Source organism: Mus pahari, chromosome 3 (genome assembly GCF_900095145.1).
Source record: "Mus pahari chromosome 3, PAHARI_EIJ_v1.1, whole genome shotgun sequence".
NCBI lineage: Eukaryota > Metazoa > Chordata > Mammalia > Rodentia > Muridae > Mus > Mus pahari.
In genome coordinates this window covers 109,004,216-109,069,808 of record NC_034592.1, presented here as the reverse complement: position 1 = coordinate 109,069,808, position 65,593 = coordinate 109,004,216, and the positions used below count along the sequence as shown (strand labels likewise).

The 65,593-nt window shown below is 43.4% G+C and overlaps 1 protein-coding gene across 3 annotated transcripts; it reads left to right on the top strand.

The window, feature by feature from the left end:
- Positions 1-9,397: 9,397 nt before the first annotated feature.
- Secisbp2l (SECIS binding protein 2 like) lies at positions 9,398-52,696 on the top strand. Of its 3 annotated transcripts, none has more exons than XM_021193397.1 (18): positions 9,398-9,669; positions 16,311-16,489; positions 18,384-18,708; positions 20,341-20,476; positions 23,524-23,750; positions 24,020-24,044; positions 24,376-24,491; positions 27,807-27,941; positions 29,914-29,994; positions 30,579-30,746; positions 30,880-31,021; positions 35,414-35,580; positions 36,569-36,701; positions 38,037-38,199; positions 40,866-41,086; positions 42,342-42,496; positions 44,143-44,362; positions 48,763-52,696. In XM_021193397.1, the coding sequence occupies exons 1-18, from the start codon at positions 9,646-9,648 to the stop codon at positions 49,413-49,415; spliced, it is 3,270 nt and encodes a 1,089-aa protein (XP_021049056.1). In that variant the 5' UTR covers positions 9,398-9,645; the 3' UTR covers positions 49,416-52,696. The 3 variants fall into 3 exon arrangements, with proteins under 3 accessions (XP_021049056.1, XP_029391971.1, XP_029391970.1); XM_029536111.1 differs by having other exon boundaries at positions 9,506-9,669; positions 20,347-20,476; positions 23,524-23,774; XM_029536110.1 differs by having other exon boundaries at positions 9,506-9,669; positions 23,524-23,774.
- The last annotated feature ends 12,897 nt before the right edge of the window (positions 52,697-65,593 follow it).

Below are 65,593 nucleotides of genomic sequence, written 5' to 3'. Positions count from 1 at the left end.
CTTCTTCTTCTTCTTCTTCTTCTTCTTCTTCTTCTTCTTCTTCTTCTTCTTCTTCTTCTTCTTCTTCTTCTTCTTCCCTTGATAGAGTAACTTGAAGCAGGGTCTCACTCTCTGTAGTTCAGGCTAGCTGCAAACTCACTGTGATCCCCTTGCCATGTCCTCCCAAATTCTCAGGACTACGTGGCTGAGAGTCAACTGGTCCAACCAGGCCATAGATAGTCTTATGCCCAGATCAGTTTTTGCCTCTCAGGCAGCATTGCTGCTGCCGCTTTTCCTCTCTGTCTCCTGTGAACTGGCCATCCAAAACCATTTCCTCATGCCACAGAGGAGCTTGAGGAGCGCTAGAAGGACCTTTCCCCCTGAAGCCTTGCTTCTTCTTTTTGTCTAAGTCTGGTCATGACATTGATTTGAGGTGATTTTTTTTATGCTAGAGCAGTTCTGGCTAGCACGGGGGAGCAAATAGCTTGTCTGAGATGGTGAGTGTTGGGTGTGAGTCACATAGTTCCATGTAGAGGAAATGAGAAGCTCACCATTTAGGAGACTTGTCCATTTCCTGAGTCTGAGGCAAACACGTCAGCGGTGGTTGTCTCATCTTCGGGAAGGAGAGGTCTCTCGATTAGTATGTAAACTTCCATTCAGTGCTTTTCAGTTCAGTCTTGCTGTCTACAAACTACACAAGGAGTCTGTGCAAGCTAATTAAGACACACAGCTACCCCCTTCTGAGGGAAAACCAAACACTAACAAGCAAACAAAGAAAACCAGGCAATGATTCCCACCCCAGGATGTGTTGTAAAGGCCAAAGGAGACGCTCTCTGCAAAGGCTCCAGCCCCGAACAATACTGGTTAAGATTATTGTTGACCACCAGGGACTGCAGCTCTTGCTTCTGTAGAGATCTTGACCAGTTCAGAGCCTGCGATGTGTAACCCGCTAGAAGCTGGCCCAGCCACAAAGCTAGAGACCTCTGGGACAGCTGGATAAGTGAACGACTCCCTGATACCTGTTAGAGTGAAGCAGCAGGGCAGCCAGCAGCAACAGGAAAGAGATGTCTTCCTTAAGCATCTGCCTGCTGATGGTGGAAGGACTAGAACCTGGGGATTCCGAGGTGGCTGGCATTTCTTGTTGTCTTTTGTTGCCGAGGGGTCTTGGATGAAACCACAACAGGCAGTTTTGACATAATCTGTATATCTCTAAAACAGTTTTGGAATTTGTATGATTGCCATTTTTTTCCCTCCAAACTTGCATATACTTTGTACCCCCAGATCCAGATGATATGGACAGGGCTTCAAGAGTTTGGCAAATGAGAGGGACTAGCCACAGCTGTCCCCATGAAGACTCCAACTGCTCTTGAATTAGACAGAAACCCCGTCCTGTTTGGGGTTACTGCTGGGATGCTGGGCCTGAGGAGCTGAGTGTAAGGTGCACTGAGGAATCGGTCATAAGACTAGATTCTGAAGAATGAGACCAGGTCATGAGACCAGACTCCTCTAGTCTGGCCCAGGCTCTTCCCAAGTTCCCAGATGCTCCATCAAGTTCTAGCAGCAAGAGCAATGGTTTCTTTCAACCCTATTTCTAGACAGTGGTATTGTGTAGTAGGTCTAAGTGCCTGCAAGTTAATTGGTTAAAACTGGTCACATTGCTGTCTATGCATTCAGAAAAATGGAATCTGTAAAAATTCCTCTATGCATTAGAAAGACAAGATGTGATGGATATTTTTCTTTTTCTTTTTGTTTTCATTGCTTTGGTGAATTTATGCAAAAACACTTAAATCTCAAGAAAAGGAAACCCCGAATTCTGCCATTTGGAGCAAGAGCTTTTCTTTCTAGGAGCATTATCTCTGCCACCTTTGGCAATTTAAGTGACATTTCTTCTGTTTTCTCTGTGGCTGGTGGTTGCAGCTTGCTCAGTCACACTGCTTAGAAGCTTTAGGGAAACCTAATGATACACCAAAGCTGACAAGACGAAGCACTCAAAAATGGATCAGCATAGAGGCCAAGTTCCTGCTGGTTTAGGAAAAAACATTCCAGAAAGAATATAGGTTTGAGGAGTTGTCATCATGAGTCACTGACTTGAAAATTCTAGGTCGCTTATCCATTTATAAAGGTAAAGTATCACTGAGTGAGAGAGATTTTTCCAGTCAGGTCACAAAGCACTTCCAAAGAAAGAGAAACGATTGGAGATTTGCTGTCCTCACTGTCGTAGGGGTGTGTCTTCTGAAGAAGCTCTGAGTCTTGCTGAGTTCATGAAAATAATCTGAAGGGAGACACCAGGTCCAAGACAACCTATCCAAGAAAGCATTTAATTTGGGCAACATGGTTTCAGAGGGCTGGAGTCATGGTTATCGTGGCAGAGAGCATGGCAGCAGGCAGGCAGGCAGGCATAGCACTGAACAGTAGCTGAGGGCTGACATCTGGAGACTCAACCACCAGGCAGAGGGAGAGAAGGGGTAGCAAGAGGGAGAGGGAACCGGGAGGGGGCGGGGGAGAGAGTTAGAATCCTCTTTTGAAACTTCAATGCCCATCCCCAGTGACACATCTCCTCAAACAAGACCACACCCCCTAGGTCTTCGGTACTTGACATAAGCTATAGTCATCTGAGAGGAGGAAACCTTAATTGCTTTCAGAAGACTGGATTGTAACTAGGCAAGCCTTTGGGTATTGTCTTAATTAGTGATTGATGGGGGCGGGCTCAGTCTACCACGGGTGGTGCCATCTCTGGGCTGGTGGTCCTGGGTTCTATAAGAAAGCAGGCTGAGCAAGCCACGAGGAGCCAGTCAGTAAGGAGGGCCTCTCCATGGCCTTTGCATCAGCTCCTGTCATAAATCTAGGAAGCTGTTTCCTGCTTTTAGCCAGGCTGACCCGAAGAACTCACTGCCATAAAATGAATGCTATGACTAATTTTTAAAAAATCTGATCCTAGAGTCCACTTACGTGGCAACTGATTTCCTTTTCAACTTGCTGTTACCTGTGCTACACGGTTTGGATATTGTTGTGGTTGGTTTTTGTGAAGCTGACCTTATTATCCACAAATCATTTGGGAGTTCTATTATCTTCTGCTTTTATTTTATTCACATACAACTTATAGCTCAAAGGATTTAAGAGAGTCTATTAAAAACCTACCATTTAGTTAACTCTCTTCTTTACTTCTGGTGACTCTGAGTCAGCTGAAAAAAAATGCAAGCTCATGCATTCATTCAACAAACATTATTACCTAACACTGTTATCAAGGAGTGTACACTCGCAGAAAAAAACAAAACAAAACAAAAAAAAACCCCAAAAAACATTGCATAGATAACTGTACACAGTACCCAAACAATTTAAGGCAGGATGTGGCACAAGCGAGGGGAATTTTAAGGCAGACTGTTTCAGAATTGGCAGAAGCTGGGGGGGAATCTGAGGCAGAATCCAGGAAATGAAATAATTTTCAGTCTGGGAGGGGCCAACTCAGTAGGAAGCAGAATATAAATCGAAGAAGATAAGAGTATTTACTTAACGAAGGCCGTCCCCCAGGTTGTTAGACTGATTAAGACACATGCTCAGAGCTTCTAATTACAATAGACACTGTGAGTATATTATTCAGTATAGTCAGACACAGTAGCTGAAGGCCCACTGTGTGCTTGATGGTGACTTAAACACGGGAAATACCCAGCAGTGGACAAAACCCAAACACCCAGCAAGCAAAACCCAAACCCTTTGTCTTCATGGACCTTCCACGGAAACTGATGGCCACTAAGCCAAATGCTTAGGTGTAGATAGAGTGTTGAGGGCCATAAAGAGAAAGCCAGGCGCCAAGAGGCAATGCCGCTTGGTTGTTTATTTTATGGTACTGGGGACTGAACCCAGAACCCATGCATGTTCTACCACCAAGGTCCTCTTTTGACTTTTGTTTGTTTTGTTTTGTTTTTGTTTTTTGAGACAGGGTTTCTCTGTATAGCCCTGGCTGTCCTGGAACTCACTTTGTAGACCAGGCTGGCTTCGAACTCAGAAATCCACCTGCCTCTGCCTTCCAAGTGCTGTTCTTTTGACTTTTTATCTTGAGATGGAGGGGTCTCACTAAATTACTCATGCTAGACTTCAACTCTGTCCCATGTAGACTTGAACCTGCGATCCTCTTTGCTTCTGTAGCTCAAGTAGCTGGGATTGTCGGAGAGAGCCTCATTCAAATGGCATTTTCATTCAGGAGCCTCAAGCCAAGTCTGGAACCCTGTGTGTTAAATTCGGCAAGAGTGCTCCAGGCAACAGAAGCAGCAAGGCTAGAAAGAAGACTAAGAAGTGGAGTGTGCACGGAATGTCTGAGAACTAGACTGGAGGCCAGTCTGCTGAGCCAAAAGAGGGGGACTAGAAGGGAGAGTGGAGGGGGAGAGGGGGAGGGGAAGAGGAGGGAAAGGGGTTGGAAATGGGGGGGGGGGCAGAGGGATGGTGTAGCCTTTTTAGAGAAGCCGGGCCTGATTTGAGGTTTCACAGCATATTCTGTCCGACTGCCAGCTCATTTGCCCCAGAGGTTGACTCCCAGTTGTAAAATGCCCCCCGAAGGACTGAGGGTGTGCAATAGTGCCAGTGTGCTTGACCCACATGCCCAGGGGCCTGGGTTCAATTTGCAGAACTTTTTACTCTAATTTATTGTGTGTGAACAACATTTAGAGTTAGGTCTCCTACTGTGGGTTCTGGGATTGAAGTGTGGGAAATACTTTCAGCTCCTGAGCCATCTCATCAGACTTAAATATTTTAACGAGACAACTGTGATGCGATAAACCAGTTCTTGAACAAACATTCGATTTGTTTTTAGGACTGAAGTATTCTAATATTTAGCCCTTCAACTTTATGACACATATAAGTTTAACAAACCTTTTCAAAATCCTCCACATGTGTTTTGTGTGTGTGTATTTGTGTGTGTGTGTGTGTGTGTGTGTGTGTGTGTGTCTTAGGGATGGAAACCAGGGCTTTGTGCCTGCTAAGCAAGCTCTCTGGCCACTGAACTTTGTCCCAATCCCAAATGACTTTTTGACTTTAAGTTCAGATACTTTCCCATAGACCACACAGATCTGGCTCCGTCTGACCTCGGGTCCCATCTGCATTCCTCCCTTCCCTTCATGTTTCCTTTCAGATTCTCCAGCATTTTTCTTCTTTTTGGGTCTTTCATCTTCCCCTCTTTTGTGTGTGTGACAGGTCTGATATCATCTCCTCAGAGGTCAACCCATCTAGAAGGTTCCATCTCCCTCTCCAGCTGCAGTTGCCATAAATAAGGCTTTATTTCCTTCACAGTATCCTCTTCATCAGTGTGACCCTTTAAAAATATGCTCATTGTTTGTCTCCCAGAAGCGCTGGTAAATTGTACCATAGCAGAGACAGTATCTCGTTTACTCTGCTATTCTCCCACCTTGTCCAGTGCCTCCCACATCACTTACTGTATGCAGATCTAGTTAACTAAATGACCATATACTGTTATCTGGAAGAACAGTCTTTGGCAGACAACACCTAGGGTACCAAGGGTTTCTACCTCAGCATAAGTTCTTGTGTGCATGCAAGAGCAGCTCCGACATTCCTGGAGCTGAGACTCCGTTATTCCACCACTCACCATAGGCCATGGTGATGATGATGGCGGCGGTGTGGTGGACATGATGACTCTCATGAGTACTGCTTTGTTTCCAGAGGTCTGTTACTTAGCTAGCTTCCACCTTCACCCCAGGACAGAAGAGACGCTTCTCCTAACATCCAGCCGAGGGAGAGCTGTGGGGGAAATACTTGGGGACTGTGACAGCATCTCCCAGAGTCTGTGGGAATATAGGGACTTTACTGACACATCCAAGTTCCCAGGAAAAGCTTTGTGGGTATAAAAAAACAGTGCAGATAAGCCTTGCTTTTTCTTTTTTCTTTTTTTTTTTTTTAAAGATTTATTTATTTATTATATGTAAGTACACTGTAGCTGTCTTCAGACACTCCAGAAGAGGGAGTCAGATCTTGTTAAGGATGGTTATGAGCCACCATGTGGTTGCTGGGATTTGAACTCTGTACCTTTGGAAGAGCAGTCGGGTGCTCTTACCTGCTGAGCCATCTCACCAGCCCCAAGCCTTGCTTTTTCTAATTGTAGATTTGTAAATGAACGCATTTTCCCCAGAGAAAAGGTATCCTGAAATCTGCCATTTGCTTTGATATAGATCAAAAATAAGATGGTTTAATGGATAGACAGAGGAGAAGCTGGATGGACAGCCATTGGATAAGAGAGTAAAAATAATGTCCTAGAGCTTGATGAGAGGGTTTCTTGAAAGGTTGCCTCCCTGAGTCTCCAGGGCATCAGTTTGTGAATGCCAGTCCCCCAGAAGCATATGACTTTTGACTTCCTAATTACTTACTTGTAATATGCTGGGTGTTGGTATGGATGGGGAAGACACTACAGCGTGTGAGGAAAATATTTGGTGGAAAAAGAAGTTTCAGTAGTCATTGGAGACAATGATAGTATTTTATACCTTCATAAAGACCAGGTTACAAGGCTGCGTACACAGTAGAACTAGATTTGGCTACAACTTCATTTCTTTTGTTGTAAAATTTACATCTGATGGCATGAACACATTTTTTAAAAATATATTAATTTATTCTTTTGTAATTTAAAACCTTTTCTCATACAACGCATTTTGATCATGTTTTACTCTCCCCCAATTCTTCCCAGTTTCCTACCCATTCAGCTTCATGTTTTCTCTCTCTTCAAAGAAAAAAAGAGATAAAGCAAATATACACACTCACCACACACACACACACACACACACACACACACACACACACACACAAGAATAAAAACCTTGGTTTATTTATTTATTTATTTATTTATTTTGAGACAAGGTTTCTCTTCATAGCTCTGGCTATCCTGGAACTCCCTCTGTAGACCAGATTGGACTCGAACTCAGAGATCTGCCTGTGTCCGCCCTTGCTTCACTAGTGCTGGAATTTAAGGCATGTGCCACCACTGCTAGGCTTTTTTCTTAGTTTTAAAGAATAGATGATCATCATAACTCTCCCTGCCATCCCCCTCACTCTCACCTTCACCCTTAATGGGTAACCTGGCATCTTATTTCAAGGATAAAACAAAAACTATTCAACCACTTCAGCACTGGAGCCTAAACTTAGAGTATACATACCTCTAGCCATACTGCATCTTTCCTTCTGTCATGTGGACTGTCTCCAGGAGGCCAGTTTCTTCCAGTGACTTTTTGTCTTGCACTTCCAAATTCTTCAGAGAGCTTGTTCCTATGTGTGTGTGTGACTCTCTGTCTGTCTGCCTGTCTGTGTCTATCTATATGTATGTGCATGGTGTTTTGGTGCCTTGCTAAGGGTTGAACCTAGATCCTTATGCATGCTAGGTGTGCAGTCTATTGCTGAACGATATCCCTAGCAACCAGTCCCCCTTTTATTCTTGATTTGGAGCTAAAAGGTAAGTTCCAGGCTAGCCTTTGGCCTCTAGCCCAGGCAGCTCTTGGGTTCTTCCTACCAAGCAGATGGAGCATTGACCTCGTCTCTGTTACTTGATCTCCATGACAGATCATTGCTTGCTTGATCTGTTTAGAGCTTGTTCTCTCAGCTCCACCTTCTCTGGTTTCAATTCCCATTCCTACCGAACCTACAATACACCTCCTTTGGAATGACTTGCTGTGTGAGTCTTGCCCACAGGACAGATGCGGCCTTTGCCCTGACCATGTCTCATTAACTGCTGAACTTCCTTCCAGTGATTAGCCTTGTACTTAGCTCCGTGAATATATTAACATTTGCTGCTAAATGAAAGAAGTCATTTGTGTCACATGTAAAATAGTTCTTTAAATGTCTTTGTTTTATCCATAGATTTATTATTTTCTCCTAGTAGCCAACAACACCCTCCCTTTTAGGATAACATTACATTAATACGGCCCTGTGACACTTCTTGTTTCTACAGTTCTTACACTTTACCTAAATATTGGACTTAGAATATTCTCAACAAGCACAATTTCAGTCGCAAAAATCATACAATATGGAACAATATTTAGAGATTCTGTATTTACATTTCCTCTTACAGATCCTTCAAAGAAGGGGAAAACCTCAAATACTGTACAACATTAATGACTTTTGGCTCAGGTTGGGTGTCTAGCAGCTAAAGACCACCAGAAGGGGCGCGGTTCATCTCATCTTGCTGTCAGGAAGGAGGATGAGCATCTGCTGGCTTATGTAACAACCCTGTATAAATAGCTTCGCTTTGTGGAACAGCCTTAAATTCCTTCCGCAGTCACTGAATCCTGAACAAGGGTGTGTAATAGACTCTTAGGAATCTGACATTACACAGCTCGCACATTTTCAACACAAATGCATGTGCAACTGAAATAAAAGTGTGCATACAGTGGAAAAACAAAACCAAACACACAAAACTCTCATATACAGGCATAAATGTCTCTCCATCATGTGGTTTGCAGACCAGCCTTCATATGTCCTGTTGACATAATGCATTCTTTTAAGCTGGCAGAAATACAGCTTCCACACTAACATAGCCAGGACCTTCACAGACCACCCTCTCCTTACAGACTTGGACTAACCAAAAAGGCTTTACTAACAAACACATCTCCTGAAGCGTGATGACGAAGCAGATTTCTTAGATGTCCCTTTTCCTTTTCCAGACATAGATCCCCTGGCCGGTGACCCTAACAGCAGCCAACTCTACTCTCTTTCTTCACTGAAGTATATATAATTCAGCTGACTGACGTTATCAAGCCAGAACTCTTGTGGAGAGCTTGTGTGTGTTGGAGGCTGTCTTACTCCCCAGAGGGAATCTACCAGTAGGGTTTAGTTTCAAGGCAAACTCTAGTCTTTAAGGAGCTGATGACCTGAAGATTAAAAGGAACAATTCTTAACCATATGGGGAAAGCAGAGGAGAAGATAATCTCTTCTTGGGTAGTTATGCAGTTTTGGGGTAAAAATAGGGTTCCAAATGGGCAAAATCAACCTGGAGTTGAGGCTAGATGTGAGTCTGGAACCTGGACAATAACATTAATTAATCATTATATGTGGAGATTTTTAACAGGGCTTCTTTCCCATGGCTACTCTGTGTATGCAATTTATTTGTGCACTTTTTTGGAGGGCAACGTTGTTCATTCTTTTCATTCTTTTAGACACATTCTTTCATTCTTTCTGACAGGATCACAGGACTAGTGAGCAGCTACAAGATCTTCCAATATCCCAAGTAGGTTTTGGCTTCTGAGCAGTCTCTGAGGTCCCGGCAAAGTGAACACATGCGTCCGGAGTTCGAGGCAGCCCAACCCTCCTAGGTGAATAGTCTTGGGAGGAGTGTGGCTCGAGGTACCCAACCAGGCAGTGCTCCTGGCCTTGGCTGCCCGCCTGCCACCCCCGCTCAGGTCGCTCCTCGGCCATCCCCGCCCCTGCGCATCTCCATTTCCTACTGCGCCTCCGCCCTTTCGGCCCCGCTCGGCTTCCGTCCCAGATGATCCCTCCCCCGGGCAGCCGCCGCCTCCCCCGCCCTGAGCTGGAGCCGCCTCCCCGGCCAGTGGCGTAGCCGAGTCGGCGTCCGGCCGGCAGTGCGGAGCGAACGGAGCCTGGCGGGACCGAGCGGGGGGCCATGGAGAAAGCGGCCCGCGGCGCAGCGCACACCGACTAGAGCCGGCGCCCGCCGCCGGCGCCATGGACCGAGCGCCGGCCGAGCAGGTACGCAAGCGGCCGGGCTGCTCTCGGGCCTCCGGGCCGGGAGGCCGCCTGAACTGGAAGGCCCGGGGAGGTGGACCGGCTGAGCTCAGCGGCGACAGCGTTGCCCTTGCAGCCGTCTGGAGTGTTTTCCTTTTATGAAGAGACTACCGTGGCTTACCCTTGTTTTCCTGTCTAGTTACTTTACAAATAATTATTCTTTTAAAATGGAGCGAGAGTTCATGTTGAGTCCATATTCGTATTCGCACAGTAGTTCCATGAGTGGTCTGTTAGTGTTTTGATTGCATCGAATTCTTGCTGGAAGAGTTGGGAGGAAGGGCTAATGGCAGTGTGAAAAATAACTTCATGCTTCCTCCTCCTCCCCAGTATTTTACAGCTTCCCTGGAAACGACTTCATTTGATTGAGTGTGATTTCTGTTCGCTGTCAATTCCCCTCTTCTAGGACCTTGGTCAGTTAGTCACATAGTTGAAAGGAGAACACTGGGGACTTGCCTGTTAGTTTTGTGAATAGTTAATTAACTCGAGTAAACGAGATGCCATCCCCCAAGTTTCTGTTAATACGTAGTTAACGACAGTTTTTGGTTTTGAATCGCACACTTTTCAAGCCAAAACACAGCTTTCTAATTTTGAACACTTCGTCGTTTCTGTTGTTGATTCTTGTCGTATTGTCCTTTCTATCCTAGACCTCTTATGGAAGATTTCTCCTCCCTCAGCACTTTCCACAAGACCTTACCACACAGATTTAAAAAGGAAAGCAAAGTTTCCAGAGAATAGAAGTTTATTTTTATTAAAGAACACCAATTACCAAGAGAAAATTGATGTGGGACCACTTGGGAAATACACACTTCACTGTGGCCCGGAGTATCGCTACAGCTTGTAGTGAATTTATTAAAACATTGTTTTTGAGAGTAAATCTGAAAAAAAAAAAAAAAAAGAACCTGAGATTTCCAGCCTTGAGGAAGGAAAAGAAAATTTCCTTGCGCGTGTGTCTAATGGAAGGGTGGACGTTTTTGTCCATCCCGGGCACTCTGGAAGCACTAATGCATATGTATATTCACTTACGGCCCCTTTCATCTTAGAGGAAATGTAATTACCTGGTTAGATGGTAACATTTAGCATGGCTCTCCGCATGTGATTATCCTAAGAGCAAGTGTAGCAGAGTATCTAGAGAGGATCCTTGTCTGTCATCCCACAAACTCCACCATGTACTTAAATCCTTAGAAGTCTGAGAGCTAGGAAAAAAAAAGCCACGCAGAAGGATTTGATATCGAAGGTCTTTTTTTGTTTGTTTGTTTTTTAAACCTCCAGTACCTCTTGCCTCAGCTTGGCCTGCAGTGGGGGAAGTACAAAACAGCCTTAGTTAGGTAAAGACCCTCAAGAAGTATTTGTGATATGTGCCAAATTCCCATCCCCTCCCAAGTGTTTTGGTCGTTCCTTTTAAACCATTGTTGGCTTATGTTCAGAATTTCTGAAAATGCCTACAGCATTAGCTGTTGTCGTGCTTAGCAGTTTGCATAAGTTAGTTTTTTATAATTGTGCTCAACACAGACTTGTTGCATTTCAAGATAACCTAAGTAATAAATCCTTGGAGGACTGCACAAGAGTAACTTTAAATGTTTGTGTCTGAAGGCATTCATGCCATAGGCTTTATAAACCACTCTTTACATAAGCTCTTTATAAAAAGATAAACCTTACGTATGTTTATAAGGAGTAGTTCGTTGGCGATAGAGTGCTAGATGGATAAGCCTAATAACGACTGAAACCATCTTACAGCTGGAAGAACCTCTTGAGTATCCTCTTTTACAAAGACTATTAAGTCAAAACAGGTTCTGTCAGAGTTAGCTGTTGTAAAAACAGTTATTACTTGGTATGATGTGTGTGTGTGTGTGTGTGTGTGTGTGTTAGGTGTGGGGAGGTTAATGTGCATAATGTGAATATAGAGGTCAGAGGTCGAGGTTGGGCAGATCTCCGCAGCTCTTTGCCTTACTTTTTGAGGCATGGTGCCTCACTGAACCCAGGGCTCACTGATTCAGCTACACTGGGTGGCCCCAGATGTCGGGGATCTTGTTCTTGCTGACTCCTTGCTCTTGCTGCCTCCCAGAGCTGGGATTACAGGCCCGACTTGTGATCTAGCTTTTTGCCTGGGTGCTAGGGAGCTAAAATCAGTTCCAGTCTTTTATTCTCACATGGCAGCTGCTCTGCAGGTGCGTCTCCACGGCCTCCCTGTTCTCAGTGCTGGTGGTGATGGTGCTGCTGCTGCTGCTGGAGCTTGTATAAAGGGATGTGAGGAATGAGTTATGGATTCATTTATTTAGAGCGATTCAGTGTCTCTCTGTTTAGGAAATGAGGTGTGTTTTGGAGTTTTTAAATGAGCATAGAAGTGATGCTGAGGGACACTGAGGTTCACAGGCTGCTGTATAGTGGTGTCTCAGTTCTCTAACTTAACTCTGATCTTTAGTACATTCAGGTCAGACTTCTAGAAGGACTTACAAAAATCACTGAGTATTCTCTTCTTTCATTCGTAGAAGAACAAACGCAGTGAATTCCTGGGGCTTTGTGCAGTTTTGTCACAAATAAGGATGTAAGATTGGCTGGTGAAATGGCTTACTTGGTAAAAGTACTTGCTACCAAGTCTGATGACCTGGAACCTGCAGATAAAGGAAGGAACCAGGTCCCGAAAGCCTCCTTACTATAGTCCATATATGCATCACATACACACATGAACATACAATAATATGATAAAAATAGAAAACTGTTTGAACCCTCTGTAGCAGCACAGTCAGCTTTTCACATCTGTAGGTCCCACATGCCTGAAACACCCCGCTGGATCACAGAACAATTGAAGAAAAAAGTTGAGTTTGTACTAACGGTGTGCAGGCTCTGTGCCCAACAACACAGTGTGAGAGATACTTACCTAGCTCTCAGTGTTGTTAGCTCCTGTAACTAGTGGAGAGTTAGGTAACTAGGACAGTGGAGAGTGCGATGGCCTCTGGGTAAATACCACACACACTCCAAGACCTGAGCGTCGTGGACCATCAAGTCTGTAGTGAAGGCCAGTGCCCACCTAGCACAACTAGACAACTGTACTGTAAGTGTTACTATATAAACCTTTATTATCCAGTGCCAATTGACATTTTTGTGGGAAGTTGACAAACATACTATATTTTTAAAATAATGTTCTGAATCAGAGTGCATACATTTAGAGAAAACATTTGGAAATTTAAGAAATTTTAAGCCTTTACATCTAAAACAAAATAAAAACCAATGACATTAGAAAAATATTAACTATCAAAGGTCAAAGACAAAAAAATAGAATGATAGGTTATTAGAAAAGTATAAGTACATATCACATATAAACTGTGGAGTATTACTGACATGCTCTGACACATATGTAGTCATGAGCACTCTCTGTGCTACTGTAACCCTTGGAGTATGACTTAGGTTGTGCTCTGACACAGATGTGTAGTTGTGAACACTCTCTCTGTTCCATAGTTTAAAAGGAAAATAAAATTACCCATCAAGGCAAGAGATCAGGGGAGAAGCTTCATAGGAAGCGAGCAAGAAAATAGGTGTAAAAGCAGAACTAACAAGTTGGACACTATGATAAGTATTATTACATGTAAAAGGGTGGTTTTATTTTTGAAAACACCATCAAGTCTTAACAGACTTTAATAGTCCTGTGGAAAAGCCCATGGTGGGAGGTAAGTGGTCACTCTTAAGTCCCCTGCTGTTTTTCTCACTGGACTTGAAGCCTTGAACATGGGCAAGTGCCTTTCTGAGAGTGCATCCAGCAGGCATCTCACGCCCCATTCATCCCCCTGGAAGGCACTTATTTTATCTGTACCACAGGGTGTAAAAAGTATCCTAATGTTTGGTGCATTTTTCACCTTAACATAGAATATGGAGGTTTCATGGTCTCTTCCTGCGGGTGTGTGGGACATACTCTGAGCTTTGCTGTGGGAGACTATCTCATCATGTTCTACTTTAGCTGACTTTAGGTGGGTGTCACTTTTCTGTCGCCTAATCTGAGAGATTATTTGCATCTTCCCGGAGGCTTCTCTGAAGAATGCAGTGTGGGTTGTCTGCTGCACTCTGCTTTTGACTGCTCTCTGCCCGCTTGCCCGCCCACCCGCCTTGGTGCAGCCTTTCCAAGCTTGAGCCAGGTGGTTGTCATAATGGCTCTGTGATCCTCGTGTGTGGCTAATGAACTCTTTTAAGGAGGCATTTTATACTTTTATGTTCCAATAATATCTTTGGTTTTCTAGATTATTTGTATAAATGGTATTTATTATTGACATTTGTTTTAATATGTACAAAATTAAAAATAAGTGAAATGCATGAATGTTTTCACAGACAGAATTATTCAGATTTTTCATTAGGGAGTTCTGAAATAACTTGTGAAAACTACCATTTTACCACTGAGTGGAGTGTTTGAAGCAGACAGTAAATACAAGAATGATTATACTGTCATTGGAGTTCCCGCTTACTTTATATTTCTTATTATATTAGTTTGTGTATCTGAGTGTCTTGTCTACAGGTTTGTCTGTGTACAGGTGCATACCTGGTGCCTGAGGGGATCAGAAGAGGGCAACAGATACTCCGGAACTAGAGTTACAGACAGTTGTGAGCCTCCATGTGGGTGCTGGGAATTGAATCTGGGTCCTCTGGAAGAGCAGCCAATGCTCTTAACTGCTGAGCCACCTCTCTAGCCCATATTTACATTTGCTTAACAGTAAGGTAACAGTTCACTTCTTTAAAATTTAATCTCTCAAAATATAGATTAAGGGGTTGGGAGAGATGGCTCAGTGGTAAAGTTCACTTCCCAGTACCCACATAGGGTGGCATACAGTCACTTGTGATTCTGGCTCCCTCTACCCTCTACCTGCATGGACTCACTCACTTCCAGAGAGTTGTACATACATACGTACACTTAGAAATGAAAGAAACCTTTAAATACGTGTATATATAAATATGTAGATCATGAGCTACACATGCTCGTACATACCTATGAGAGAGTGAGGCAGGGGATCGTGAGTTAAAGGCTAGCCTGGGACTAATGAGACACTTAAAGAATGGCAATAAAAACTAGTGACTAAAACATGGAATTCAAACTGAGGAGTAATAGTATATAGAGTAACTATTCTAATTTTTCAATATTTTTAGATATTTTTCTTTGATTTCTGTACTAATATTAAAAGTTGCCCACATTTACATTTGGATTTTAAAGGATTGGTTTGCCTTCAGCATTGGTTTCTGGGCTGCTAGATGTATGGTAGAAAACTGAAGGCTTCAACGTCACAGTGAACAACTTTGGAAACCATGTAAAGGTGAAACTGTAGGAGAAAGCTTCATCAGTCTGTTCTTTTGGATGACATCTGCCTGTGCAGCTGTTGACTAGAGTGGCTTCTCTTTTTCTTTCTCTTTGCTAAAAACAAAGGGTTATGAGTTCAAAACTCATCTGTCCTCTACTACCTCTGCTATGGGTTTTGAACCCATAATCCTCCTGATTTTCTACCTCTCAAGTGCTGGGATTCCAAACATGTACCACCGTGCCCAACTCCGGTGGTACTAGGAGCTGAACCCAGGGCTTCTTCACGCATGCTAGACAAGTACTCTACCAATTGAGTTAGACCTCCAATCTCCCAACCTCCGTTTTGAGAGACAGTTTTGATATATCCAGAGCTGACGAGCTCAGTATGTAGCCCAGGCTGGCCTCAGGCGCATGGCTTCTTCCTGCTTCAGCCTCGTATGGGCTAATGAGCCACCCTGTCCACATCCTATAGATATTACATTACAAAAACTTAAATTTGTTAAGTAGAAAATTACCTAAATCAGCGTACAACTTGCTAAGTTCAATGACTTGTAAATTCCTCTAATTAAACTACAGAACTTGCCAGGGGTCCCAAGTTCTACCTAACTGCTGTTTCTTTCTTCCTAAGAGTGTTGTTACTGACCAAATTGTTAAAGAGCTCATTTTCTTAATACTTTTTCATGTGTGAGTTTTTTGTGGCTTTTAACTGTCTGGAGCTGTATTATAGGAAAGACACACAAGATCCAAGGGACTGCACAGAAGTCCTTAGGGTGGCAGTGATTTGCGCAGATACCTACCAGGAAAGGTTACTCTCCAAGTTATTCTCATTTCTTTTCCTCTAAGTTTAAGTATGAAACATATTTTTTCCTTTATGTTTTTGATTCATTTTAGACATTTCCCTTCAACAATGGACAAAACTTAATTTCCTGCAATGGACAGAAATAGACGACCTTTTCAACTATTTAAGGAAATGAAATTATTCCTCAAATCTTGAGCTGAATGACTTTTCTCCCCCCCCACCCCCCCCACCCCCCCCAGAATTAACAAGAAATACAGCTTTGTCCAAAGAGCTAGATTTCTTACTACACTTTATTTTAGTCCTGAGGTTTGGCTTCTTATACTCTATTAAAAGCTCTTCTGGACCAGAACTGATTTCACTGTAGCGCTGTGACTTGTGATAAAGTCCTTCCCTGTTTTGTTGGTTCCTTGCTTTCTTTAAGCTGACTTTGTCACTTCAACATGTTCTGTGAATATTGTCTGTAGACTCTTTCTAAGTGCCAAGTTTGTATTGGTTGTACATTTATAACCCATGCTTTCTGTTTTTCTCTCTAAGAATGTGAAGCTTTCTGCTGAAGTAGAGCCGTTTATTCCCCAGAAGAAGAATCTGGATGCGTTTGTGCTCCCCATGGCTCTCCCAAGCGACAATGGAAGTGTTTCTGGGGTGGAGCCAACTCCAATCCCTAGTTATCTGATTACTTGTTACCCATTTGTTCAGGAAAATCAGTCCAATAGGTAATTGCGTTATTCTGTACTAGTGGGGAGATAGAACTTGGCCATGTACACTAGTCTTTTTCCTTTGTAACTTTTAAGCTTTAATCATTTATTTGTATTTTTTGTTTTTTGTTTTTAAGGATTTATTTATTTTATGTATATGAGTACTCTGTAGCTATCTTGAGACATACCAGAAGAGGGCATTGAATCCCATTTTAGATGGTTGTGAGCTACCGTGTGGTTGCTGGGAATTGAACTCAGAACCTCTAGAAGAGCAGCCTGTGCTCTTAACCTCTGAGACATCTCTCCAGCCCTATTTATGTTTTTTAAGAGGAAGTAAAATTATGCAGAAATTTGAAAGCTGTCAACATGTATTATTTTCTTATCCTATCTAAGAGGAAATGCCATTGAAATATATTGCAGTATAGTGACCCAGGGGATATGTGTAATACAAGAAACCTTTTCTTTTTTTTTTTTTTTTTTTTTTGAGATTAAGTGCTTACTCTCATAATGGCCAGGACAGTGTCTGGCACAAGAAAAACCCACGAGGGACAGGCATTGAGGTGCCATGCTTGCTGAGTGCTCATCTGGTGGTTTCTGTAATCTAGCACATTTCCCTCAGCTCAGATAGTACATGCCTGGTAGCATCTAGGGTAGGCTTGTGGGAGTTGTGATCTGCTTGCTGACTCTTCCAGGATGAGGGGAACATCACAGTTCATTGTATTGACATATAGATGTACTGTCAGCCTCTAACAAGTTATGCCACATACTGGAAATGTGGGATACATGGGGAGGCTCTGTGGCTCAGCAGCTCTGCACACTGTCTTCAGGTGCACTCCTATGTGTCCATAGCCCATTGTGGCTCACTCGTAATCCTGGATGTGGGATTTATAAGACCACCAGAATTCCTTGTGAAATAGAAATGCCCCAGTGAATATTCTGAGTTTCTTACTGCAGAGTTTTCAAGGTATAAACAGTAGCAACTACAGAATCCTCAGCTGAGCTTAGACTTCACTAAAAATCTTTGAACTCAGCTGGAGCACTGGAGAGGCAGCAGCCAGGAGGATCAGGAATTCGAGATGCCTTGGTTTCATGAGATTCTGTTTGGTTTTGTTTGTTTGTTTGTTTGTTTAAACATCGCACTATTAAATAATGTAGAGAATTTTTATAGACTAAACATAATAATACTAGTTTTCTCTGTAGCAAAATAGCCATGCTCAGTATGAGAAATTTGTTTTCTTGCCTTAATTTGAGGTACTTGTTAGGAATTCATGAGCAAGCCATCCTTCATAGTATCTAAGTATTGTTAGGATTTTGGTAGTAAACTTCCTTCGGTTTTGCTTTGTCATTGCAAAAGTCAGGAAAAGGACCCCTTCTTTCTCTACAGCAACTGTTGTCCAGGGTACTGCTGGGACAGGACAGCATCGCTGGTGCTGTGTAGGAACTGAATGCAGGATAAAGGTATCAGGGAAGTCTACCTGACTTCCTTGGGCTTGGGTCTTAGGTTGCCAAGGAGAGGAGCCAGGGCAAGACCTGGCTAAATGGTTAGAGCAGGTGTTGGGACCTCTAGGTAAGGGTTGGCCATTACAGTGTGGGCATTGTGCACAGGCTGTGGGCAGTTGTAATGTGGACCAGAGCTAGGTGTTTCACTTTTAGGCAGACAACTTGAAGAGTTTGAGGGCAGGTTGGGAAACAATAAATGGATGTGGAGTGTGGCAAGCTCTCAGGCTGGATTCTCTTATGCTGCCGTGCTCATGGGTATTACAAGTGCAGGTTATCAGCAAGAAAAGCTGATGTTGTCAGTGGCGCCTCTCCCTAGGAGTATTGTGAAGGTACTGTGTCTATGATATTATTTGTGCTTTGATATTATTCCTGGATGTCAATAGATTTTTTTTTCTCTTGTTTGGTTTTGCAGACAATTTCCTTTATATAACAACGATATACGATGGCAGCAGCCCAGCCCAAGTCCTACCGGACCCTACCTTGCCTACCCTATTATATCTGCTCAGCCACCTGTTTCCACAGAGTACACCTATTACCAGCTGATGCCAGCACCCTGTGCCCAAGTTATGGGCTTCTATCATCCTTTTCCTACCCCTTACTCCAGCCCCTTCCAGGCTGCAAACACTGTCAATGCCATAACCACAGAATGCGCCGAGCGTCCAAATCAGCTGGGGCAGGCCTGCCCGTTGTCCAGTCATCGGAACAGGAATGGTAACAGAGGGCCAGTGGTGCCTAAAGTGAGTGGCCACACTCTGTGTGCAGTTTTTAAATACAATATTTCTGTTGTTAGTACTAGTATAGGTGATTTATCTGCTGTTAGTACTAGTATAGGTGATTTACTACTTGGACCATTGGCCTTTAATACTTGATTTGCTACAAAGTATTCATCACTAATAAAAAGTGTTGTAGGTATATTATATAACATTTTTTTCTTGTGATATTTATAACCCCTCTTGATTGAAAGTGTAATTTCAGGTCATCTTCATGATCATTTAGAGAGTTTTACATAAACATAATTCACAATTATTTCTAAATTATTTTGATTTAGTGCTAAAATTGTACAGTGACAATGCCAACACTAAACAGATCATGTGGTTGAATGTCATGTACCTCAAGCTGTTTCAGTCTTCTGAAATCAGCAGAAGAAGGGAAAAATGTTAGTGGAACCTCAGAGTCCTTTGACCACAGTGTCAGTGTTCTGAGTTGTTCATGGGAATAGGAGAGTTGTTAGTCATTTAGGAGAGTAAAAAACAAGTAAGGGATGCAGCCACTCCCATTCAAGGCCAGGACTTGATACAAGTGTGTGTGTGTGTGTGTGTGTGTATAAAAGATGCAATGCAATGCTTCCTTTTCCATTAATTCCATTAAGGGCTTAATATTGAAGCTGTAAGAAAAGCCTGTTTATAATCAACACTGCTCACAAGAAGACATTTCTGTCACTACCAGAACTGTTGCTCTTTCCAGACTCCATTAGTTAGTTTCCTCAGTAAAGTCTTTGCTGCATTTTGGCATAATTTTTAAAAATGAAAAACCAAACAGCAGAGATTATCTTGAAAAGATTTTACCTTGGTTCATGGAAACGTTGTGAGTCAAGGGAACTTTTGGGGACCACCAAGAATAAAAGGAAATAGGTTGAAAAGCAAGCTAGTTGTATATAATTTCTAGGCATAGGATGTCTCAGAACACCTCAGCAGCTTCAGTTCGGAAACTTGAAGTTGAGTTCAGAGTTCGGGGTGTAAATTGCTGTTGAGGAACAATCACTCCTGTTTAAAAATCTGAAGAAAGGAAGCAGCCTTTTCATATTTTCTGTTTGGACTCCAAGGCAGAAATATTTTGCTCATCTTTGTTATGAGTTTAGTGACACGGTAAATTTTCACACTTTTATTACCTCTTAAAAATATATTCATATGACACTATTAAAACCTTGTTAATAGTTAATAATTGATTAAAAAATTGAAATTCAGGTAGAAACTAAACTGAAGTCAGGTTCATTTTAGTGAAGCACTCGGCACAGCTGTTGGTCAGCAGTTTTAAGCCGTCTCTGTACTCCTTACAAGTCTTTTGAGGCAGGATCTCAGTATGTAGCTGAGCTGGTCTTGAGCTCGCAAGGCAGAGAAAGAATCCCAAACTAGTGGTTTTAGATAAAGAATGTGTAAATGTGCTTATGGTACATTATTTAGCTTCTGATGCTTCTTGTTGATAATTCCACAAAACCAGCAAAGAGCCAATGATCTGTGGTATACATTTAGGTCTTTGTATAACAGATGTGTACGTTATGTTTAGTACATTCACTCATTCACGGCTGCTTCTTCTGTTTTTCTTCTGGTCTCTCCCCCCCCCCCCTTTCTGGTCTTTTAAACTTAACTCAGCCACAGCTTTTACAACAACATATAAAAAATAAAAGACCACAGGTGAAGAATGTGGCTACTCAGAAAGAAACAAGCGCAACAGGTCCTGAGAGCCGATCAAAAATTGTGCTTCTAGTAGATGCTTCACAGCAAACTGGTAAGGCAGTGTTCTGTTTGTTTACTTGTTTACTCTCACATGTGTGGGGAGATGTGTGTAGATCTAGATCAGCATTGACGCTGAGTCTCCTCTGTTGCTTTCCTTCCTTTATGAGCCTGGATCTTGATGCCTTGGCTAGCATGTCTGTCTTGCTTGTGCGTGGGATTTTGTCTCGGCCTTGTGAGCTTAAGACCAGCTCAACTATATGCTGAGACCCCTGTCTCAAAAGAATATTGTAAGAACTGCAGAGATGGCTCTTCCAGGGGACAGGTGATGGGCTCCCATCAGCCATGTCATGTGCCTCTCAACGGCCTGTAACTACAGCTCTATGGAGTCTGACGCCCACCTCTGGTCTCTGTGAACACCTGCGCTCATAGGCACACTACTGTCCTCTATTAAAAATTAATTTAAAAGATTTGTAAATGTCATAATGAAACTCATTATTATATATAAGTTATATATGTTCACAAAAACTTTAAAAAATACTGTCACATACAAGAGAACCCCCAAACTAGGTCTAGATTGATGTGAATGAAGTAGCTTGCTGCTTTTTATTATGCAGTCTTTTCTTTTGGATATTTAGTCATATGACATTTTATATGAGCAGAAAGAGGATCTTGGAATAGTTAAAAACTATCTTGCTGTGTGGTTTGTAGTGCCTAAAGCAGTATGTTTAATGGGCTCCCATGCCTACAGTATTTATGGGGAAAGTCATGTGTCCCAGAGCTGTCCTTCCTCATAGTGACCCATTTCTACATCTGTTTGTAAACCCTGGCAAGGTTCTTAAAAGTACTTTCTGAGCTGGATGTGGTGACACTGCTTTTTTGTTTGTAGACACAGGATGTTTCTGTGTAGTCCTGGCTGTCTTGGGAATCACTGTAGACCAGGCTAGCCTCGAACTCAGAGATCTGTCTGCCTCTGCCTCTAAGAGCTGATGTTAAAAACAAGGACCATCATGCCTGGCTTTGTTTTTTTTGGGGGGGGAGGCACATGTTTTTAAACCCATCGCTAGGGAGGCAGAGGCATGTGGATCTCAAGTTTGAGCCTAGCCTGGTCTACAAAGCCAGTTCCAGGATAGCCAGGGCTATGTAGAGAGACCCTGTCTCTGGGGGTGGGGGTGTGGGATGGGGGAAGGGAAGGATGGAGGGAAGAGAAGAGAAGAGAAGAGGGGAAAAAAAAAGAAGAGACTTTGTATTCTTTGTTCAGCCTCCAGAAAGCTCAGAACTGGAGGCATGATTGAGTAGATGTCTATGTTTGTTTTTAACTTCTAAGGACTGCCTGGCATCAGTAAGAGATAAAAATTACTTTGTTTTGTAGATGTTCGTTTTACTTTTGAACAAGTGTAAAATGATTATTAGTATTCTGTTATATATAGTTATATATTAGTTAATGCTGGAAATTAACGTGGCAGCAGTTACTCCTTAGCCATCTAGTTCCCCAAATAACCACACAGAGCTTAGGACTTAGCTGGGCAAACTCAACTAGCTTATCTAAGTCAACCTGAGCGACTGCCTAGCACCATCTGCCATGCAGTTAGCTATACCTTCTAGGCCTATAGTCACGCATCCATTTCCTCTCATGTATCCTGGCAAAAAAACACTTCCTCTTTCTTCTTCCCAGAGTTCCTTTGTGTCTCCCAGAAAGTTCTGCCTTCCATTTCCTGCCCAGCTGATTGGCCATCATATTTTTACTAAAGCCAATCAGAGAATGCCTTAGGTAGATGAGGAAGGGTAGAGACACAGCTTCACACAGTGTGCCCCAGCAACCAAGCTTGTGTTATTGTGTAATAAGAATTTAAGATGGCTAGAGTCAAAACAGGGAACTGCAAGATGGCTCAGCAAGTGAAGGTGCTTGTTGTCACACTGGACAGCCTGCATTTGATACGCAGTACCTACATGGTGGATGAAGAGGACCAACTCCCACAAGTTGGCCAAGCCCTCCACTTGCACTGTGCCACTCATGCCACAAATACACACATAAAATAAATTGATAAAATGTAAAAAATCCAGTTGTTCAGATGTATGGTAATATGCAAGCGTTAGCTGCGTTCCTGTACAGTACAGTGTCAAGTATTGGTATGTGTGAATCAGTGGACATACTTATTTACTACTGTTGGAATGGAGGTTGTTTTAACCACCTTCACTATTGATTTAGCATTACCAAATTTGAATCTGTGTGTCCTATAAGACCTATTCACATTTGCCTTACAGAAACTTCCAAGTGCACACATTTATAGTCGGGAGTCCCAGACTTAGTTTTCATTGAATTCCTTCTTTGACAGTTTCATGCACACATTTTGATTATTATGTCCCCTGCCTCCAAACACAAGTGGGTTGTGTGTTTCTTTTGAGATAGTCACTCAGTGTAGCACTAACTGGCCTGTAACTCAGCTCTGCAGATCAGGCTGAACTTGAACTCAGAGATCTTCCTGTCTCTGCCTCCTAAATACTGGGATTAAAATCATATGCCACCATGTCCAGCCAACAGTGCTGCTTTTAGTAGCAAAACAACCAAAGTGCACTGTGAGTGGAAATAAAAGGAAGGATAAATGCATTGGTATATCCATGCAAAAGTAGTCTGTTCCACAGTGGAATTTATTAATTAGCTCCATACAGCTGAAGGTTAAAACTAATGTGGAGGGGGCTGGGAATAAGAAGATATAGCTGATATTTTAGCGTTACAGCCAGAGGCTGTAAAAGTACATGATTACTGTTTTAGAAATAGGAAAATCCATGGAAAATCCACAAGGAAAAGTGAGTGAAAACTCAACACAGTTAGTGGTGAGGGGAGGGAGAGAGACTGTTGGGCACATGTGGTGGCTGTGCCAGGTTGGCCATGTTCTCTCTTAAATGGCTGATGATTTTAGTATTATGATAAAAGGATTTATTTTTATAACGACACTGTTACAAGTTATTAGGAACATTTTTAAATGATTTTTTCAAAGAGTCACATATTTCTCCATTTATAAACTCTGTCATTTTAATTATAATTTAACAATGTAAAAACTTGCCCATCATGGAGAATTGTCCACTTGCCTTGCCTTGTAGATTTCCCATCAGACATCGCTAACAAGTCTCTCTCGGAGAGCACAGCCACAATGCTCTGGAAAGCCAAAGGCAGGCGGAGAAGAGCGTCCCACCCTGCAGCCGAATCCTCCAGTGAGCAGGGGGCCAGTGAAGCTGACATCGACAGCGACAGCGGTTACTGCAGTCCCAAGCACAACAACCAGCCTGCGCCAGGGGCTCTGCGCGACCCTGCCTCTGGGACCATGACCGTGCGCAGTACCTCGGTGTTTCTAGTTTGTGTTTGTTTGCTTTGTGTTAGTCCTGCTGTTGGTACATTGTCCTTTGCTGAAGTGGAAGCATTCTTTTTTTATTTTGAGCAATTCTTAGTAATCATAGTACTTTACGATTCTTGAAAATAAAAAGCACTTGTTCTGAGTAATAATATTTAACACTAGGTTAAATTATGAAGCATTTGCAAAGTATGTCGTATTGACTCTTAATTAGAAAGTAACGATCGTCTCTGTTTTGTTTTCTTTAGCCTTTGGAGCCATCGGGCTGTGCAGGTACTACTTTTTGCAGTGTTTCTTTTTCTTTTTGTATGTATTTTATTCTTTGTCCATTCAAGTTTTCCTTGAAATGTGGAGCTTACCAATGTTATATCAAAAACTATGTCTCCAGTGATTCAAGTTAATTGAAAAGTATATATAGTTTTCCCAAACACGTTGAGAAAATGTGGTGTAGACTGTTAGGTAGGATGACATTTGTGTTACTGAGAGTGCACATGCCGTTTTAAGTGTACAGAAAAATTCCATGTCTGTAGTGACTCAACTGTTTAGATTTTGGCTTCCTTTATCAGAAAATCTTATCTTTAATATCTTTACATATTTGATACAGGTGGTGTAAACTGGCCCAAAGTAACTTGCCAGGCGACTCAGAAAAGACCTTGGATGGACAAAAACCAAGCATTTTCTAGAGGTGGAAGGCAAACTGAACAAAGAAATAATTCACAGGTACTTTAAATGATACTGGAAATTTAATTAGGTGTGAGATGGATAAATTAACTTTATCATAATAATGATGTAGCATTTAGGAATCACGGTATAGCAATTACGAAGGAATCACAGTATCCTTAAGTTTTAAAGCTGCAAAAGGTTATTTAAATGTGAACTCCTGTGGGCTGCTGATAAGCATGCGGATCTGAGTTTGATCCCCAGCACCTCCTTAAAATACTCTCATGTAACAGTGTACATCAGTAGTCACAGGTCTGGGGAGGCAGCCACCTTACCTGAATTGGTGAGCTCAGTTGAGAGAGGTTGTGCTTCAAAAAAAATAGTGTGGCAAGATACAGAGGAAGGGACACACACATGATGGCGTAGTTGGCAAGCCCCAGGCCATGGGAGAGCCTCTTTAAAGAACCAAATGGGGTTGTTTTCTGAGGATGGACACCTGAGGCTTTGTCTGAGAACATGAAGGTGTGTACATGTGCACATGCACACACATGAACACCTGCGTGTATATCACACACATTCACAGGGAGCTCCCATATCTATAACTTTAAATGCCTTAGCGAGTAGGGCATAAATAATGACTGGTCATGTGTTGAGTGAAGGTGGTGAGAATGTGGATGTAAGTGGTACAGTGCTTCTACTCTGTGTCTGGGTGAGTATGTCATGCATGACCTTTAGAGCCACCAAACCCAGATACTGATGCACATGCCAGCAAGATTCTGCTGAAGGGACCCTGATATAGTGGCCACTTATGAGGCTATGCCAGTGCCTGGCAAACACAGAAGTGGATGCTCACAGTCAGCTATTGGATGGAACACAGGGCCCCCAATGGAGGAGCTAGAGAAAGTACCCAAGGAATTGTAGGGGGCTGCAACCCTGTAGGTGCAACAACAATATGAACTAACCAGTACCCCCTGAGCTCGAGTCTCTAGCTGCATATGTAGCAGAAGATGGCCTAATCAGCCATCATTGGGAAGAGAGGCCCCTTGGTCTTGTAAACTTTATATGACCCAGCACAGGGGAAGGCCAAGTAGTGGGAGTGGGTGGGTAGGGGAGCAGGGGCGGGGGTGGGGTATAGGGAACTGTCAGGATAGCATTTGAAATGTAAAGAAAATAATAAATAAATAAATAAATAAATAAATAAAATTTAAAAAAATAAATAAATAAAGGAAAGTCCACCTACCTGTCACTTGCAGTGTCTGTTTCCTTCCATATCAAAGCCTAGACACTCTTCTCTTAAGAATGGCTGTTTGAGCTAGGCAGTGGTGGTGTACACCTTTAATTCCAGCACTCAGGAGGCAGGGGCAGCAGAGCTCTGTCACTTTGAGGGCACCCTGGTATACAAAGCAAGGTCCAGGACAACTCGGTGACACAGAGAAACACTGTCTCAAAAAAAACAAACCAAAACAAAACAAAAAACAGAGTGAGAGGCTGAGCTTAAGGACTGCAGTCTGGTCTTTAGGTTATAAACGCACAGTGGCTGTAATGTCTGGACAGCTTGTAGGGTAAGGGTCAGTCTCTCGTCACCAGGCTTGCTAGCAAACACCTTTGCCTGTTGAACCATTTCTTCAACCATGCATATTTTGATGTGGCTTATTAACACTCTTGTCCACCAGTGCCATTGTCACATTGATGCTTACTTGGTGCCACGGTGTGGCCAGACTGGGCAGTTGCCTGTCAGTCATGCAGAGTGGACTGTGCACAGCTATGCATCTACAGAGACTGCATCTTCTTTTATTGTTTGGCTGTCTAATCAGGGAGTTGTTTATTGGTCATTATTTCTCTTTTTCATTCTAGATAGACTTCCTGGATTCCTTATATCTAGTTAAGGAATTTGAGCTGTCATATAAGTACGAATGGACCAAAAGTCAGAGCAGGATAAATGGGTTTGTACCCTGCTCCTGCTGATCTTGGCCTCCCTGAGACTAACACTTCAGACAGTTCCTTGACAGACCCCTTAGGCCGCATGGAAACAGGAGTGATGGTCCTTCCTTCCTTCCCTGTGATTCCTGCACAGTCAGGCCATTTTTGTTTCAGGCTTATGAGGCAATCTGGCTTTAGCTTTATTTGATGATAAAGATTAAGTAAAATGTGCAAAGTGTTTACCGACTCTTTTCTGTTGGAATTGAAACTGCTTGCCTTGCCAAGTTCCTGGTCTGCGTCCTGGCCCTGGTTTTGTTGTTTGTTCATTTTGTATCTGTGTCCATTAAAGGAAGTAACCCTGAGGTGAAAAACATTTTTTTCTTTTCTTTTCTTTTCTTTTCTTTTCTTTTCTTTTCTTTTCTTTTCTTTTCTTTTCTTTTCTTTTCTTTTTTCCGAGACAGGGTTTCTCTGTGTAGTCCTGGCTGTCCTGGAATTCACTTTGTAGACCAGGCTGGCCTCGAACTCAGAAATCCGACTGCTTCTGCCTCCTGAGTGCTGGGATTAAAGGTGTGCGCCATCAAGCCCGGCTTGCTTCTTGGTTCTTATTTTCAATGTTGTCCTTAAGTAGAAGAGCAGCAGAGAGTTCTTTGCATCCCTTTTATGGCTGATAAATCCTTTCCACGATGCTCCACTCTCTTGACCTGATCACTTCCCAGAGTCTGTCTCCCAAGACTTAGGTAACAGGACAATAGTATTCCTCCTCCTCGTCCTCCTCCTCCTCCTCTTCCTCCTCTTCCCTTTGAGCTAGTGTGCATGTTGGGTGGGTTTATAGTTAATTTCTGAGTGAGACCCTTGCATTGTACTTCAGCTACTACCCACCAGTTTTGAGATTATAGCCCTGGTTGGCTCTGACTGCACATCCTGCCTCTCTTGCTCTAGTGTTGGGGTTATAGGCTCTGCCACCTTTCTTCTTCCACCCATTTCCTTGAAGGCAAGGGTCTTACTGAACAATTTTCTCTTGAGATGCTTTTTCACCCAGGCTGGCCAAGTATAGCCTTGGGTTTTTGTTCCTCCTAACTCTCCTTGTTAGTGTAATCCTTTCACTGTTGCCTCTTCCCGTTCAGCTGGTTCCCTGGAGCTGTTTCCAGGTGATTAGATTTACCAGCCGTGTTTGCACCTCATGGCCAGCTGAGAGTACTCAGCACATGGTGGACATAACCCACTAGCAAGACTGTTCACCCCTGCAGGACCTTAGGCTTGTCAGGCTTTGGCTCTTGAGAATAAAGCTGGTAAAAAGATTCTCTTCTGAGGGAAAAAAAGTCATACATCTGTCTTGTCTTACCAGTGCTTTAGCTACTTCAGTAAGTTTGCACTTTGTAAAAGTCCATGTGCTTCTCTGCACGTTTGCTGTATTTCAGTGAAACAGGTACTGGAAAATAATACATTCTTTCTCAGGTTGGATTCAGATGCCGAGGGCACAGTACTTCCTCGGAAAGAAGACAGAATTTGCAAAAGAGACAAGACAATAAGCACTTAAACTCTACTCAGTCTCACAGAAGTGACCCAAATTCTGAGGCTTTATATTTTGAGGTAATTTTTCAAATTTTATTTATAAACTACCCTTGAAAAAATCATTATGGGGTTGGAGAGATAGCTCAGCAGTTAAGAGCACTTACTGCTCTTCCAGAGGTCTTGAGATCAAATCCCAGCAACTACACGGTGGCCCACAACCATCTGTAATGGGATCTGATGCCCTCTTCTGGTGTGTCTGAAAACAGTGACAGTGTATTCATATATAGAAAATAAATAAAAATAATTCTTAAAAAAAAACTTCATTTAGAAATGAATTTGGTATGTGATTGTGTTATAAATGCTGTAGTTTCATGTGTTAACAGGTTACCCTGTTAGATTATAAGTGATATGATACACTAACTCATTGTTTAACTTTTCATTGATTCTTTGTGAGTTTCACATCATGTACTCTAATCCCACTCATCTACCTATCTCTTCGTATTTACCCTCTGCCTTTGCAACTCCCCCACCCACCCCCCCAAAAATAAAATAAGATAGGAAAAATCCCATCTTGTCATGGGAGTGGTAGTGTGTCACAGTATCATGTAGTATACTGTTTTGTCTACACTTTTACTTGCAAATGTTCATTGCAGTGGGTCATTGGTCCAGTTAGAAGCCTCTGGTTTCTGCTACACTATCAATACTGGACTCCTCTCAGATCTCCTGTTGTTGCCCTGGAGGTTCAACAGATCCAAACCCTTTCATGAGCTCAAATAGATTATAGGGTAGCCACTCAGAGCCCTTGGTCTGGGCCTGGGAGGTGACTGAACTGCTCAGCCTGCGGGCTCTCCAGACCATATTTCTTTGTTTATTGTGGTTCCTGTTTATTTGCATGTGAAGCAGAGGACAATCTTGGGTCTTGCCCCTCAGACACCATCCATCTTGATTTTTTTGGACAAAAGGTCCCTCATTGGCCCGGAGGTCAGTGATAAAGTGGGGCAGGCTGGTCGGTGAGCTGTGTGGATCTGCCCTTCTTCACTTCACAGCACTGGGATCTCCATGCCTGCCAGTATGCAGCTGCTGTTACTTAGGCTCTGGGAAATGGAATCAGCTCCTCAGACTTCCAAAGTTAGCACTTTCGCAAGCAAGCCATCCCCCACCTCTCAGGACTTCGAGACATAGTTTTTTCTCTGTTCTCATATAGGGGGTTTTGGGCAGAGCTCCATGATCCTGGACTGACTGGTCTTTGTTCTTACTACTTACGGATTTTATGCAAGTTGAACATTTTTGTGATTGATAGAATGTTACTTTCATTCTTTCTTTCAACAAATGTTAATTTAAGTCTCAGAAAAATAGTTTAAATATAAATGCAACAATTTAATTATAGGCCACTTGTATGATTGTTTCCATTCAGTCAGAAGGATATTGACTAAGAAGTTAATTTGAATAAAAACATTTTAAACATTATTCTTAAGATTGTATATAATAGGGAATAGTCTAAATTTAAATATGGCATGACTACTTAACTGTTTAAAATCTTCTCCAAATTATCTGAATGTGATAAAATCCATTTGAATTTTTTGCAGTTACTTATCTTAGGATAGAATTAGTATAAAAATGAAAAAGTGGTTACAGAAATCTAAAGGATAGGTAGATGTGGACATGACTTGATGCTTGAATAAAAAATAGGCTTAGCATGGGAAAAATAAAATGTCCTTTTTAAGGGTGATTTAAAATAGCTCAGCAGTAGAATACAAAGATACATTATCATCCTACCTTTCCAAAGTGTCTTGGAATGGTATAGAACGTTGCTGTGCCAGGGAGGGTGCTCACTGATAGAGTGGTAACTTAGCCTAAGTCAGGCCCTGGGTTTGATCCCCAGCAAACATATGTGTGTATATGTGTATGAGCACACACACACAAATGCTCATACATGCACCCCCCCACACCCCATGTACTCCATGCACCCCACACAGACATGAAGGGATGCACACACCCCTTTGTAGGGTTAGTACTGAACATTTTCACTGACAGAGTGAAACTATTTCAGGATGAAGATGGGTTTCAAGAACTAAGTGAGAATGGAAATTCTAAAGATGAGAATATTCAACAGAAACTTTCTTCAAAAGTAGTAAGTAACCCTTTGCAAAATTATAAGAAAAATAGAATACCTTTTCAACTTGGGCTATGTGGAAAGAAGTCTTGAGGTTGGTATAAAGGACATAGGGCAACGAGGTGTGTTGGGACAGTATGTTAAATTCTCACTGCAGTGGTATTGTATGTGTATATGAGTGGGTGCACAGAGTGCCTGAGGAAGACAGGACAACTTGCAGGAGTCGATTCTCTCCATCAACAGGACCCATGTTTCAGTCTTGGCAGCAGACTCTTGTACCTTTTGAGCCTTAATGTTTCTTATTCTAAACCAAAGTAGCTTTGGGGAAGTGTGCAGGTCTGTTATTAGATGAGAAACCCTTGAATACTGGTAGACAACATGCGTTCTCTATGGAAACTTCTAGACAAGGATCACCTGCTACATTCAGCTTTTGTCCCTTTGCCTCCTGTTCTAGAATGGTCCTCCCGCTTACCCTGTTCCTTATGACCCTGAGTCTTCTGAGTCTACTTTTGTCCTGCAGAACCTGACTCAGTCTGCATTGTCTTTTCTTATAGTTTGACTTCCATGAAATGACTAACAGATGTTTTTCTCCCATTTCATAGTTGGATGACTTACCCGAGAACTCACCCATCAATATAGTTCAGACTCCGATTCCCATTACCACCTCAGTTCCTAAACGAGCCAAGAGTCAGAAGAAAAAAGCGTTAGCTGCAGCCCTTGCTACAGCACAGGAATACTCAGAAATAAGTATGGAGCAAAAAAAGTTGCAGGTATAAGTAATTTTCTGCACAGTTGTGATTGTCTGCTGGTCTTGGTGGGATAGATTGGAGTACCAAACGGAATTACAGTTTGTTAGACTTTCCCAGTCACAACAAAATGAATCCTTGTTTATCCATCTTTTAGGAAGCTCTATCAAAAGCAGCTGGAAAAAAGACTAAAACCCCTGTGCAGCTGGACCTAGGGGACATGCTGGCTGCTCTGGAGAGGCAGCAGCAGGCGATGAAGGCACGCCAGATCACCAACACCAGGCCGCTGGCACATCCAGGTGATGCCGTCGTCTGTCTGCGCAGTGTTCTGCAGCCTTTGGGTTATAGCTACATTCTTTCTTCTTACTCTGTACTTGGCCTCCCACCCCTAAAGAGAGAATGTGGGTGCCCATGCCACGTTGAGCATGTTGATGTCAGAGAGCAGCTTCCAGGAGTCTGACTCCTTCCACCATGAGTTCTGAGGATCGGCTGAACTCAGGTCATCAGACCTGTAGCACAGACACTTAGCTGCTGAGCCCTCTTTCCCTGGCCCCAACCTCATTAGTTTTGTTTGTTTATTTTGTTTTGTTTTTCTTCTTCAAGGGTTAAAGTAAAAAAACCACAGGATAAGAATGACAAGGGTTGGTAGCTTTCTATGTGTGAATAAACCACTGATCTGGCTTCCCACTGTTTAAACAGTTTAAAGCTCAGGGTTTGATCCCCCACCTTTTGTTTTAGAGGACTTGGTATAGCACAAAGGAGGGAAGGGCACCATTTAAAAGGACCAATGCTGAGAAGCAGAATTCTCTTTGTGTTCTGTTCCCAGACTGTCCCAATCCCTGTACTGTTGAATAGGTAGAGATACAGGAGTGTGTGCCAGCATCCCAGGTGCCGAGACCTGTGGCTGCTCCTCATTTAGTGGGAACCTCTGCTAGGAGGAACTTGGTAGAGGTGCTAATGAATGCAGAGTAGCAAGCTCTTGCCATGGAAGTGTGGCCCTGCAGCTCGAAGCTGGCACTGCAGTCAGGCTGCGGAGAGTGGAAACCCGCTCTTGGATGTGTTTCTTTAGGAAGATACTTATCTTCCTGTCCTTTAATTCTTTATGGTAAATTGGAGTAGTGATGGTGCCTACTTCAAGGTTGTTGAGGAATGAGAAGATAGATGTAGAGTGCTTAGAAACTGGGTTATAATCACTCAGCAACTAGTAAGTATTGTCACAAAGAAGTGGTTGTTAACCTGTGACCATTACAACTAGGTTAGGAATTTTGTTATTGTTATTACTGTTTTTGTTTTGTGAGACAGGGCCGAAGGAAACCCCCTGCCTTAGTTCCTCAAACTCAGAAACTACTGGTGAGCCACATCCCTGGATAGCTGTCATTTTAACAATTTATTTTTCTTTAGGAAATTTTTCTGCGGGAAACTAAACCCAGGGCCTTATGCTTGGCTAGGCAAACACTTTACCATTGAACTAAATCTCCAACCTTTTTCCAGTGCTGGGCCTGGAACCTAAGGTGTTATGCATAGGAGCTAAACTCTGTCACTGAACTGCATCCCCAGTTCTACCGCTGTGATTGATTCAGTAGAAACAATGTTAAACAAATCTGAGTATCAGTGTATAAAGCATGTTGTCTGGAGCATTGGGGTTATGGAGATGATGAAGACAGACCTACTCACAAAACACATAGCTGGCTCAGCTTTGAACTGATTGACCAATAAGAGCTTACTCTTGCAGAAGACCTAGGAGGCAGCTCACAACCATTCATAACTTCTGTACCAGGGGATCTGATACCCTTCGACAAGCATACACATGGTGCATATTTATCCGTCCATCCAGGCAAAACATTCACACATAAAATAAATATAAAATAAATCTCTTTGTTTCAATAATTTTTTTTAATTCACTTTATATCCAGAGTACAGCCTTCCCCCTCTTCTCCTTCTAGTCCTACCTTTATAAAACCCTCTCCCCATTGCCCCCTCCCCTTCTCAGAGAAGGGAAAGACCCCCTTGGGTACCATACCAGCCTGGGTCATCTAGTTCCAGCAGGACTAGGTATATCCCCTCCCACTGAGGGCCAACCAGGCAGTCCATAGAGGGAAAGGGGATCCCGTGATGGGGAACAGAGACCAGGACAGCTCCCTACTCCATTTAGTAGAAGATTCAGATGAAGACCAAGCTGCACATTAGCTGCAAATGTGTAGGGTGCCTAGGTCCAGCCCCTGCATGCTCTTTGGTTGGTGGCTCAGGCTCTGTGAGATCCCATAGTACCAGGTGAATTGACTCTGTGGGTCTTTTTGTGATGTCCTTGACCTCTCCAGCTCATTCAGTTGTATCCCCCATGCTTCTACAAGTGTCCCCGAGCTCCACCTGCTGGATGGACTGTCTCTCAGGAAGATAGTTATGCTAGGTTCCTGTCTGCAAGCATAGCAGAGTGTCATTAATACTGTCATGGGTTAGCTCTCTCACATACAAGGGTCTCAAGTTGGGCCAGTCATTGATAATCTTGTAGGAAAATAGACACATTAACATCTGATCAAAGCCAGGCAATGGCGGCAAATGCCTTTAATCCCAGCACTTGGGAGGCAGAGGCAGGTGGATTTCTGAGTTTGAGGCCAACCTGGTCTACAGAGTGAGTTCCAGGACAGCCAGGGCTACACAGAGAAACCCTGTGAAAAAAACAAAACATACAAACAAACAAAAAGAACCCTGATCAACAGTGGTGTCTTAGGAGAAACATATCAAGTTCTGTGAGCCTGTAGAAAGAAGAGAGTGGTCTATGGCAGAAGAAGAGAACTAAGGGCTACAAGTGACTGCACGGAAAGGCAGTGTTTGACTGAACTTTGAACAATGAGTTGGGCCGGGCGTGGTGGCACACTTTTAATCCCAGCACTGGGGAGGCAGAGGCAAGAGGATTTCTGAGTTTGAGGCCAGCCTGGTCTTCAAAGTGAGTTCTAGGATAGCCAGGGCTATACAGAGAAACCCTTTCTTGAAAAAAAAAAAAAAAAAAAAAAAAAAAAAAGAATGAGTTGGATTTCTGGCAGATAGAAATAAGACTCCTTTCTCTTCACAGTCTTTATTTGACAGTATTGAATAGAAAGAAAGCTGTTAGGAAACCTAAGAAAAGAATGGGAGTGAACATTTGCAAAGACCTGCTGGTGTGTGGAGTAGTAGGCTGTAGGAATGGGTTGAAGACAAGTCCAGGGTGTTGGAGAGATGGCTCCATCAGTGAAGTGCTTTCCACGTGAGCATGAGGACCTGAGTGTGGAGCTCTAATACTGTGTAATAGCCGGGTGTGAATATCAGTGTACACCTGTAAACCCAGTGGTAGAGACACAGAGACCATCAGATCCTTCAGCTCATTATCCAGCTAGTGTAGCTGAATTGGTGAGAGGCCATATCTTAAAACTAGACTTGACAGTGATTGGGAAGACACACCACCAACATGGCTTCACATGCATATGCACACATGTGCAGGCACACCTTCACACATATACTGTACTTGCACTTTCTGGCTTAGTGAAGAGTGCTATGAGCATACCACAGTGACATGAGGAAAGCTGATAGTGGCCTTGGACTTGAAATGCTAGCATCAGAGGCCCAGTTGTCTCATTTGTCATGTGTTTATACTTGTGTAATTAAGGTTAGAAGTTGGTCCATTTAAAATGAGGGAGAAGTCCTTGGATGATCAAGTTTCAGGAACAAAAGGAAGGAGAGGCAGACAAATAAATACGGATGGATGGATGGATGGATGGATGGATGGATGGATGGATGGATGATGTTAGAAGAGGCCTGGGGGGAATTTTTGAAGATTGGGAAATTGTATTCGGCAACTGCAATGTCCTGTTGGGTCTTGACAGCATCCTTACAAGAGAGTGGGTAGGGCCAAGGCCAGATGGTGCTGGTTTGGAAAGGAAGGGGGTCAGAATGCTGCTGGGAAGTTTTACTGGGAAGAGGGAGCAGGAAGAGCACCATAGGCTGAAGCAGCCCAGTTATGGGCCTAGGCTTTGGGTTTGCCTCCCAAGCCAGCTTTTGTTTTAGACAGAAGAGTGGGGGAGTACTGAGACTGGGGTGGGGGAAGTGCATGAGAAAAGGGACAGAACAAGGTCCCAGAGGAATTAAAGTGGCATTAGGAGCTGAGGTGGTTAGTGGGCCTTGGACAGGAGGAAGGATGTCTGTCCTCTCCTTTTGGATTTTTTTTTCTTTTGTAGTTTGGGCAGTGTCTTCTCCAGGAAATGACAGACATTCTGCTGGAGTGGAGAGATGGGGATTTGGAGGCTTAGAAATGTTAAAGGATCAGGGCTGCAGAACGAGGTATGAGCAGGGTGTAGCAGTTGCTGGGTAACAGAAGAATCAGCATGCCCTCTGATCCTGAGCTGAGGAGAGGAGCTGCCCAAGTATGTGAGCAGGGTGAGAGGCTGCCGCTGTAGGAGTGAGGCTAACTGGAAGCCAGCTGGCCAGCTTACTTCAGACCTGTCAGTTGGCTGACTGCATTGACTTACCTTCCTCCTCCTTGAGAGGTGAAAGACCTGGAAGGAAGCTGTGTCTGAGGGATGCTGCCCAGTGTCATTATGCTGACTTCTGTCAATTTCCATGGGAAGAGATACCTTGTGTTTTTGAGGCTTTGTTCAGGAGATTGTCATCGTGTGGAGATTGGCTGCAGTAGTAACACTAATGCTCTTGTTTGTTTTCAGTTGTCACCACAGCCACTTTCCACACTAAAGACTCTAACAGAAAGACCTTAGCCAAAAGTCAGCCATATGTGACATCCTTTAATTCTTTGGATATTACTTCCTCTAAAGCAAAAAAAGGAAAAGAGAAGGAAATTGCAAAGCTAAAACGACCTACGGCACTGAAAAAGGTAACCCTGAGTCTGTAGATGTTTCTTTTATAGGATAAGTAAAGGTTTACCTTTTTTATTTCTTGCAAAATTAGTTGTGTTTGAGGAAGTAGATGTTGTAATATACTTATACAAATGGCTATATGTGACTGATTAATTCAAAACCAGCATTGTATGGCAGTCTCCTTGTATGTAAGAAGGTCCTGCAAAGTGAGTTTTTCTATAATGTTTGAAGAATAAACTGCTAAACATTTTATATTCAAAGTATTAGACCCTTCTTAGAAATAAGTTCAGATCTTTCTTCCCTTTGTATTTTTTTCTCTAACATATATATGTGTGTGTAAGCATTTGTGGGCATGCTTGTATGGGGGCCTGTATGTAGAAGTCTAATTAGATCCAGAGTTTTCTGTTTCTCTTGACTATTCTCCCAAGGCCTCAGACATCTGAGCCAAGCGCGCTGCCTCCTAGCCAGCTAGCCCTGAACCTTAGTAATGGCAATGTATGTTCTATGTGGAGGAGAGCATTTTTAGGCCCACCTTTTCACCTTTGTCTTCCTTACCTATAAATTGATGATGGTATCTGCTTTGGTTTAGTATTAGAGGGTCAGAATGAGTTAATCCATGCCTGAATAATTGAAAACTGTATAGTGTAAATCACACAAACTGAATGAGTCAGTTTTGGAAATCCTACTTGGTTACCTCGGATTTAAAGACGTGCCGTATTTGCTTGTTTGCTCCAGCATCCTGCTTCCCTTCATTTGAAGACGGAGATAGATGACGTGAGTTTGATTGTGACTCTTAGCACTCTCCCTATATTCTCTGTACAGCATTCTCTTCAACTTAGTTTCTAAAATAAGTCACCTTTTAACAGGTCATCTTCTGTGTAGCCAGGTAACACAGCCAGCTGAGATCCTCATGGCTGTGCCTGTGTTTTAGTGTAACATTGGAAGAGTTTGTTGAACCTATTTGAAGAGTGAATGGTAATTAAAGAATGGTGTAATGGATTTCAGGTTATTTTGAAAGAAAGAGAAGAGAAGAAGGGACGTCTGATTGTGGAACATAGTGTTTTGGGAGCCGAGGAGCCAACAGAGACACATTTGGACCTAACCAATGACTTGCCTCAGGAGACTGTCTCCCAGGAAGGTGAGGATGCCTAGCTGCGCCTCCAGTAGCAGTTCCACACTCTCGTGTGTGTATGTTGATTTAGGTGGTTTCTTTTGAAGGCAGATGGCTGAAAAGGTGGGCAGGTGTTCCATAGCAGGTCTCTGACAATTTGGAGGCTCAGATCCATCAATTGTAGTAACATCTCAGGCATTAGGATCTTCCCAGTGCCTGGGACTCCTGGGATGGCCATAAGAGTTCTTGCTCATCATCTTTTACATATAAAACACTATATATTGGTTATTTTTTTCCCATAGGACTATTTTAAAAGCACTTTTATTGATTTCTTGTTTGGAGGGGGGGAATTAATACATAAAGCACAAGGAATAGAGAACTTCAAAACAGAGCAAAGATTCTATTCATACCAGCACACATGATCCCAACAGATAGGTTCCCATCTGGTACAAGTAGCCACACAGCATTTTGCAGCAAGGTAAATATGATTTGCACAGATCTCAACCAGGAATCTTTCAGTGCTTTTAGGAAACTTGATTTATTCCCAAGTATTATTTATCTAGGACATAGTTTCTTGGGGTTCCCCTTTATTCTCAATATGATTCTCCTTAGATTTATGTATGTCCACACATTCATTCATCCCTCTGATGTTGATTTAAAAGCTACCAGCGTGTTCAGTAAGTGATAGAAGTAAGAAGTTGGAAAACCAAATGATCAAAGGCTGATATGATGGGTACACAGAATGAATGTGTAACTTTCTAATTACTAGACGGAATATGCAAACTTACTGCATTTACTTGTTGAAGACAAGCAGTAACTTAGGAAGAAGCAGTAGAGTTGTAAGTTTGTATCTAGAAGTATGGCTGCCTGAGCACAAAAGCAAAGGCCAGATAATTAGGTGGGGTCTAGGAGAGTCAGGAGAGGCTCAGGAGGGTGAGCCATGCTCTAGGCAGGGTTGAGGTGGGGGGTGGAAGTCAGGGGTGAGCAGTGCTCTATACAGAGTTAGAAAGGGTGAGCAGATGTGGGGCCTGGGGAGTCAGGGGAGGGTGACCAGGTTTAGGATAAGGAGAGTTAAGAGAGAATGGGTGTCATAGGTTGTCATTGCCAGTACTGCAACTCTTCTGTGGAAACTTTCAAGCTGCACTTAGATTTTTCTTGGGTATGCTCTAATAGTAGTAGGAATACTTCATTCTTTAGTTTATAAGAAAAATAATTTATGATAGGAAAATGCCTAATTTACTAGCTTCTAGAGAATGAGGGTACAGCCTGAAAATTCCTATCATCTAAATTGTGTGCATCCATCTGGGGCTTCTTAGCATCTGAAGTTCCCAGGTTCTTCCCTTTTACCTCAACTCTCCACAGATACTGGACTGAGCATGCCCAGTGATGCTTCACTTTCTCCAGCAAGTCAGAACTCTCCATACTGTATGACACCTGTGTCTCAAGGCTCACCTGCTAGTTCTGGCATAGGCAGCCCAATGGCATCGTCAACGATAACCAAAATCCACAGCAAAAGATTTCGAGAGTAAGTTTTTTTTTCTCAGTATTGAGGTGAAACTATTGAAGGATCTTGGTCGTTCTGAATTTGTACCCTTGTTACCTAAAGCCACCAAGGGACTGTGGAGGTTATGCTGTGCTTCCTCCACTTGCTTCATGGCTGGCTTGGGTCTTTTTAAAGCAGTCCCTGCTGTGAGTGCCCTTGGAATGGGACTCCACAGTAATATGTTTTCTTTATCCCACGTGGTGCTTCTCTCCCAGCATTCTGGCCTTTTACATTATATGTATATTTTGTGTATGTTTATATGTATGTTATACATGTGCATATAGGATGTATGAGTTTTGCTCTCCAAATACTTAAATTTTTGCATATAATATAGGCATTGTATAAAGCTTACTAATCAATTAATAACAATTAATGACCTGTTGTAGGCTTCTTCCTCTAAGACCCTGTATCCATCCCATAAAGCCATTTTGTTCTTGTTTGTTGTGTATTTTTGTAGTGCTCATGGTTTCCAGCTTCCTGGTCAGGTGTTTGACCACTGAGTTAACCCATGCACTTGCTTTAAGAAAATATGTGTAGGTTTAAAATTGGATAATTAAGGAGTCACAGAGCAGCTGTGATGTATTTTAATATTTGTGTAGACAAAGAGATTTTACCTCTGAAAACGACTTACGAAGGAACTCTAGAGCAAGAGCCAGTGTGGTTCCGGCAGCCACTGCTTTGTTCTGCTCCATCCTCAGCTCTAGCTGAGCAAAAGCCTCTCTCCAGGCTCTGAGCAGCTAATCATATGTCAGACAGCAGATGTGGAGCAAATGAAACACATGGAAAAGAAAAGAAATACATATGTATGAAACGAGCAGCTTGAGACAGGAAAGAAGAAAAATGTAGTTTGATGTTGAATTTTTAAATTTTGAGTGTTTATAACATTTAATCTTTCCTCAATCCTCCCATTTCCATCTTCTGAAATGATGTCATACTTGCTTAAATGTTTGCAGGTAAGACATGAGATTTCCTGGACGTGTTTTCAGGCCCATGTCCCATTGTGTGAGGTAGACTGCCTGCAGTGAGGTCAGATCTAGGACAGTGGATGGTCCACAAGTAAACATGATGGCTACCTTGCCCAGGAGCTAAGTGCACAGTGACTGTACACTTCCTCTGTCTTAAGTCGGCCTCAGTCAGCTGCCTGGTTTGGTGTAAAAGCCTGTTGTTTACCTCAAGGCTTCAGTTTACCTATTGAGTTTGTCTTCCATAACCATAGGTTTTCAGAGCACCTAACCAAACTTATTTTTATGGTTGGAAATGCTCTCATGGCTGAGACTTTTCCAGGCTCCAAGGATGAAGTATTTTTAGTTTTCTTGGCATATTTTATAACCTTTTTTTTTTAGCAAAATAAAACAGATTGATTGGATCGGTGGGCTGTGCAGTAAGAAATACTGTCCACCACCTTGATTTTTTTCTTTAATTTAGCACATAGAGGAGTGGGTTTCATTATGGCATCTTATACATCTGTATCATTCTGCTTAGTGCTCACTCATGCACTTCTTCAGCTGCCTCCCCTCCCCCACTGCCCACCTTATGCTCCTTCACTTCCTGTCCTAAATAGTCCTCCTCTCATGTCACTTCCTTCCATTACTCTTGCTGGGTGTGGTGAGATCAAAAATCTCATGTCTTTGACCCCAGTACTCAGGAAGCAGAGGCAGGCAGATCTCTGAGTTCGAGGCCAGCCTGGTCTACAGATCGAGTTCCAGGACAGCCAGGGCTACACAGTGAGACTCTGTCTTCAAAAACAAAACAAACAAACATTTCCTTATCTTCTATTTTCTTCTTCTTCTCCTAAGATCTCTTCTGCCCTCTGGTGATCTTATCTACTTTCATGACATACTTGTGTGCCTGTATACACATACAAATGTAAATCTAAGTTTTTAATGAGAGAAAGCATGCAGTATTTGTCTGAGTCTGTGTTACTTCACTTAACATAATGGTCCCTACATGTGTTTTCTTGCAAATGTCTTTAGTTTATTTTTCTTGGCAGCTGAATAAAACTCCAGTATATATTAATAAATTTTCATCAATTTCATTTAGCCATTCATGCTGGAGACCATCTTGGTTGGTTCCATTTTTAGCTACTGTAGGTTTATAGCAGTACACATGGGTATACGTCGTTCTCTTTGGTCTATTAACTTAGAGTTCCAGGTTTATGCCCAGGAATTATGTAGCTGAGCCCTGTGGAGTTGTGATTTCCTTGGTAGCTCTGTCAGTACATCATCAGCAGGGTCAGGCACTTCTCTCCTCAGTCAGAGGATGAAGTGTTACTAAGAAATTCAGAAAACTTGCATTTTTCTCTTACTAGAAGTATCCCTAGTGATATGTAGCACAATGGCATATGAAACTGTAGTCTCTTAGTAAGTCAGCATTTAGTTTATATCTTTAGAACTATAATAATTAAGACTTCAGTACTATTTCCCAAGGCATCTTGTCCTGGACTAAAAGCTACTTCACTGAAATTCACAAAGAGAATCAGTATTGCTGTTTTTCTGATTGGCATGTGTAGAGATTTTAGAGACTGGTGAACTTGTTAAGAAATGCCTTGTTGAATGTATTCACCCTCAAAGATATTTTCCTAATGTATGTTTGTAATTACAGGACAATAAATTAGGATGGAATTACCCAGTTCTTTGCTTCTTTTACAGATATTGTAACCAGGTTCTTTCTAAAGAAATTGATGAATGTGTGACCCTCCTTCTGCAAGAGCTTGTCAGTTTCCAGGAACGCATCTACCAAAAGGACCCAGTGAGAGCCAAGGCCAGGCGGAGGCTAGTCATGGGGCTGCGGGAGGTCACCAAGCACATGAAGCTGAACAAGATCAAGTGTGTCATCATTTCCCCAAACTGTGAGAAGATCCAGTCAAAAGGTACGTATGCTTGCTTTAGAAAGGTTCACTTCTGTGGGGAACTCAAACCAACCTTGCAGCTGAAAACCATATCTTTATCTGCAATGTAGTCATGAAACAAATACTGAGCATGAGAAAAGGAAACACTTTGGGCTCACCAAGCGTCTCCTTACTGTGATCAGACTAGAACCAGTCAGGTTGTACATTACTTAATATCTGTGTATTCTGCTCTAAAACTTTACATAATCTTCCTTTAATAACTTTTCCTACTTAAAAAACAATTAGAAAAAAAGGTAAAGACCTTAGCTCTGCTTGGGGTGGAGAGCTGTCTCCCAGAAACCAGCAGTTATATAGTATCTTATGAGGTTTTATTGCTGTGATAAAATACTGTGATCAAAACAACTTGGGGAGGAAAGGGTTTATTTCACCTTATATCTTATAGTTCATCATCCAGGGAATTCAGGACAGGAACTCAAGATAGCAAACTGGAGGCAGGAGGGGATGCAAAGGCCATAGAGGGATACTGCCTACTGGCTTGCTTCCCATGCCATGCTTAGCCTGTTTCCTTAGAGAATCAAGGACCATCAGCCCGATGGTGTCCTCAACCACAGTGGACTGGGCCCTCTCAATCACTAATTAAGAAAGTATGCCATAGGCTTACCCATAGCCAGTGTGGTAGAGGCATTTTCTTAATTTAGGTTCTTGTTAAATGACTCCAGCTTGTATCAAGTTGACCTAAACCTAGGCAGCACACATAGAGAGACTCCTAGGTAAGCTACGCATATGTACATTCTATGCAGTGCAGCCTTGTTTGACCTTGTTGGTAGAGCAGACCCATCTAGGTGTCAGGTAGCATGGTAGATACTTGCACAGAGAAAATACCTGTAAGCCACCATGTTAATCTGTCTCAGTAAATACAGTCAGTTATTACTGGAGCTTAAAGACTGTGAAAAAAAAAATTAAAAAAAAAAAAAAACAAAAAAACAGAATTAGCTACTGGTAGTTATTTCACCTAACTTCTTCATAGTAAACGTTTGTTACATGAAACTTCATTTCTGCTATGCTCAGCACTACAGAGAAAGCAAAGTACTGGGTTTGAAGGAATTTGGAGTTTAATTGTGGAGAGAGACAAATGTGTAAATGTGTGTGGGGGTTATGTGTGTTACAGATCAAATAAGACATTCTTTTGTTGCAGTATTCTGTCTTTTAGCCATGCTAGCTCCAACATGTAGGTGACTGACTGGCGGCTCTCCATGCATTGATTTCCTTACCTCAGGTGGCCTCGATGAAGCCCTCTACAATGTTATAGCCATGGCCCGGGAGCAAGAGATCCCTTTTGTGTTTGCTCTTGGAAGGAAAGCTCTGGGACGCTGTGTGAACAAGCTGGTTCCTGTTAGTGTTGTAGGAATCTTCAATTATTTCGGTGCTGAGGTAAGAACTTAGGAGACAGGGCTGGGGATGTAGCCCAGTCACTAAACAACCTTCAGTCAGATCCCTGGAACCCATCTCAAGCCAGGCAAGGTACTGTACAGCTGTACTCACAGCACTGGGGAACCAGAGACAAGTGGGTCTCACACACACACACACACACACACACACACACACACACACACACACAGGAGAAGAACTTAGGAGGTATATTGTCTTGCTACTTTCTGTTAACACATGCCAGGAGTGAGCTAGTGACTCAAAGGAATGGATCAGAGCTTCCCTGTTGAATATTTTCTCCTCTCCCCTTATGTCCTTTAGCTTCTGTTTCTGTCTGGTTTGCTTATAATGCCTATGTTAATCTCAGAATCACAAATTTACATACTTGTTTTCTTTTTACTGGCTTCATTTAAATGCATGATTTCTTACACACTACAATAAAACACAAATCCTTTTTACAAATAAAATTTGTATTATTAATGGTTCATGATAGGGCTGCTTTTCACCATTCTTCTTCCTCTATAAAAACAAGTCATGAGTGTGTTTGATAGCTAGTTACACTTAACCGGCTCAGCTGTCAGCACAGTGAGCAGCATCTGTCATTGTTCCTGGTCGTCTAAGCAGCAGTGTGACACCAAGACACCAAACATTTACCAGGGGTGCGGGGCATAGTGGTGCACACCTTTAATCCCAGTGCACATGAGGAAGAATTTGGCAGATCTCTGTGAGTTCCAACCAGGTCTACATAGTGAGTTCCAGGACAACCAGAGCTATATAGTGAAACCCTATCCTGAAAGAAACTAACAGCAAAAACATTTACCAGGAGTGAAATCTTTTGAGTGATGATCTGGGAAGCGCCAGGCTTTGTCATATGGGTTGTCTTTTTGGTGCCTCAGGAAGTCATGAGATATAGCTGTTGAAAAGTAGCTTTAGTACTGTGTAAATATTGGCATTTTTATTAAACATGAGAATGTCCCACATCTGGCTAGAGGACTTTTAATTCCTTTGGAAACTCCCATCTTCTGTACCCCTGACCACCTCCCCACACATGCTTATTCCCTCGTGTTCCAACCCAGGTAAGACTATCACTGCCCCCAAACAAGCTTTATGCCTTAGTTTATGATTGCACATATCTACCTAGTCAAGGCTGCCCCTCCTTCCTTCTCCTTCCTGTACCTGTTCTTCAAGTTCTGTATCAGATGTTAGCTTTGTTGAATTCCTCAGTGATGTCCACCATCAGATTTAATGTCTACTTTAAAAGCTAGTGTTGTTCATTTGTTGTTGTTTGTTTTGTTTTTAAAACAATAAACAAAAGGCCAGAACCCTGCACAGCTTCTAAGCTACTGTAGTGTAGCTGTTCCTGTCTCTCCCATAGAGTCAAGCACAAGTATTTGCAGAAGAGTTGATGTTCCTTTTTTCTCTGTAGTGCCAGACTAAAGGGGAGTCCAGTTGTTGAACCTTTCAAATATATCACAAATAGTTAGAATCAATTGCCTCAACCCTGTGAGATTTATGACACACATGTGTGCTGAGTACATTTTGTAAGGTTCTGTGGTTTATGTACTGCCCAGATTTCATCTGGACTAAAATGTAAGAAGCTTAATAATGAAAAAGCATTGACTAGTCACAGAAGACTCTTTTCTTTTTAGAGCCTGTTTAATAGATTAGTGGAGCTCACGGAGGAAGCCAGGAAGGCGTATAAAGACATGGTTGCAGCAACAGAGCAAGAACAAGCGGAGGAAGCCTTGAGGAGCGTGAAGACAGTGCCTCACCACATGGGCCACTCGCGCAACCCCTCTGCCGCAAGTGCCATTTCTTTTTGCAGTGTTATTTCTGAACCCATTTCTGAAGTCAATGAAAAGGAATATGGTAAGTTGTCCCATACCATTTTAAATGAAATAATTGAAGTGATTAAAACCATTCTGTAAATAACCTTCTAATCTACTTCTTGGTTGTTTTTATACTTTTTTCACTGTTGAATACTGTGATAAGGAACTGGATGAGGAAGACCTTGAGTTTTAGATGTCCCTGTCTTTATCCCCAGTGCTGAGATCACTGCTGTGCTACCATACAGTTTACATGATACTAGGAAGCAAGGCCACGGTTCCTCTTGGCTTAGAAATTAATTTAAATATTATTGTTAAAAATAGAATATTTCTGCACTTGGGAGGCAGAGAGGCAGGAGAATTTCTGAGTTTGAGACCAGCCTGGTCTAAAGAGTGAGTTCCAGGACAGCCAGAGATATACAGAGAAACCCTGTCTTGAAAAAAAAAAAAAAAAAAAAAAAAAAGAATATTTTAGCCAACGGTGATAGTGCAAACCTTTAATCCTAGCACTTTGGGAACAGAGACAAATGGATCTCTGTGAATTCCAGCAGCAGCCTGGTCTACATAGAGAGTTCAAGGACAGCTAGGGCTACATAGAGCCTGTCTCAAAATAAACCGAAAACCGTATTTTGAACTAAGAGCATCCTTTCAGCCCCTGGAATGGAATCAGATTCTAGTCACTGTCCCATCACTGTGGAGTGACACCATGACCAGGGCAACTCTTACAAAAGAAGGCATTTAACTGAGGACTTGACCATTTCTGAGGTTTAGTCTTATTGCCATAATGGTGGGGAACAGGCACTAGAGCAGTAGCTGAGAGCTCTATCCTGATCTGTAGGCAGAAAGGGAGAAAGGGGGAGAGGGGGAGAGGAGCTGGCCAGCCTGTTGTGGGCTTTTACAACTTCAAAGCCCATCCCCATGACACACTTCCTGCCTCAAGGCCACACCTCCTAATCCTTTTCAAGCGGTGCTACCCCCTGGTGAGTAAGCATTCAAATCTATTCTTACTCACACCATCATATAGTTCTAACAAGCTAAGAAAAAGTTGGAAGAGCGCCTTAAGAGCAGAATGCATCATTCTTTTGATCCCTGTGGGCCAAATAATAGGAAGCTTTTTTTTTTTTAAAGATTTATTTATTTATTTGTTACATATAGGTACACTGTAGCTGTCTTCAGACACCCCAGAAGAGGGCATCAGATGTCATTACAGATGGTTGTGAGCCACCATGTGGTTGCTGGGAATTGAACTCAGGTCCTTTAGAAGAGCAGTCAGTGCTCTTAACCGCTGAGCCATTTCGCCAGCCCAGGAAGCTTTATTCTAATAATTTATACTTGGTAATTAAGACTGTAAGATTACTAAGCTACTTAACTTTATTGTACTACTCAGTGTAATCTTACAAATGTAGAAGAAGCAGCTACTTCTGCATTCTATGTAATTCTAGTCAAGGTGAGTCCAGACTGAAACAGTACTGTACTCAGGCACAGCATCGTTTGCCAAAGCCTGCATTGGCTTCCCTGCCCTGATTCTATAATGGTTTGAACTCTTAACTCACTTTTGAACTAGTTGATATTTCTCATATCTTTTCTAGGGTATTAGTTACTTTTTACAATGCTATAATAGTAAGAATTACATTACAGGAGGAAGGACTTACTCTGCTTGTCATGGTGTTCAAGACAGCAGGAGCATTGGGTGGCTGGTCACATTGCACCCAGTCAGAAGCCATCATGAATGCTAGTGCTCAGTTGGGTTCCTCCTTGTTTAGTTCAAGACCCCAGTCTAGGAATAGTGCCTCCCATAATTAGTGTTGTGTCTCCCCACTTCAATTACGCTAATCGAAGGTAAGACCCAAGGATTCCTGTGTTAAGTTGAGAATCAGTGTCACCCATTACATATAGTCACCTGCTGTTTTGGTTCCTTTTTATTTTATTTCATCTAAATCTTATCTGTGAACTTATTAGATACATTGTTGCCTCCTGAATTTAACCAGTTAGATGTTCTGTCCTGGTCCCCTTGTCTCTACTGTAGCTAAGTGTTTAGGGTTGCTTTTGGAGCTGAATTGTCTGCTTCTAAGAAACTGTATTTTGTGGGTGTTACTGCCTAGATAGAGGTAGACATGCTTATGCTGGGTAACTGGTTCAATGTGGAAACAGAAGAGTACAACATGCGGGACAGTTCAAGGCAGTGCATGTGTGCAATGCCAGTTTTAAAAGCACACTACAGGAAAAGTTCATAAGGATTGGGTAAATGGCTGTGATACATGCTCTCCACGCAGACATATAGGGAAAATAACCCAACGACTTCTCAGAGTCTGAGCACCACATTTAAGGCATTCAGAAATGGAAGGAAGCCTTCGTTTTTAACACTGTACCTAAGAAGAAAGCACTTGACTGCTGACCCTCTCTTTAGGAAAAAGAAGAACTGATGGGAGGAAATGTCAGTGAGCTATAAGCCTTTACTTTTCACAATTAAATATATATGTTATAATAACTTATTTTAAAATTGTATTTGTCATATCTGCATGCTCATGATAGGGTGTGGCACACCTATGTCACAGAATGTTCTGTGGTAGTCAGAGGACAGCTTTGTGTGTTACTTCTCCATGGTTTCCAAGGATTGAACTCAGTTTCCAGACTTGTGTTGACAATGCCTTATCTGCCAAGTCATCTTGCCAGCCTTTAATAACTGTTTTAAAATGTAGTTGACTGGCATCTCCAGGAACACAGATGTGGTGGGAGTGAGCGGGTATGAGGGTGGACTAGCGAACAGAGTAAGTGGTTTTGGGCAGTACTGTAAAGGTGCTCTGGGTTCAGGTCAGTGGGCACTCATAGGACTCTCAGGACAAAGCTCCTTGGTGAGGTCCTCAGGGGCAGTAGGCATCTGTGTACAGCCTGCAGAGAGCAGCACGTGCCAGGCTGCTGAGAGCATTTAGTGATCGTCAAGGCAGGGTGCAGTGGGACCAGAAAGGCAGATAAGTGAGAATCATGTCATGACAGACTTACAGGTAGTTTAAATCTTGTCTTAAGGTCACCAGAAGCCAGTTAGACAGATTTAAAACCAACTTACAGAATAAACTAGGAACATACAGCAGAACATAAAAGACAGAAAAATTAAGACCCAAGTTAAAACAACAGTGACCAATTGTAGTTTTTGAGCTAGAGGTGACATAGGACAATAACAGGTTTCATGGGCTAGAGGCGTAGAATAAGGAAGAAGGATAGGACAGAGGTCACCAACAGGGCTTTGACACTGAATGATTGTCTCACTATGAGCCTGGGAGTAGGAGGTGTGGGGTGCATGTAGGGTGCACCCCTGAGGCAGCAGTGAGGATGGGAGCTCCTGGCCAGTGCTGAAGCAGCTGAGGGGAAAAGGCTTCTTGTTAGTTTCCCCTTTCTGTATAAACCGTGTCCCAACTGCAGTGTCCCCAGTACCATCTGCAAATTAAATATACTGTATGTAGCTCAATACAACATGACAATAATATTACTCCTGTATTACGTAAATTACTGTAAGATAATTGGATCTTTTTATTCTAATAATAAACCCAGGGGAGTGGGAGAACCACACTCATCCTGGAGTCCTAGTCCTTAAAGATGACTTCGTCAACACTTGTGTTATGTAACACATACTGTGTAAGCCAAGTTCTGTGTAGTGTAAATCAGTCTTTCCCAAACACTAGAAATGCATGGGTCCCATTAGTTGTATAGAAGTGACATCTGACACAAAGTCTAAGTGATGTGCTCTTCCAGACCCTTGACATTAGAACTGTTTGTGCTGGACATCTTGGCTTACTGTCTGTGAATGAGGGACCCTTGACATTAGCATAGTTGTAGGGGACACAAATACAAAGAGGCAGTGCATTGGTTTTCAGATGTGGATTTTATACTTGAGCCTCAGTAGCTTCTCTACTTTTTGCACAGTGGTACATCTTATCTCTTAGTTCTCCGTTTGAATACACATTGTTTTTTAAAAATATTCATTGTGTATATGTGTGAAATGTTCTGTCTCATGCACACCAGAAGAAGGTATCAGATCCTTTACACATGGTTGTGAGCTACCATGTGTTTGTTGGGAATTGAACTCAGGACCTCTAGAAGAACAGTCAGTCATCCTAACCACTGAGCCATGCTTCAGCCACAGTACACATCGTTTTGAACATTACTCCCCCTTTATTACATTTTAAACTCATTTTAGAACAAACTGTTTAATTTTCTCACTCAGTGTATGAGCCAACAAATTTCTATATTCTGTTCCTGCCTCTTATTTTGGAACTTTATTACATTTTAAACTCATTTTAGAGCAAATTAAATGTTTAATTTTCTCATTCAGTTTATGAGCCAACAAATGTCTGTATTCTGTTCCTGCCCTTAATTTAGTGTTTTAAATAAGTTCCATGCTTCTGAAACTGTGTTTCTGGTTCTCACCAACGTGCTTCCCGCTTGTAGAGACTAACTGGAGGAGTATGGTGGAGACGTCCGACGGCTTGGAACCATCAGAAAGCGAGAAGGCAGCTCCCTGCACGCATGGCCCTCCTGAGAAGCCCAGCAGACTCACCCTTGACACCACCCTGGTGGGTAAGCAGCTGCCGTTGGCTGCAGGCAGCATTACCTCAGCGCCAAGCCAGGGCAAACCCATGGGTGACAAGGATGAGCTGAAGCCGGACGACCTGGAGTGGGCCTCCCAGCAGAGCACAGAGACCGGCTCCTTGGATGGCAGCTGCCGCGATCTTTTGAATTCCTCCATCACCAGCACCACCAGCACTCTTGTACCTGGCATGCTTGAAGAAGAGGATGATGAAGAGGAGGAGGAGGAGGATTATACTCATGAACCCACATCAGAAGAAGTGCAGCTTAATAGTAGAATTGAGTCCTGGGTCTCAGAGACCCAGAGGACTATGGAGACACTGCAGCTTGGCAAAGCCCTTCCTGGATCCGAGGAAGACAGCGCAGAGCAGAGTGGAGAGGAAGCAGCAGAAGTGCCCGAGGGGCTGGAGTCGGGGGCAGACAGTGAGACCTGGACTCCTGACCAGCCGCCAAAGCCCAGCAGTAACAAGGGCAAAGAGCACCCTGATTCCAGTTCCCCTCCCCAAAGTACATAACTCAGGAAGTGCCAGCTGTGTCCAGCTGTGTCCAGATGCAGCCGTGTACCTGACCTCTCTCAACATCTTCCACTGTCTAGTCACTTACTATGTTTTTAATTCCCAACAGACTTTTTGTAGCTCTTACCTATTTTGTTATGATTTCTGACTTTACATTTAACAGTGTCCAAGTCTATTTGTAAGAATTGTTTAGAAAATTCAGACTTGTTTCAACTTACTTTGTAATGAAAAATAATGACTGAAGAAAGAAGACCAAATTCTAAAGAAAAACAAACAAACAAAAAAAACCCAACTAATGGCTATTTAAGGTTATTTTACAAATGAAAGATGGAGGTTTGAAGGACCAGTGTTTGCTTGCATGCCCATCTCCTTCAGGGGTATCTGTCTGAGTTACAGAAGCTGCTTGTGAGAAGAGCTGGAGGTAGCATCGGGGACTAAAAGGCTGAGGCAGCAAGATCGCACAGTGCTGTGCATTAAAATTGGATGCAGATTTTATTTGGTCCATGACATTTATTTCAGAAGTACTTGTCATTGTAACCCATGAAAGTTGGGATGGACTAAAACAGCTTGCAGGAGTTAGGCGAGCACTGGAGGTTAACACACTGATCTTGTTTGTGGGAGGGGGTAGATGTCTGTAAGAGCAAACAGTCACTGTGGTGGGACTTGCCAAGTTCTGTCTAACACTTGCCTCTTACCTCAGGAATGCTCTTGTACATAGTATGTAAAGTTTGGCAAGCTCTGACAGGTGAACAGTGCAGGTTATACCAGCGCAGCACTTCCCTGCAGACACCCAGAGAAGCAAGGCTGCCCTGCTGTGCTCTGCTGCTAGCATTCGCTTTAGGACCCTCTTGGTTTGAGGTGTGGATATATTTGTATATTCAAATGCATCCACATTGGAAGTCATTTCATCTGTTTTTTAATCGTACGTTTCTGCACCTTCCTCAGAGCAAGAACTAGTTACAGGAAGTCAGGGAAAGGAATTTTGCAGCCTGTGACATGTTCAGGGGAGGCTTGGAAGAAGCTGTAGAAGAAAACAGAAGGTTATTCTAATTGTGCTGATCCTTCAGATGATTTATCATATACAAATATATGCAGAAATTAATTGTATTCCTAATTACTTACCTCTGACCTTTTCTTGGAATGTGTATGTTTGCTTGGGAGAATCCTAATGAGCTGTTTTGTTTGCTCTCCAGCCACTACCTGGATTCTGTTGTCTTCACAGGTGTCTGTAAGATGGGAGAATCATACTTCACCCATCTTTTGTCTTCTGTCTCCTTCACACCCCAACTCCCAGTTCACAGATGGACACATGAACTTCCTACCTATATGCTCCCAGGAGCAGGCAGCAGCCAGGGGTGCTCTCCTTCCCTGCTTGTCTGGAGCAGGACTCTGCCTCCCGAGGCAGAAGAGAGAAATTAGAGATAGTCTTTCCTGAGATAATTGGGACCCGCTGTGATTGGTCCGAGTTTTATAATGCTGGCATTTAATGCTGGAGAGATGAGATTCTTGGCAGATGTTACAGTTTTTGTGAATTGTGAAAGTTTAGGAGCATTGCTCTATAAAAAAAAAATGTCAATCTGTCAACTTTATTAGTGTGCTAAAGGGGACAGTAGTATACCATCTAGTCTAAACTGTTGTCCAGTATAGACTTTAGGCACTAAGTATCTGATGCTTCAGTTAGACGTAAGGGATGAAGCCAGCAGTGAGGCGGATCTACACGGGCTGATTCTTACTGTCTGCGTATTTGAGAAGCCTTAACTTGTTTAAAGAAATGACGGAGGTTTTGAGTGCCTGACAGCCATGAAAGGAGATTTGAAAACTTTTCCTACTTTGCATGATCGTGTTTCCTGCTTGGTGTCAGTGGCTCAGATAGCTCTTGATCTTGAGTTAGTGGCTTTTCAAAGTTTCTTGTATTTTCTTCTCTTCTGGGTGCAACTCATCATTTTAGAATTTTGACGCTTGTACCAAAAGAGAAGTTGAGGAAATCTTGAAAACACCAGTAACTTAATTTTGCCATTGGTTTAGAAGTTGAGTGGGTGCCCGCTCACAGGCAGTGGCTTTCTGGCCACAAATCCAAGGGACCACAGACTTTATACAGGGAATTGGTCACTTCTAGAAGACAGTCCAAAATTTATCAAAGGGAGTGCCACCATGCTGAGAGTATCCTTAAGTATGCATCAGTGTGTGTATAATCTGTTTCCTCTGAGTAAACTTGGGCGGGCGGGGGTATTTGTGTATATTGAGTCCCAGGCTCTAGAGGAGGTATGAGGAATAGGAAAGTTTTATTTTTGGAAGTAGGTATGACTCTCTTCAGAGTTGTAGAAATAAATCTAATGGTAAGAATAAGTTTATTGGCACAAGAAGTAAAAACTGAATTTTTTTTAGTGTGTAGATGTAGTTTTACTGGCAATAGTTAGTGTTAGATTTCTATCAGCACATGAATTGCAGTATAAATCACCCCCCTGCTTAGCCCCCTCTGGAAAGCCTCTTTGTTCTAATGATTACTCCTTGAAGACTGGTGTTCATAATAGCTTAATTTTTTGGTTTTAATCTTTGTAAATGATGTAATATAATTTCTTTTGACTAAACATGGAAAAATAACGTGTGTTATACATTGAAAAGTTTTTACAGGCTTTGACTGGAATCATTTTTGAAGAGACGGTATTTTATATGCTTCCAGTGTTTGGAAAAGAATTAGTCAAAAGGAATTCAAATAATTTAAATATTGACAAATTAATATCCAAATAACATACTTGTGTGATTTTTTTAGTAACCTGGGGAAAGTAGGGGTGGGGTGGGAATTACAATGTGCAAATAAAGAGCTATCTTTGCATTCATTTTCGATTCTTAATACAAAACTGCTAAATTGTAACACATTGTTACTTTAATGTATGTATAAAGTATTACTGTTTATAAAGCTGCTGTTTGCTTAAGGAATTATCATGTAAGTATTTTCTGTACATTGTGCCAACAGATTAGAACATTAATTTAATTCACTGAAAGCTTATCTTTTTATTTAAATTTTTTCTGTGGAATATTTTATTTGCAAACATCTCTCCATCTCCCTTGTTCCTTTAACCTTTATACACACCACAGATTCTGTAGAATCTAAAACTGACCCCCAGTTAATGATAGCATTTAAACTTTGTTGGCACATCACACGTTAAAAGTATTTGTATTGTTTTGTAATTTAATTTTTAAATATACCACCTGAATTTATAATTTAATGTCTTAATTGTAGTGCTCTAATAAAAACTAGCAAAACTAATGGATTATACCAAGAGAGAATTTCTGTGTTCTTTTTCTATGTGAAGGATAAAAGTTATCTCACATCCAGAGGTTAATAGCAGCCTTTTGCACAGTGGGGTCCTCTGCTAATTAAGTGATTTTTTTTTTGTTGTTTTTTGTTTGTTTTGTTTTGTTTTTTGAGACAGGGTTTCTCTGTATATCCCTGGCTGTCCTGGAACTCATTTTGTAGACCAAGCTGGCCTCGAACTCAGAAATCCGCGAGTGCTGGGATTAAAGGTGTGTGCCACCACGCCCGGCTAATTAAGTGAATTTTGAAATGCATCATGATGTCACCCCAGCTCCCTTACCTCCCCTGTCCAGGCAGATTTGAAAAGTTTTGCCTACTGTGGTTCTTGCTCTCACCTGGCTCTGCCAAGATCTTCACACAGGAGCTAATTGCAATCTCTGGAGTGGTCAATGTAATGTCTTCTGCGCCGACTGTTGCGGTGTAGACTCCCATGGGCTCCTGTAGATCCCTCCTTTCCCTCTGGTTGACCCTCAGAGCTCACAGAAGCCCCGTCATGTGTGGGACTTCTGACCTTTCCAAATGATGCAGTGGTGAAGAAACTAAGAAACTATCCAGGATCCAATAGCCAGTAAGTGGCAGATGTGGAATGCACTCCCCAGCCATGGCTTCACTGTGTCTTAGGACAGAGTGCCCAGGTGCACAGTTTCCAGGACATTGTGGGCAATGGGCAATGAATGCTACATCGCCTGCTGGTCACTTTCCCATAAAAATGCTGAGAAGCTATAGAAATTTGTCACTCAGTTTTGGTCACATTGACCAGAAGAAGGTGTGCATAGTTCCTGAAGACAGCTGGAAGCTGCCATGAAGCACTGTTTCTCTGATGAAAGGGGAAAAGAAGTGTATTCAACAATAGATCTGCTGCCATGTGCTTATTTTTGAGTCTGGAATGCCATCACTTGGAAACCATGTTCACAGGTGGTGTTTTATTTTAAGAGACCGTTTAAAACATCTGTTGAGTAGTTAATGCCCTGAAAGTCTAGAGATACCATAAACTCAGTTCCAGGCCACCCTAGAAAGCAGATAACCAACACAAAGCAAGTCACATGACAAATTTGGTTTTTCTGTGCATTTGGAAGTATGTTTATGCTGTATTGGGTATAGGATAGAATTGTGTTTGGACAGTGCATGTGATGTCATTTCAGAATAGTTTATTATTAGGCACCTCCAGTGAGTTGTAACTGAAAAATGAAACTTTGATGTTGGTGGCTGATAACATCAGAGTGTATGTTCTGATGTTGGGTTGCCCTAGGCACTGTTGGTCCTGATGTTGTACCTGCCGCAGTTGCTTACACAGGACAGTGAAGCCCCTGCATCCTTTGGCTCTTCCTATTACAAAAGCTTTCTCTAGTATGCCATGCTGCTCTTGAGGCATCTAGGATTAAGCCCGTACTCTCACGACTGCTAGGCAAGCCTAGCACTCAGCCACAGCGTTGCTCAATGGCATCTGAGAGTAAAACATGACAAGTTAGAGTGAATCCTTCACTTTTTCAGCTGATTCTGATTATTCTTTGTTCCCATGACAGCAGAGCTTATAGCTTCTCTGCTAGGCATAGACTCCACCTCAGGAAACCACTGCTTTTGCTCGTGTGTGAAAATGACTCATTACTAAAGCTGTGTGTGAAAGATGGTTCTCCCATCACACCCTAAGTCAGCTTCTCTTTATGGTGCTTTGTTATGTTTGCCACATCCATAGTTAATTCTCTACTAAAATCTGGAGCCCTTCATCATCATCTATGAGAGCTGGAGTTGATACTGACACTTCCCAAGAGTCACATTTTTTTTTTTTTTTTTTTTTTAAATTTGGTGCTGGGAATTGAACCCAACTTCCTACACAACTAGGCAAGCACTCTGTCTCCGGGGCACTTCCCCAGCCTTGACTTCCTGATGACACCTGGAGTGATCATTTCCAGAAGGTTTTTAATTTTTTTTCACCAATATCCATCAGAGGAATCACTACCTATGGCAGCTATAGCCTTTCAGAAGATGTATTAGTCAGCTCTCCGTTACTGTAATAAAATATTTAATACTGGCTGGGAATAAAGAAGAAGTGGCATTGATTCTTGTCACCCTGGTTTGTTCTGTTCTGAGACACCTCCCTAAGTTGCCTCCACTTCCTGCACAGTGCCTTTCCAGACCTGGGCTGCTGGACCCACCCAGTTTGACACATCTCCTATACTAAGTGCCATTTCACCTTGCTCATGCATGTCACAGGGGCAGCAGCTTTCCCCAGTCCCCGCGAACCAACATCTGCACACTTGTCTAAGTCTCCCAGCTTCTTAGAATTGAGAAGAGTTAATAGCCTATCTCTGGGTTGGGCTCTGCCTTAAGGGAATGCTGTAGCTAATAATGATTTTCTGGTTCATACCACTAGACTTGTGTCAGCCACCCGATTCTTGTGCTCTACGGCCATGTGTGTGTGCAATGGATTGGTACTCAGTTTCCCTCATGGGCCTTGTGGGTTCACTGCTTTGCCGGCTAGTGCCAGAACTCAGCTTCCAGCCTATCTCAATCTTGGTTATGTCCTCTTCAACCTTTTGATTGAAAGTGAGAGACGCGTACTTTCCCTTTTGGTTCAATACTTATAAACCATAGTATGGTTACTAATTTCAATATTGTTCTATCTTAGAGACTAGGGAAGCCCTAGGAGATGGAGAAAGACAGAAGCTGGTTGATGAAGCAGCCAGAATATCTACAGTACTTACTGATGTACAGTTCTCTGTCTTACATAGGCATGGGTCATGGGTACCCCCTGTACTGGCTGGTTTTGTGTGTCAACTTGACAGAGGCTGGAGTTATCACAGAGAATGGAGCTTCAGTTGGGGAAGTGCCTCCATGAGATTCAGCTGTTTTTTGTTTTTGTTTGTTTTTGGTTTTTTGAGACAGGGTTTCTCTGTGTAGCCCTGCCTGTCCTGGAACTCACTTTGTAGACCAGGCTGGCCTTGAACTCAGAAATCCACCTGCCTCTGCCTCCCAAGTGCTGGGATAACGGAAGTGCCCAGCAGAGAGTCAGTGCGAACCTTTCCACTATGTAGAGCACTGTGTTCATGAAGGGCAATACAATGAGGAATGGGCTCAGTGACTTAAGCTGTCTCTCCATCACCCTCTCAGCTCAGACCTTTCTCCACGACTGACTTAGAAGCCCTCTGATAATTTATTTTCTTATCAGCCTTTAATGATATTATATTTATATGGCAGCGGCTCACCTATTGTGTCTCTTTACAGTAAATAGCTCATGTCCCTCAGTATCAGGGAAGCCAGTGTTCAGGTGTAGAAACATCTGAAGTCTTGGCTCTATCATTTTTAGACAGTGGATCTTGATTAAATAACAGGACTATTTATTTTTCTCCAGTAATTTTGTTTTGTTTTGTTTTGTTTTTCGAGACAGGGTTTCTCTGTGTAGCTCTGGCTGTCCTGGAACTCACTCTGTAGACCAGGCTGGCCTCGAACTCAGAAATCCACCTGCCTCTGCCTCCCGAGTGCTGGGATTAAAGGCGTGTGCCACCACACCTGGCTGTCCAGTAATTTTTGTATTCACTTTACATCCCAATCACAGCCTCTCCCTACTCTCCACCCAGTCTTACCCTTACAAGTCCCTTCCCTATTTGCTCCCTCCCCTTCTCCTCAGGGAAGGGGGAACCTTCCATGTGTACCACCCCTATCTGGGGCATCTAGTCCCAGCAGGACTAGGTGTATCCTCTCCCACTGAGGCCCAACCAGGCAGTCCAGGTAGGGGCGAGGGGATCCAGGTGGCAGACAGCAGAGATGAAGACAGTCCCTGCTCCACTTCTTACATGAAGAGCAAGCTGCTACAAATGTATAAGGGATCTAGGTCCAGCTCCTGCATGCTCCTTGGTTGGTAGTCCACTCCCGGTGAGCCTTCATGGTCCCTGGTTAGTTGACTCTGTAGGTCTTCTGTGCTGATCTGGACTCCTCCAGCTTGTTCAGTTCTATCCCCGAATTTTCCACAGGACTTTCCAAGCTCTGCCTGATGTTTGGCTGTGGGTCTCTGCCTCAGTCATCTGCTGGATGAAGCCTCTCTCAGGAGACAGTTATGCTTGGTTCCTGTCTGCAAGTTTAGCAGAGTGCCATTAATAATGTGTCAGGGATGGGATGGGTTCTCTCAAGTCGGGCAGTCATTGTTGGCTGTTGAGGGGATGAACTAGTGGGTGTGGAGAGATGCACTGTTGTAGGGTTAATTTAGTGTGTGGGCGTGTGTTGGGGGGGGGAGGAGGGGTTCATATTGCTCACCCCAGCTTCTCATTCTGCTACAAGCTACTGGGGTGAGCATTCAGCCAGACGTATTTTCCCTAGTCCAAGACATCTAATCTTGTGTCAGCTCCAGGAGACCATGCAAAGACCAAATGTAAGGATGGTGGCCTTTACCTTTGTCCCACTGACCTCTCCCTACTGGCCAAAGGGGTGCAGCCATTAGGTCAAGCATAAAATTGCCGCTTTGGTAGGAAGAGTCAGTAGACACAAGTGAAAGGCTGGCTAGTTTAGAGTCTGCTGGGGATACCCGAGCCCATCTCCGGATCTCTGCCACTTCCCAACGAGGGTGAATTCTTATTGCTGCGTGTGTGTATCTCATGTGCTTGGGCCCCTTCCGGACCACGGGTTCCCATCCTTTGATCTGACTTTCCCTCCCAGGAAGCCCTGGCCAAAGGACGTGCCTTCTACACAACTGACCACTGTCGCAGCGACCAGGCAAGCACATTTCTATTTTCATCTCAATTCCCAGCATCTTGGGAAAGAACTTGGCTATTTCTCTGGACCAGACCCCTGCGGAGGGAGGAGAGCCTGCAGGCTCCTTCTGTAACCTTTCTTTGACTTGGACTCAGAAGACAAAGGTGATCTTGAGTGCTGCAGAGACACAGCTTCCCTTTATGCTACCACCAGGCCCCGGAGCCGCCTGCTCACCAGCACTGAGGCCCCTTTGTCCTGGTGGGGGACTGTGGCCTCCCTCCCCGGTTCCCTCCTCTCCAGTCGCTGTGCCTGGAGAAGCCTTTGGACTTGTCCGGCGTACACTGCCTCTTTCTTCTCCGACTCCTGCAGCTTCGGTGCAGCGCGCCTGGTCGCCTGGCCCGCCCGCTCAATCCGTGCAAATGCTCAGGACCGCTCCTTCCCTGCCAGCCCCAGCTTCGGCCGGAGCTAAGGCCAAGGCCAATGGCAGCCCAGAACTGTAGTTCCTGCTGCCGTCCCCAGGGGTCGCGGCGATGCACCAGGAGGAGGCTCTTGCACCGAAGCAAGCAACCAGCTTCTAGGAAGTTATCCCCCAAAACAGGGATCGACGTGAGAATATTAAGAGGGATATCATCCAGATCTTACTGTAAAAACATCCAGACTGGCAGAAACGATGGAAGTCGGGGAGACGCTCATAAAGGTTATCTAGAACCCTTGGCTGGCATTTTGGATATTACAGTCAACCTCCGTGTAAACCTCTGTGGTAAATTATAGTACATTTGCGCAGTGGCAGCAGATAGCCTTTAAAATAACCCATTCGCAAGTGCATGAGAAATATGGGGATTTCGCCAAAAGAAATGGGTAGAAAATTGCACATGATATTATTATTATTGTTACTATTATTACTATCATTGTGATCTGTTTTTGTTGTTTTTGTTATTAGGGAAAGAAGAACTGGTTACGTGTGAGGGAGATGTGCTTTGCGTGAGACTAAAATGTCATCAAGGACTGTGTCTAAATTGGCATGTGGATGAATTTAATTTTCATCTGTTTTGTTTTCGTCCTCGTCAATAAGGTACTTGTATGTAAATGAAAAGGGGGCTTACGATGTGAAGTTAGAGAGGCTGAAAGGGCTCATGGGAGGTCAACGTCTTCTACAGTGCTTACACGTGGCTGAGTCACCATGCCTGGCCATTTGCACTTCCACCAGGTCCGCCTTTTTCTCTGGGCCCTGCACTGGCTCCACTGCTGGCACAGTCCCTGTCACCTATTCTGAGGCTCCTCCAGCCACACCTCATCCCAGGCCTCTGCCTAGTAGAGGGAGTGGAAAACACAAAAGGCCTTGTAGAATCGACCCCTCCCCCTGAAGTTCTCTGGCCTAGCCAGGAGGTAGCACTAAGGGGCCTTATAAACTCATTCTCACCTAGAACCCTTACTTTAGGGAAGGTAATTTGGCAGCACTTAGCATTAGCTGGATGAACTCACAATTCTCCTGTCTCAGCCTCTTTTTTTTTTTTTTTGGTTTTTTGAGACAGGGTTTCTCTGTATAGCCCTGGCTGTCCTAGAACTCACTTTATAGACCAAGCTGGCCTCGAACTCAGAAATTCGCCTGCCTCTGCCTCCTGAGTGCTGGGATCAAAGGCGTGTGCCACCACGCCTGGCCCGTCTCAGCCTCTTGAGTGTGAGGTTACAGGTATACGCCCATCGTGGCGTTCTTCTCTTCACCTCGATCTGATTTGTTGGAGAATGAGAAGAGAACCAAATTTCCAACCCAGGCTGGGCCCACCTCCTCCTTCCTCTTCCTCGCCCTCCTCTTTCCTCTTCTTTCTTCTTCTAATATCAGGTGGAAATGTTCCTTTCTTTCTGATACAACACAAAAATTCATCATGTTGGCATTAAAATTCAAAACAAAAAAAAAACTGTCACAAATTTAACAGCTTAGCTAACACAATCTACCAGATTTTCCTACGTTAGTCTGTTCTCTGTCCATTGTAGATTCTCATAATTCATGTGCAGCATATATTCACCTTATCCCAAGGTTCTCAAAATTCCCTGCTTATTATTCCACTGAATCAAAGTCTAGAATCTCATCTAATTCATCTGTTCAGTTTTCCCAAATCTCATTAAGCCATCTAAATTAGGAATGACTGAGGAGGAGCAACCCTGGGACAAAGTATCCTCTATTTGTGGACCGGAGAAAGCGAAGAAACAAATTGCTTGCTCTTAAAATATCACAGTGGAGTAGGCATGGAAGAGCTGCTAGCTACAATCCAGCTTTGAGAAAGGAGAAAGTTAAAAGCAAAAGGCATCACTGTGTTCAGGCAGTTTACAAATCTGGCCAGGTTCAAAGGTCTGGGAAGAGTCGTTGGAGGTCTGTGCATCTGTCCTGAGTCTTTTTGTCTGTCTTAAAGATAGAAAGAAGATGGCAGCTTTGAGGTGGAGGCATTGGTAACCATCTTTGTGGAGCCTTTCACAGCAATGACCGGTTTCAAAATTCAGCTGCCAAGAGGAACATTTTTGAAAAGCTGCTTAAAAACCTATCCGGGAAAAAGGAGCTGCGGATTCTCCCAGTAGGTTTAGATGCATCCTCAAACCGCCTTCTTGTACAAGTTGACTTTGGGAAGATGCTGGTGACCATCCTGTGACAGGTTGGTTGTGGAGACAAAAGGGTAGTGGAATAGCAGCTTCAGACTCTGGAATGCTGGTGGTCAGGACGAAATTAGACCTTTATGAGGACATCATTTTCAGAGCAGTAACAGTAATGATAGAGGACAGATCCAAAACTCACCCGAGTGTTAGCCGATAAACTCAGAAAGGTGGTTTCCTGGGTAAAGAAGCAGGATCTTCTGGAGGCTGTGAACACAGCAGATACACTTGGCTGACACTCCCTTCACCAGAGAAAGTGGCACACTTGGGCTACGTGTGTCACCAGTGGGAATGGCCTGGACTGGCTCCTTACTAGCTCAAAATTCAGAAGGGACCAGAAGCAGTCATTGCCTGAGCATTGCGGCCAAGCCAGCCGGATTTTCCTGCACCCATGTGTACAGGTGAGGAGCCCATGGGCTGTCTGGCTTTCTTCCACCATGCCTTTTACACACTAGGGGAAAGCCAGAATTATGTTAGAAAAGAACTGAAACGAACAGCGCTACGTTTTGAATGTTACCTTCCGCCCCACTAGCTTTGATGGTTATTTTTGCAAAGTCCCTGTGGGAATATCTTTGACTGGAACTGGTGAGAGAAGCCAAAGCTGGGTAGGTCCCATTACTGTGCCTGGGTCTGGTATCTTACAGTCCAGAATCTCATCCCATCTGACTGTGGTGTCTCTTTGTAAAAAAGAAAGAACGAGACGGCCATTTTTTTTCTTCCCCATCACGCTAAAGCTAGCAGCTTACTTTTCAGTGCTCTAAAGTGATTCTCAAGAAGAAGAGTTACCTTGTGACCAGGCATGAAGAGCATCAGAAAGCAACCTTTCCCCTAAGTTCTGTTTTACCCCCAGCTTCCCTTTAGCTTGTTTTAGTTAAAGGAACCAGCGAGATTTTTTCAGTAAAGTATAGACTGCAACATCGCAGAAGGCTCCAGCCCCTCCCTTTCCTCCCTCTCCTGCTTTCTCTTGAGGTAGAGACCTAGCAGGGGGCTCATACTCACCCATGGGCCATGGGCCACACTGGAACAAAGGGTGTTGGGGGGGGAGGGGGCAAAGTGACATTTGTGTCCAGTGTCATTGAGGATCCCTCATCACCAGCAGCTGTCCAGATGCACCGTGGGTTTGCTTAGTATTCGTCCCCAGAACTGCACACCTGTGAATTTTGAGAATTTAGGAGAAAGTCATGAGATGAATGTAGGGGAGGAAGCTCCTAGCCACCCTCAGTCCTCCCTGAGCTGGGGTTCGACTTGACCCTGAAACGTATCTCTTCTCTAACTGCTCTCATGCCACAGAGCCGCAGAGCCACCTTCTGCTGGCAACCACGTCCCATGTGCTGTCTGGAAGTGTGTGATGGGATGTCCTTTGGGTGGTGACAGGAAGAGCCAGAGCCGAGCTAGATTCGTTCAGTCCCAAGCCCTCTGCCCAAGCCATTTTTGTCCCTATTTGTACCACAGCCTTTCACTACTTAGCCTTTTAAAATGTCTTTTTCCAAAGAATCTTGGTTCAGAGGCTGGAGAGCTGGCTCGGTGGTTAGGGGCACTTGCTGCTCTTGCAGAGGGCCAGTGTTTGGTTTCCGGCACCTATGTTGGGTGGCTTACAACTGTAATTCCAGCCCTGTGGTATCTATCTGATGCCTTTTATTAAATAAATCTAGAGCTAAGGAGCAACAATTAAGAGTACTTGTAGACTGGTGATATGGCTCAGTGGGTAGGAGCACTGACTGACTGCTCTTCCGAAGGTCCTGAGTTCAAATTCCAGCAACCACATGGTAGCTCACAACCACCCATAATGAGATCTGATGCCCTCTTCTGGTGAGAATGAGCGAGCACTTAGGGAACACAGAGACAGGTTTCTGTGTCTACTGGATGATGCCGTGGTGGTCAAAGGCCTGTCCCATCACACAGGCCCTGCCTCTCATTGATATAGTGGCTTAGCCAAGGCACCCTAACATTGTTCACAGGTGCAGTTGTGAAGCACTTACTTTAGAACCTGGTCTGGAGAACGAGCCTACCACATACCCCAGCCCTATGGTGCCCATCTTATAGATAAGAAAATGGAACAGCTTACTGAAGAGCCCATCCCCACCCCCAACCCTGGCTCCCTAACTCCCACATTAATGGCTTTTCTCCCCCCACCAATGGTAGTAGGGACTGAACCCATGGCCTCATGCACACTAGGCAAACATCATGTATCTCCTTCTCTTAAGTTATTGAGTTACGGGGCAAGTAAGAGCACTGACTGCTCTTCCAAAGGTCCTGAGTTCAAATCCCGGGAACCACATGGTGGCTCACAACCATCCCTAATGAGATCTGATTCTGGTGTGTCTGGTGTGTCTGAAGACAGCTACAGAGCCAGATCAAGCAGGGTTGACCAGAGTGAGCAGAGGTCCTAAATTCAATTCCCAACAACCAGATGAAGGCTCACAACCATCTGTACAGCTACGGTGTATACTCATATATATAAAATAAATAATTAAAAAAAAGTTATTGAGTTACTAGCTTTGAACTCACTCTAGTCCAGGCTATGCTTGAGCGTGTATCCTCCTGCCTCAGTCTCCAGCGTAGCTGGGATCACAGGCCAGTCACTAAGCCAGCCCAGCTGAGGGTCCTTTTCCTACACTGAGCTGCCAAATACACAGTGCATGTGGGCAGCGGTCAGGCCATCAGGGTTTCTCATAACCCGTAGTCTGGCCGTATCTCTGCTTCTAAGAAGTCTTTGGTGAGCTGAATACACTTCCTTGTCTCTGGCGGCTTTGCAGAGTAGAGGCAGGAAAGCAATAGGTGGGAGGGCAGTTACTTTCTGGCTGGTCCGGGATGGCAGCAGACTCTGTTAGTCATCTCCACAATACTGGAACCTGTAAGAAGAAATACCCACCTCTCCTTGCCACCACCGGGGAGCAATGAGCCTGCGGTCTCAACAAGGGCCAGCATCTAGATGTGGGTCTTCTGGTCATCAGGAGGCAGTGGGTCCAGCAGCTGTCTGTCCGGCAGCCATCTGTCCGGTGCCATTATCACTCACCAGCTGGGGTCAGGCTGCACATCTTACTTTCCTTTACTGTAGTACAACTAATTTAAACTTATTCCAGACTAGCTTACACATGAGTGAGACTCAGGCTATGGTTGTTTTATTTGGCTTTGACAATTACTGGGAGTCACCCCTAATCTGCTCTTCTAACTGCTTGCCTGGCTACCTCCCCAGGGGTGTACCTCAGATACTTGCTGTTTCTCCTGGTCACGTGCTCACGATCCATCTCCCTTCATGGCAGCTTCCTCCTCTCCTCTCATTCTTTCTCCTTCTCTTCCTGGTCTCCCTTCTACATCCCCAACCAGGTAACTCAAAACCCACCTACCTCTAGCCCCTCCAGTAACTGGCTGTAGCCAATTTTATTTAACCAATCATTTTTTGTTTGTTTGGTTGGTTGGTAGGTTTTGTTTTTGTTTTTGGAGACAGGGTTTCTCTGTGTAGCCCTGGTTCTAGAACTCACTCTGTAGACCAGGCTAACCTCGAAAGCCACCTGCCTCTGCCTCCCAAGTACTGGGATTAAAGACGTGTGTCACAACTGCCTGGCTAACCAATCATTTTAAATCAAGGAACAAGGTTTGCACAACAAAGCATGTAAATGTGAGAATTCACTTGTAGGCCTAGACCTTCTGGTACAGAATTTAGCATTACAATCCACAGCAACAGACCAAACATTAACATTTTATGCCACAGTGCAGACAGTTGTTAATACTACTGGGCACATGGGTACTACCTGGCGGGCTAGCTCCAGTGACCATTACTTAGTGTTGTATTTGTTTCTGTTTCTAGTGGGAGATGATATAGTGGCCCTTTTGTCCCCATTTACCTTCTTAGCCAGCTATCTCCAGGGCTGCTGGACAGAGTGACAGTTTTTCAGCGGGTGCAAATGAATGTCTTCCAGGCTCCTAGGACGGAGAAGTGGCTCACAGCATCATGCTTGCTGGTCCACCTAGCTCTGCCTGCAGCCCCCAGAGTGCTCTATGACACTGGTCTGGTCAGCACAATGCAGAGCTGCCTAAGAGGGCCTTCTAGGCCACTCAGGCCTAACAGAACGGCATCCTGAGGTCTTGTTAGAGTTATCAGCATCACCACCTTTCCCAGGCACAGGCAAGCATTGGGAATAGCTTCTTGAGACAGTGTTCCTTCCTTGGTGTCCCTTACTTTGTGTTACTCTTCCTTTTTGGTTGCCTAAGATGACATAGTGTACCCTAGCAGTTGGGAACACTACTTCAATGGAGACAGCCTGGTTCCAATGGCCTTTAATTTGCTTATTTATTTTAACAATTTATCTTATTATTTTGAAAGTGTAAGTATGTGCCATTTTTAAATGTGTGTGTGTGTGTGTGTGTGTGTGTGTGTGTGTGTGTTTGCAGGTGGCCATAGAGTCCAGAAGAGGATATCAGATCTTAGGGGCTAGAGGTACTGTGTGCTGCTTGACACAAACCCTCTCAGGTCCTCTGCAAGAGCAGTACATGTTTTTTACGGCTGAGCCATCTCTCCGGCAGCCTTTAAAAAAAAAAAAAAATGCTGTCCAGGATGCTCCGGGAGGCAGGTACTCTCTGGAGCATTGTGTGGAGGCTTTACAGGGACTGTAGCTATTTCATAAGCCCCCTCACGCCATTCATTAGCTGCCACTCACAGACAAGGCCATTACTACTCACAGGAACTTCTCTCAAGGTAGTGGCATACGGTAAGGCGGGGCCCAGAGGAGAAGGCAGAGATGAAAGAGAAGCATGCGCAGCAGTCAAAGGAACCAGCGGATTCTTTCAGTTTTACCGCCCCCCCCCCCGCCCCCTGTCTCCCTAGGTTCCGGGTGTATGAGTTCTGATTTAGCCATTCCTTTCGTGTTTGCCAAATGTGGAGGTGCAAAAAGAAAGTCAGGAAGGAAGGTAGAAGGTATAGGACGCCACAAAAGGCCTTCCCAGTGGATAGAAAAAGCTCACAAAGTTGTCAGGCAGGATACTGAAAAGCCATTCTGAGCCTAAGCACAAAAGAAGCTCTGCTGCGAGGCGCCTTTGTCTCCAAGTCACCTGCACTGGTTTCATTCAAACCCGTGTTTGGATGGCCCCGGAGTTCAGACTAAGTCCCGAGCACTCGAGAGCCCGTGGTCAATGAGAAGGTGAGGTGGCCTTCTTCCCAGATTCTCTTGGCTGCTGTCTTAGTATTCGAAATCATGAATAGTCTCAGGTACTGGAGCCAAGGCTCACAGAGAAACGCAACCTCAGCTGCTTCCTCCCGGAGACTCTCACTCCACCCCCACCCCAAGGTCTCAGTAATTCGCTCTTCCCAGCTCCTGAATGAACCTGCATTTCCTCTGCCGGGCTGGGGCTCTGGCTTCCTGTGGGCTCAGTCTTTACGGTTGTCTTCCCGGGGCCTTTGATGGGCTCAGGAAATTGTACCAGACAGAAGATGGGGCGGCAATCAATTAAAAAAAAAAATAACGTTTCTAAGAAAAATGAATCTAGGTTTCGAACAAGAGTTGTTTGTGTAACATATGCCCTAATGTCCATGGAACAA

Bases quoted from the DNA above. Each gene is read 5' to 3' on its own strand.
- Secisbp2l (XM_029536110.1), top strand. From the start codon at position 9,646: ATGGACCGAGCGCCGGCCGAGCAG. The intron at 35,581-36,568 runs GTAACCCTGAGT...AATGGATTTCAG, and splicing joins GACCTACGGCACTGAAAAAG to GTTATTTTGAAAGAAAGAGA. The intron at 41,087-42,341 runs GTACGTATGCTT...TCCTTACCTCAG, and splicing joins TGAGAAGATCCAGTCAAAAG to GTGGCCTCGATGAAGCCCTC.